General features: G+C 35.2%; 4 protein-coding genes and 1 pseudogene across 4 annotated transcripts; all 5 read left to right on the top strand.

Moving 5' to 3' along the window:
* Nucleotides 1-19752: 19752 nt before the first annotated feature.
* LOC145010143 (uncharacterized) lies at nt 19753-20178 on the top strand. Its single transcript, XM_078968720.1, has one exon. It carries the CDS (start codon nt 19753-19755, stop codon nt 20176-20178), a length of 426 nt encoding a protein of 141 aa, XP_078824846.1.
* Nucleotides 20179-48450: 28272 nt separating this feature from the next.
* Nucleotides 48451-53234, top strand: LOC145010900 (RNI-like superfamily protein). The gene is made up of 8 exons (XM_078969470.1): nt 48451-49329; nt 50319-50444; nt 50537-50641; nt 51339-51732; nt 51860-51989; nt 52078-52372; nt 52524-52775; nt 52881-53234. The coding sequence occupies exons 1-8, from the start codon at nt 48655-48657 to the stop codon at nt 52929-52931; spliced, it is 2028 nt and encodes a 675-aa protein (XP_078825596.1). The 5' UTR covers nt 48451-48654; the 3' UTR covers nt 52932-53234.
* Nucleotides 53235-55445: 2211 nt separating this feature from the next.
* Nucleotides 55446-56198, top strand: LOC145010142 (uncharacterized). The gene has a single exon (XM_078968719.1). It carries the CDS (start codon nt 55446-55448, stop codon nt 56196-56198), a length of 753 nt encoding a protein of 250 aa, XP_078824845.1.
* Nucleotides 56199-58430: 2232 nt separating this feature from the next.
* LOC145010141 (uncharacterized) lies at nt 58431-59075 on the top strand. Its single transcript, XM_078968718.1, has one exon. The coding sequence runs from the start codon at nt 58431-58433 to the stop codon at nt 59073-59075; it is 645 nt and encodes a 214-aa protein (XP_078824844.1).
* An 11335-nt stretch (nt 59076-70410) lies between these two features.
* LOC145013041 (heat shock cognate 70 kDa protein-like) overlaps nt 70411-72089 on the top strand; it is a 1900-nt pseudogene continuing 221 nt past the window's right edge.

The following is a 72089-nucleotide window of genomic DNA, read 5'->3' as shown; positions in this document are numbered from 1 at the left end:
TCGTCCAGTGGAAGGTAAGTATCCCCAATCCCTTCAAAATCTAAAACATATGCCTAGAGCATATCTTCAAGCGTCTGTACCATCCGCTTGCAACTTCTTCCAAAGCCTAGAAGTGAAACGAACATCCCGACCCGAAAGCACCAAAACCGACACTCCATGCTAGTCCACTCCCTCCCGGATATAGTTGTTGGCTAGCTTCTCAACAGATATACTCTAGTAAATCGGGATAAAATATGCACTCTTGGTAAACTATCAAAAATGACCCAGATAAAATCAACTTCACGTGCCACCTTGGCAATTTTTGTGATGAAATCCATAGTAATTTCCCTTTTCATATAGGGCCACCAATAACTCAACTTCGGATCCTTATACATCTTAGTGGCCCCAGATGGATCAAAAACTTCAACGTATGTGCCTCTTCCATAAATGTCTATCTCACCCCACCAGTAGTCAGAACCCGAACTCTACCACATTGAGTCATCAACCCTCGACTGTCTCTAACTAATAAAGGAATATGCCCCCTGATTCGCTCAACCTTCCAATTCTACTTTTTCAATCCTTCCACCTGATTTTGTTTGATAAAATCTAACAAAGGCGAAGTAATTACCATCCTCAAACGAATACCCCTAATAGGAGCACTCCTTGCCTTACGACTCAAAGCATCGACCACCACAACCAACCATCTCCATTGTCGCATATTCAGATTCAACTGATCCATCAAGTACCTCAAACTCTTGTGGTTGCTGTAAATAGTACACCGAACCCCATATAGATAGTGCCTCCAAATCTTGAGGGCAAAAGCCACAGCCCCCAACTCCAAATCATGTGTAGGGTAATTTGCCCCATGCAACTTCAACTATCTCGAAGCGTAATTGTAACCCCTGTAGATCTGGGCTAGTCAATTTAGAGATAATAGGGGTCGAAAACGACTTCAACTGCCACATAGGGTTGTTGGATTTTAGAAGTGCTATACGCCAAAATGGTCATGCCCTCCGGTGTTTTATGTCTGGCCCCTGTCTGTACATAGTGGTTGGAAAGTATTGTTTAAACGCTTATATAATAATAATAATAATAATAATAATAATAATAATAATAATAATAATAATAATAATAATAATAAGACTAATAATTAGTCACGGTAAATATTAGACTAAAATCTAGTGGTAATAATACTAGGTTTCGTCGAAGTAAATTATTTTAAAGTAAACGAAGCGATGTCCGAGTACCGAGTCACCACCTTCTCAGGTGAGTGCATAGTTACTTTCATCTTACACATAGATATGAAGTATTTTATATAAACTACATGCTATGTGTGCATATTATCTGAATACTTGATGTCTATGCTGGATGAACATTTTTATACATGTTTTAAATGATTTGAACTATATACGTATTTTAAATATACAAGTATGTTTGGTATGAGATGGGTAGATGAATGATGAGAGATAAAAGATGATTTGAGTAAACATTGGCAGCTATAGACTTAGTGTCTAACAAATAACATCGACAACTATGGACTTAGTGCCTATTGGACAAACACTAGTAGCTATGGACTTAGTACCTGTTAGGAATCGGTAGCTATGGACTTAGTACCTATTAGATAAACACTGGTAGCTATGGATTTAGTACCCAATGAATAAACTATAGTAGCTATGGAATTAGTGCTTTACGAATGAGCATTAGCAACTATGGATTTAGTGCCAGTCCTATAACCCTGGAAGCAAGGGACTTCGGAATAAATGAATTCAGGATAGATGACTCTTAGGATAGATCCTTAAGAGTAAAGAATATAATAGGGATGGGTAATTGGGTCGATTGTTTGACTATTTAAACATAATAATTATATTATTGTGGGTTGAAAATCCTATGTACTCACCAGGTTTCCTAACCTGACCCACTCAGTTTATTTATATTACAGGTGTTGAGATGAAGTCACATTACACTAAGAGATTAAAGAGATGTAGATCACCAATGTAAATAAATGTAAGTTCTGTTTATGCTTATGTTTCTGTATTGACGATGACATCCCAAATGTTTTAAAACGAATTAAAAATACTTTTCTTCGGAGGTGCTTTGATAACGTATTTATCATGTTTTACTGGGAACAAATTTCGCAACATTTTAATTAAAAGAGGTACTCTGATTTTTATAAAGCATAAAAAAATCGGTCTTTTCTGGCCGTGAAAATGGGGATGTCACAGTTGGTATCAGAGCATTAGTTTAAGCGAACTAGGAATAAGGATTTATTTCTAGACTTAAACTTAGAATGCTAAGCGATGATTGTGAGATGAGTGTCTGCTATAATTTAGACACGAGCACTAGTTTAGTCTAGGAAAATGCCTAAAATGTTTTATGTGCTAAATGATTTATGTTATTGCTATAAAAATGCCTTATATGCTGTTATTTGTTCGGATCTATGGTCTGTTGCCGACCGGAACTGGAACCTTATGTGTTCAGGATTCTAAGCGTATGATTACGATATTAGAACTAGCGTGTAATGTTTCAGAGTAATAAGGAGATTTATACGTCTATCATAAATAAGATCTTTCCTATCTTAAACTCTCATCTCAGTACACCGAACGTCTGCTTGGGTGTAAAAAACAAGAGGAAGATGACAACCTGAGCTTAAGAATGTGATGGGTCATGCATCGGTCGTTGCGCCTACACCCGAACCTATCACAATGGTAGAAGTTCAGGAAGTGATGCGAACCATGATAGACTGAGAAAATAGAGGAAATGAGATGCCTTATGATACTAAATGATACCTATCGAAAGATATCATAAGAGAGGTATCTTGCCTTTAGAATACGTCTGATAAAATAGCAGTACGTTTATAGAAGTAGGGTACATCTGAATGTACACATTTGATTGGCGGGATGATAGAACAATTGGTGTAATTCCTAATGTTTTCCTATCATCTGGAATGTCCATCACCAACCGAGTTGAAGCAGACTTGATGATTGAAGATATGCATGGAAGAAGTCCTAGTAGAGTCTAGGGAAATTTTTATGATTATTTGGACACACTCGTATGTGTTATATTGTTTTGTGATTTTAGGACTTGGGGACTGCGAGACAATACATGGGACGAGTATGAGTAGGTGTGAAAGGTAGTACATGAATATACTACTGGAAGCACAGGACTCACGCTTGGATCAGGGAAAGTCACAAGGTTACCAAGAAGCTAGTAATTGATACCGTTTTATTCAAGTATATCTTTACCATCGTTTCGGTAATTACTAAAAAGATTGTTGATATTCCGAACCTAGTGGTCATATCAATTTGACTCCGACTACGCTGAGTATGTTATGTGGTTCAGAGAACCAAGTTCGATGTAACATCTGACTTAAGCCATAGGATTGAAGTAAAAGATAATTGAAGTGATCGGTAGAGGTATCGCGATGGTTGCTTGTAGCTAGACATGCTACCTTTTAAGATGTGGTTAGAAGATGAAGGAAGGTATAGTTTGTTCTAGAATTTGACTCTAAAAGACCTGAGTCCAAGCAATGCATCACACGATGAGAGGTCATTAGAACATTCCCCATCAGTCTGTTGTGATAATTGAAGGAAGAAAATTATCTCAATTTTGTTAAAAAAAAAAAAAAAAAAAAAAAAAAAAGGAGTCTCCAATAAAGATCGAGATCGCAACATAAAGATCATGATTGGAAGTCTAACATGAGATAGAGAGAGGGTCCAAGATCGGGCACCGCCTGCAGTCAGAAAGTATTAGAGTTAGATACTCATTAAAAGAAACATCAAAGTTACGGTTATTACTTAGGATGAAGAGATAACATATGGATTCATCATGTGAGTCTTGTTTCGTTGATGACTCCAGGACATAATCATCCTAAGCGGGAGATAATTGTAACGCCCGTAGATCCGGGCTAGTCAATTTAGAGATAATAGGGGTCGAAAACGACTTTTCAATAAAATATTATTTAGAATAAATAGTCTTAACCAAGTTGTATAATATGTCTCAAGGGTTCCGTACATATAAAGAGCGCCGAAATCCGAGTTATAACGAAGAAGTTATGACCCGTCGAAGTTTAGCGACGGAACTGGCACGACACCGCGAAGACGTAAATAGTGAATTTATGATAGAGCTTTTTTAGCCTTATTAATGTAAATGAAAGCTGTAGAATATATTAACTTGAGAGCGTCCATAAAAAGAATGCCCAAATCTGACTTCTTATGAGGAACTTATGATTTTTCAAAGTTCCGGCTTAGCGATGTACAACCCGAAGTTCGAGTATTAGATCGAGCGATTTTAGCCGACACAACCTAAACGAGAATCAAATATCTCATTATTAGTAGCGTAAGGATAAAAAGACAGACAAAAACGGACATCGGATGAAGAAGTTATGAGATTTTAACGGATCAATCCTATCCTGACCTGTTAAAAATATAACTTTAAAAATAAAGTCAAAATTAGCCGACAGAGTCTAAACGAAAGTTGTAGATTACGTCTCCACCTACGCGTGGATATAAAGAACGTCAAAAATGGAGTTCGTATGAACGAGTTACAAATTATAGTAGCATATTTATGTATTAAAATAAAGTATTAATCATACATACGTACACACACACACACACACACACACACACACACATATATATATATATATATATATATATATATATATATATATGTATATATCATTAGAAAGGTCGACGATGCGGTCATTATAAGGCTAAGGTTGAGTTCTTTCGACATTAGTTTAGTACAAATATCATTAAATCCATTTAAAATAGTATTATAGAGGGGTGTTTAGTTGTTTATATAACTAAAAGGTCATTGAGTAATTATAGAGGGTAGTTTTTGAAAATTCAATTAGTATAAATAAGAGCCTTGGGCTCTCATATTTCTTGCACCATTCTCTTGATTCAAGAGTCTTTCTCTCCTTATCCTCTGAGCATTTCGGTCCCTTGTGATTCGACTTCTCTTTCTGTAGTTTTTAGTATAGTAAGGTGAGCGCTGAAACGCTGCACGAATCTTTCTTAGAAAGATTCAGCGACAAACTTCTGCCCCTGCAGAGCCCGACTCCTAGCTAAAATCTCCTTGTAAGTAAGTTATGTTTACCCTATTTTAATATAGCTTATATTTAAAATTAATATTGTTATTATGAACTTATAATAAATATTTGAGCTATTATTATGACTTATATAAGTTTCGTTATCATATATTTTTAACTACTCGCGGTACGGGGAATCTGGTTTAAAGAGCCGCATAGGGTTGTTGGATTTCAGAAGTGCTATACGCCAAAATGGGCATGCCCTCCGGTGTTTTATGTCTGACCCCTGCCTATACATAGTGGTTGGAAAGTATTATTTAAATGCTTATATAATAATAATAATAATAATAATAATAATAATAATAATAATAATAATAATAATAATAATAATAATAAGACTAATAATTAGTCACGGTAAATATTAGACTAAAATCTAGTGATAATAATACTAGGTTCCGTCGAAGTAAATTATTTTAAAGTAAACGAAGCGCTATCCGAGTACCGAGTCACCACTTTCTCAGGTGAGTGCATAGTTAATTTCGTCTTACACATAGATATGAAGTATTTTATATAAACTACGTGCTATGTGTGTATATTATCTGAATACTTGTTGTCTATGGTGGATGAATGTTTTTATACATGTTTTAAATGATTTGAACTATATACGTATTTTAAATATACAAGTATGTTTGGTATGAGATGGGTAGATGAATGATGAGAGATAAAAGATGATGTGAGTAAACATTGACAGCTATAGACTTAGTGCCTAACAAATAACATTGACAGCTATGGACTTAGTACCTATTGGACAAACTCTGGTAGCTATGGACTTAGTACATGTCAGGAATCGGTAGCTATGGACTTAGTACCAATTAGATAAACACTGGTAGCTATGGATTTAGTACCCAATGAATAAACTATAGTAGCTATGGAATTAGTGCTTTACGAACGAGCATTAGCAGCTGTGGATTTAGTGCCATTCCTATAACCCTGGAAGCAAGGGACTTCGGAATAAACGAATTCATGATAGATGACTCTTAGGATATATCCTTAAGAGTAAAGAATATAATATGGATGGGTAATTGGGTCGATTTTTTGACTGTTTAAACATAATAATTATATTATTGTGGGTTGAAAACCCTATGTACTCACCAGGTTTCCCAAACTGACCCACTCAATTTATTTATATTACAGGTGTTGAGATGAAGTCACATTACACTAAGAGATTAAAGAGATGTAGATCACTAGTGTAAATAAATGTAAGTTCTGTTTATGCTTATGTTTCTGTATTGACGATGACATCCCAAATGTTTTAAAACGAATTAAAAATACTTTCTTCGGAAGTGCTTTGATAATGTATTTATCATATTTTACTGGGAACAAATTCCGCAACATTTTTATTAAAAGAGGTACTCTAATTTTTATAAAGCATAAAAAAATCGGTCTTTTCTAGCCGTGAAAATGGGGATGTCACAGTAATCAATCACATGACCCCTCTGCGTAAGAAAAAGTCCCAAACCTGAAATAGAAGGCATCACAATAAACCACAAAATCATCCAAATCCTCGGGAAGCGTGAGAAATGGTGCCTCGCACAATCTTTGCCTCAGAGTCTCAAAATTCAACTTTTGATCAGACCCCCACCGAAAAGTCACATTTTTCTTCGTCAAGCGGGTCAAAGGTACTGCAATTTTGGAGAGATCCTAGATAAACTCTTATAATACCCTGCGAGACCTAGGAGGCTTTAAATCTTAGAGGAGGTCCTCGTAATCTCCCATCTCATCACGACCTCGATCTTGGACGGATCAACCAATATACCCTTCTGGTTGACGGCGTGCTCTAACAACTGCACCTCGCGCAACCAAAACTCAGATTCAAAAAATTTTGCATACAGCCTCTCCCTCCTCGGGGTATCCAACATCTCCCGCAAGTGTTCATCGTGCTACTTCTTTGTCTTGGAGTAGACTAGGATATCATATATGAATACAATCACTGACCGATCCATCATCGGTCTGTAAACCCGGTTCATGAGATCCATGAACATTATTGGTGAATTGGTGAGTTTTAAAGGCATCACCATGAACTTGTAATAACTGAAATGAGTCATAAAACTTGTCTTTTGCACATCATCATCCCTGACTCTCATCTGATGGTACCCTGATCACAAATAAATATTGGAAAATCAAGATGCACCCTAGAGTTGGTCAAATGAATTTTCAATCCTTGATAATGGGCAACGGTTCTTCACCATTAGCTTATTCAGCTCTGGTTAGTCAATGTACATCTTGTGTGAGACATATTTCTCTTTCACGAACATGATTGGTGCTCCCCATGGAGAACTGCTCAGTCCAATAAACTTATTTGTCCAACAGCTCCTAAAGCTACGTAGACAACTCTTGCATCTTGGGTGGTGGCAAGCGATACGGAACCTTGGCTATGGGAGCCACTCCAAGAATCAAATCAATCCGAAACTTGACTTTCCTCTTAGAAGGAACTCCTGGTAACTCCTCTGGAAACATATCAAGGAAATCTCGAACAGTAGGCATGTCACTCAACGTTGTTGTGCCTACAACTTGAGTATCTGCCGAATAAGCCAAGAACCCAGAACAACGCTACTGAAGATATCTTCTTGCCCTCGCAGGTGAACAAAACATTGTCCCAAGCGAATTTCTCTCGCCAATAACCAGTTCTCCCATACTTGAGGTTCGAACTCTCAATAACTGTTGCGCATAGTCAATCATGACCTCATTGGGGCCCAACCAATCCATCTCGATAATAACCTACAATCCTCGCAGAGGAATTGACAGCAAATCAATATAGTACCTCTCACTAAATAGATTCAGAACACACCCACGATGAACCCTCGAAGCACACACATAATGATAATCCGCAATCTCAACCTCCAATGGACAATCTAGAGTCTCGGGAGCATCAAAAAACTTCTTACTAAGTGCAAGAGATACAAAGGATTGAGCTGCACCCGAATCAAATAGGTCATGAACAGACATACCATTGACCAAAAAGGTCCCAGTAACCACATCCGATGCAGCACGTGCATTATTGAAGGTCAGCTAAAATGCCCTGCTCTTCACCACAAGTGCCCTCGCCTTGGCCTGATGACATGCTTTCAGCATGATCAAATACCATGTCCTATGAAACTTGGTTACAACCACTTTCCTACTTTCATCTAGTTAGAGTCAACCAATCCAATTCATATTATTCTTACTTCATAATTTCTCCCACAATTATAACCGACTATGTACATTTAGAATAATAACATGATTCATGGATTAAACATGTTAATATAGAACACAATAAGTGTTAATGTGATGATTATATCCCAATATCTCATAACATTATCTAATAGTAGTTGTTATAATTTTCCAATATCCAAATACTAAATCCAAATCAAAATCCATTTTTTAGAATGATAAAGTCTTACAGCTGAAGTGTGACCATTCATACTTAGCTCAAAATAATAACTTTATCAACGGGTCTGAAAAAATTTAAGTTGTATGAATTCTATGAATACTAGCATCTCCATACTTCACTTTAATCTAAGTAAAGTTAAATATCTTGGAGAATACGATTGGTGTTCTTTTCTTACATAGAGTATCTTAGCTTGATTAAGTATACTCTCAAAGTCACAAAGATTTCTATGTGATCCTTGAATGGCAGAAATCAACATAGTTTTTCAATGATCTCATTCATCCAATCATATTTGAATTCAACTTCTAAAGTGATTTCAAATAGTCATAATGTGATTTCAAATGATTAAGTATGTATTATTCATACAAGATTAAGTATGTATTATTCATACAACTTTACATAGTCATTTTAATGTAAAAACATAGTCATAATGTGATTTCAAATGATTAAGTATGTATTATTCATACAAGATTAGGAATTTTAATGTAAAAACATACGTTGTGGTTTTGCATAAAATGGTGATTGCAACATTGAGATGTTTGCTTTATATCCATAAGTGGATTTCAAGCACTACACATTTTGTTAGGATAACTTGGATTAAGAAAACCTCCAGGCTAATCTATATAGATATCTTCCAGTAGATGTCTATTATAAAAAGGCAGCCTTTCTTGAAATCTATTTACTATATCTCATTTTAAAGATATATATGAATTTATAGAAAATAATATCCATGTTGATCTAATCAAAGCTACATGTGAAAAAGGTTTGAACACAGTCAATGTCATGAGTATGATGAGGAACATAGTCAACGACATGAGTATGAGAAATCCTTTACTACAGTTCTTGCTTTAAATGTGTATGGTTATCCATGTAATGTGTTATTTCTAAAAGAATAATTTACTCCTTCTAGCCTTGCTATAGGATTAAATTTTAATCAAGCCCATACTTTACTCTTATACATTGATTACATCTCATGTTCATGACTCTAAGTCATTTATCAGATTCGAGATCTGACATAACATCTTGGTACTTGATGGATTTTTTAGAAACCATCAATAAAATATTATCAATGAGAGATTCCACATTTCTCAAGTTAAATATGAATTCTACCATTAATGCGAATAATTTTTGTTTGTGAATAGCTATTATTCAAGTTTAACAATCTTTTTTAAAACTAGTGTCAACTATTACTACATAAGGTTATGGTTCTTGAGTTGCTTCAAGTTCCTTGTACCCCCCACTTGCTTTGTTAACACTTAGGCCAACTGATGTTTTAGTATGTCACAACTAGCCTATTCAACTAAGAATTTTTTTTTCATGTAAAGATCAACTCTTGTATAACTTGTAATCTAAGCTAATTTCAAGTGTTATGCTCATTCAAAATCAACCATTTGAACCAAAATTCCTGAGTGAAGTTCAAAACCTAATTCAATACATCTCATATACTCAGTTATGGGTTTGAAACACTGATAACCCGGTTCAAACTCAAAATGGACCAGGATTCTCTTGTTGGGCCTAATGGGCCAGTAAACTCTCAGTTTTGACTATTTTGGGTCAAGGAACCCTATTTGGACATTAAATAGAACCATATTCATTAAATAATAGCATTTTGGGCCATAAGACTTCTCATGGACCTTATAAGGCCTAAAATGTATCACCTTGTCATCATGGGCCTTAATAGGCCGTAAATGGGTTCATAAGCCCTATTGGGCCATAAACCCCATCCCTTCACCATCTTTGGGCCGTAAACCCATAAGAAGGGCCCAATGGGCCGAGAACCTTCATATTAGGCCTAAAATTTCGAATATGCTCAATATATGCCAAAACACCTCTTTCTCTCTTCCTTCCTCGTCATTCACGGCCCCCCACACACACACACATACACAAAAAGGAAAAGATGAGGATTAAACATGCATGTGACACCTCATGTTTAGTTATTGGATATCTAAGCTAATTACACCACAAACATCCATGTTAAGCATTAATCCTCCATGTAATAACCTCCTTTCAAATAACTTTTCTCCTCTCTTCTTATACTCGGCCTAAGGCCATTTTCCTTACCAAAAGCATTCAAGCTTTACTCCTCTCTAAAACTTCAAGAATCCCCCCCCCCCCCCCCCCACATATACTTCAAGAAAACCGTGAGGAGGTGTAGGTTCTTCAACAATTTGTCAACAAAGATTCATCCTTTTGGTAAGCTACCTTCACCAAAAAGGTTTAACTTCATGTTATGTTAAACTTACATCTCTTAGCACATCATTTCATGGTCCATGCTCCTTAGAAACCACATAAGATCGAGGTTTTCTCAATAAAGCTTACTAGGGTCGAGATCTCTCTCATTCTTCACCAAAAACCGATCCATCAACCCCAAAGTGAGTTCATACCCCTTATTTTCGGTTTTACTATGTTTTGGGGGATAATACTGTTGGATAAGGTGTCTAAGTCGATAACTTATTTGGTATATACTTGACCCGACCTGGCATGGTCCATTTGGGTTGCACTTCACCCAAACTATTTAAGGATAATTTTATGAGAAATGTATACTACGATTTATTAATATATTATAAGTTATAATATATTAATATAAAGTCATTATATTTAATTAGTTTTAATCTTGAATTAATTATGAATTAATTTAGTGATTAAAAGGAAGACTAATTAAATTATGGGCTATTACATTTATATGGTGTGGGCTAATACTCATTTGTTAATGGGCTAAGCTTATATGGAAGTCCATGGATGATCCATGGAGCTTTAACCCATGGATCCTTGGAAGAGGAAAATACATGGGTTATTAGGGTTTCACTCTAACCATGCACACTATATAAACAAGCTTATGTTGCATGAAAAACCACCTTAGTGTGTGTGTGTAATAGTGGTGGCCGAATTCTAAGAGTTAGTATACTCTCTTATATATTTTCCAAGTTTGTGGTGATTTGTGATTTCCACTTAAGGCATTCACATTATTGGTGCTTGGCTCTCAAACTCCAAGGAATCAACAATCAACAAAAGGTATTTAATTCATCTAGTTCTTTTATGTTTAAAAGTACCCCATGCCATGCTAGATAGGTTATAAACCTTGGAAAATAATACTTTGCATGTACCTTAGACAAACATAGATCCAAGGTTTATTAGGGTTGCATGTACACTTAGGAAGTGTTATAATGCTCAAAACCCAACAAATACAAGTTTTTTTGTGTAGATCTATGTGTGTATGCATAATTTTGTGTGTTTCTCATGATATATGTGTGATTATGTGTTATAAACTCCATGAACTTGAAGATATGCTAAATTTTGATGATATTTGTAGAACATAACATTTATTGTAACTTATTATGTAAAGAAAAGGCTTTAAAATACATCAAAGTTACTTAAAACTAAGAAAATAGCATAAGAGGGCAAAAAATGACAAAATAACCAAAAATAAGGTATTTTTATGTAACTCACGATTTTAAGGGACCAAAAAGGATGTATTTTGATAAATATGAATCTTTATGGTAATTGTGATCGTAAAAAGGGCTAGGAGTGTAAATGTTCATAAATGGGCTTCATTTGGGCTTTTACGAAATTTTGTGCCAAGATTGTAAAATTTTGGACTTTTGTGGGCGTAAGTGTCATTTTCAACAAAGTTGTGCCAAAAATTTAAATTTTTGATAAGAAGAACTGAAAATGTGAGTTTGTTAAAACTTGGGCCGAAAATGTACATTATTATAAAACTAAGCCAAAAATAATATTTTTTTTACAAAAGTAGGTTAAAAATGTTATTTTTACCTAAAACTAGCCTTAAATGCAAACTTTGACCTTAAAGTACCTAAAATGTCATTCTTACCAAAATTGTGTCATAATTGTAAATTTTTAGTTTTTAGGACCAAAAATGACCTTTTACAAAAACGTTGGCTTTTTATGTCATTTTGGTAAACAACGAAGCTTAAACAACCAACGTAACTAACCACAGATCAATTACGACATTCATATCCTTATTGAGCCTGGAAATAATATACATGTTTAATGGGCCTTAGTTGTCCTTTTACATGTATATTGGGTCCGGGATATATATTCATATTCCTATTGAGCCTAGAAATAATATAAATGTTTAGTGGGCTTTAGTTATCCACTTACATGTTTATTGAGCCTAAAATATACCTTATATGTTTGTCCGCGTAAATTCGATTATGGATCTAGTGAGACATTTCGTTTGGCACCAAATCGGTGTACAAACAAAGCCTATAGTTATAACCATAGTCTCCCGGGGAGAGAGCGTGGGTTTGTGTATAGATCTATACGGGGGTGATGCCCCATACCTGAGTTGTTCGCTACAGTTAGACTAGGCTAGTCTAGGGTGACAAACAGTACCTTAAACAAGTCGGCGTCTAATAGACGTCATGACAGGCGAAATTGTCATTATCAAGTATGGTTATAACGAGTCACTTATAGGAATTAACATTATAAAATTTATAGGAAACCATCTTTTGTGGATAACACATGCGTTGGGACTTAACCTCAGGTGTTGAGATTCTAGCATTCTCTTACGCAGACAATATCGGGTTGTCTGGGGTTCATTCTCTTTATATTCTCGCAAACATTAACAAACATGCATTAATACAATATCAGACACAAACATTTCAGAACATTTTTAAGAAAATATCGGATTTTCTTGTGTTTAGAAAGTAATACAAAACATTTTCCTCAAACATGCTTATGAACTCACCAACATTATTTATGTTGACCTTGTAAATTAACTTGTATTCTCAAGAAATCGTTGAGTAGGTCTGTCAGCAAGAATACTTGGACATTTTGTTATGTTTTGTTTTCATCATATTTTGGATAATTTGGCATGTAATATTGTAATACGATGCTCGATGAAAACAAATGACACTTGTAATATTGGATGTGTGATGATGATGATGATGATGATATTAAGTTTCAATTATATATTTTGTGACGATACTACCATAATGAAGTCACCCAAGCCCCCGGAAGTTCCCGCCATCTAGTTCGGGGTGTGACATAGTATTTGGACGGGCTGGAGAAAAACATTCATGTGTGGATCTAACAGGGGTTTCCCTTCTTGTGGGATTGGGGAGTGGGGTTTTCACTATGGGCAAGCTGCTTTCAAAGCTGCATCTAGCAAAGTGGCAAAACATGAGAAAGCGTGCATGGAAAATCAACACACGTTTATACCCTTTGCATTTGATACTTTCGATTTCCTTGTGCTAGAAGCTGTGGAGCTACTCAATAGAGTTCAACGGGTCAGGCATAGTAATGTTATGACTCCAAGATCTCTAGATGTTGTTTTTAAAAGAATTAGTTTTCCCATCCAAAAAGGGGTTGCGGCACAGCCTGTTGCTCGTTTACCTACTAAGTCTATGTAAAACTTTCTTCTTTATTCAGAAAAAAAAACACTTAAAACTCCATGTGATATTTATTTTGTCCAAAATTATTTTAGCATGTGAAAAAATAATTTTATCAACCACAAACAATAATGCATAAAATAAACAACCCAAAAATGCATAAAAAGATATGTGCATAAACATAACCAACTAATGACATTTTTTGTAAGCCAACACAAAGATGTCAAACCCATTCCAAAAGGGACATTTAAAGGAGACCAAATATCTTCTTGTAATGTTGTTGTAGAAGCTCCTACTTGAGTAAACATCCATTGCTTGCAAAAGATTGGAAAATCTTCTTTAAAGGAAAAATTCAGCCACATGCAAAACTTTTCAGAAAAGGATTGCAGAAAGTGTTGCATTAGGTCAACAACCCTTTAAAGAAAAGGCTGTTGTTGACAGCATTCATGACACTTTTCAGAAAGTGTCATCTTTTTGCTCAACACTTTAGTAGACTTGAAAATTGCCTTTTTCATTTTCAAAAATGGCTCCAACTTCATTTCTTGTTACATCTTTGTACAAATAAATTATTTCTAAAAAAACAAATCTATTACTTTACAAAAATAAACAAGAAAAAAACTAATCTATTTAATTATTACATACCATATGAATAAATAAATTAGTACAATTATTTTTATAATAAAAACAACAAACACAACAACACAACAATCATAATGGTCATTGGCTAGTTTATGCACATTATACACATCAACATACACATAAAACAACATTTGTTTTTCTAAGACAACTTTAAATGACAAAAGATGCATGAAGATTTTGTCACATAGCATAACAAAAAAAAAGTTGTCATAGAAAATGTGTATGAACTTATTTTTTATACAAAAACAAGTTATCAAAATTCTCCAAAAACTAAGATTTCCAAAAATAAAAAATCTAACCAAACTTGCTAGGTGGCTTTGATACCAATTGTTTGTTTTAGTTCAGAAATAGTTTCATAAAGTTGAAAAATATGGCAACAAAAGACTTTAATTTTTGAAATAACATAAACATTTTATACCCACCAAGGATCTTCTTGCAAGTTATAGAAATAATAAACAACAACCAAAGGAAGGATGAAGAAATAACAACCTTTGTAGTTCCTTGGGTCCTCTTGGGAAGCTTGGAAGTTGATTAAGAATGCGGAACCTTTAAGACACCAACAATGAATCAACTTGATGTAGATGCTAGTCCATAAACTCTTAAACCCTTAAGCTTTAAGTTCATAACCAGTATGAACTTAAATAGGGAATGAAGATGCAAGTGTTCTTCAAGTTTTCTAACCAAAACTAGAGAGAAAGAGAGAGGATAAAGAGGATCTGACCATTTGCCTTAATGGAAGAATGAATCAATTAGCCAATTGAAAGCCCCTTGTTTATATGCATAAAGTGAAAGTATTAACCATTAGGTCTTAACACTTTAAGAACTTATGTGCCCATGTCATAAACATGTCTCCCATGCTTCATTACTTTTGAATAAACTAATGGAAAGCCCATATTTTTCTTCTTTTTATCAATTTCCAAAAAATGATATAAAAAGAGGAAAAAGTTAGTTTAAATTTTATAAACTCAAGGTTTATAGAACATAAACTTTGTCTTTTGAGTAAAAGACAAAAGTTTTTCAACTAGTCCAAAAAGTTGTACATGATTTATTAATTCATACCATATGAAATCATATAATGTTACTTGCTAATGAAAATTATTGTTTCCATGAAATAAATACTTTCCAATTTAATTATAAGAGTTTTATTGAATATTTATTAAAATCAATTTCTGATAAATAATCAATTGTATCAGGTTGTTGTTAGTATGACCCATTAGTATCATATGTTGTTTAGCAATATCACTTTAATATGACTCTTGAGCATACTATACCTTTCAATTCCTAACTTTATGCTTTAACATGGCTTAAAAGAGAACAATACCAAATCCCAAGTCCAAAGCACACCCTAATTCCCAAATACTCATGCATGGAAGGATGGGAGTGACCAAGCTCCCATTTTTATCACTCTATAATCTTATAAATGCTAGAAAACGCCACTCTTGAGGTCTGGAGTAGCTCATACTCACTAGACCTAAGTCTAAGGGACAAAAGCTCATAAAACCCATAACAAGCTAGATCTATTTACTGAATCATCAAGTTTCAAGCTTTATACTTCCTGGAGGATGTTGAAGAAGAGTAGAGTCTGGATTTACAAGCCTTGGACTTCCCAAGCACACCTTCAATGACCTCCTTCTTCACAGAACACACAAGGAAACCCTCAAATGCTTCAAAATCCTCACAAGATGGGTAGGGTTTAGAGTTAGAGGCTCAAAAGGGTGGAGGCTGATGATAACAAGGACCTTAAAGGGTCAGAGTCCTTAAATAGGGCTCAAAACCCAAGAATTAGGTTTTTATTATGCTTAGTTACACCCTGCATATTATAGGCTATGCCATGCGTAGCCCACTAAAAATACATCCCACCCTTCAGCCACTATGCGTTATGTACCTAGTGTACGACCTGCATAGTTCACACCAATGTTCAGGGGTGGTTGACGTCATGTGTAGTATCACAACAGTTGTATCATAGTAAGCATAGTAAATGCAAACAAACATTGAATACATGTATGAAAAAGATTTACATTCTCTTAGTACAAAGTTTTGTTTCTTAGCAAAAGTAAAATAGAAATATTTGACTCTACGCGCCGACTTCTCCAAAAGACCTGGATGTACCTGTCTACTAATTTATTAGAGAATACAAGGAGTTTTGGAAGAATATCAGCATAAAGCTGGTGAGTTCATAAGCATATAGTTTTGGTGGAAAAATGTTTCTTTGATCCTTTTGAAATGTGTTCCTTAAGAAAATCCTATATTTTATTATGAAAAGTGTGTCTGAAAAACCCATTCACTCCATGATTTCTTGGTTCATACTAGTTATGTAAAAACTAAGGAATCATGGGATCAATAATGAAAGTTCGTTAGTTACATATAAAAAAACAATCCGTTTATGAAAACCAAGTTATCCCGAGAAAATCCTATATTTTCCCTAAAAGTTGATGATTGGTTATCCGTTCTAAACCGAGGTGTACAAGTATCTACCATACTTATATCGATAAACGTAGTTTTCTTTTAAAAACCATGGTTACTCCCAGTGAGGTATTTTAGCCTTATTATATAGATAAAACTGATAAAAGAAAACGTATTGAAGTAAATCCTAAAGGTACGATTAATACCCTATAGTAATCAAATCGGTTATTACTTTGAGGTTAGTTCACATGATTCATTATTACAAAAGTAAATCTCTGCTATCTATGTTGTGAGTTTTATAACCTTACAATAACTTGATATGGCACGTAACGGGGCTAGTATCTTATGACTTTTGTCACCCCAGGCATGTCTGCCTAACTGTAGCTAGCAGTTCAGGTGCGGGATAGTTAGTCACATATAGATCTATACACAATAGTCATGCTCTCCCTCCAAGAGATTCTGGTTACAATAGGTGGTCCTACAATCTCGGATACGGTGGGAGTGTTACCAAGGACACGTCTCCAACTTAAACTAGAAAATTTACAAGTAATAGTATCAAAAACCTTTTATGATTAACATGAATCCTTTATAAAAAGATACATTTTTCTACATGATTCATAAGTTCATTACCCTAGTTTTGGAAATCATTTCTACGAGTTGATTTGTTAATTGTTTGGTAAAACTATTTTCCATGTTAAAAGCATTCTGAAAATATAATTATCTTAAGCAAAATAATATATTTTATGCACAAGTTTCCTTGTACTTTTGCTTGTATTCCCCCCCCCCCCCCCTGAAAAACATGAAAAACTCAGAAAAAAAAAGAAGGGGTATGAACTCACAGTTTGACGTGGGATTCGAAGGTAGGTCGGTAGGAATGCTGAGTGCCAAAAGAAACCTCGGGCACAAACGGATCCTATTTAACATATAGTAGCATATACATATATTAGGTGAGGGTATAACACTTAGTAGTTACAGAAAGAAATCACCTTAGGGTCTAGGAAACACTTGAAACTAAGTGTTAGAATCGCGTGTGATTTGAAAATGGGGAGTTTGCGGCCGTAAAAAGAGTGTACGGTCAGGGGTTTGCGGCCCAACAGGCTTTACGGTCCATGGGTTTACGAACCATGGGTTTACGGCCTATGGGTTTTCGGCCCATGAGTTTACGGCCGTAAACACTTGAGGAAAAGTGTGATTCGTGGTGTTTCTAGGTCCTTTCTAGCCTCTTGGAAGTGTTCTAAGTCCCATGCATGGCTTAAAGATGGGTTTAAGACAAATAATTGACCAAAGTCGGAGTTCTCGGCCAATGGAGGGTGTATAGCCGTACACATGGTTTACGGCTGTAAACCCTCTATATTCATGCGTTTTAGGCCGATTTCTAGGTGATAATCAAGGTTTTCTTAGTAGATATCAAGTATAGGGAGTAGTTACTTACGATAAGGAAGCTTGAATGAGGTTTTTAGCCAACAAGAACTAGTGTGTGTTCTTGGTGAGACAGAAAATCTTGACAAATGAAGAGATTAATGAGGTAGGAACATGGTTTTATCAGTAGAAAATAGATTGAGACACAATCAAAGTGAAGAATCACTTACATTCTTGAGGATCCTTGAGCAAACTCGATAGTTGTAGAGAGAGAGTAGAGAGAGAAAGCTTTTTGAAGTGTGTAAAGTGACAAATGAAGGCCATATACCCTATATATAAGGTAGACTTTTCGGCCAAGGGGGGTGGGGTGGGGTGTACGGCCGTAAACTCGAGTTTGCAGCCATACACTCCTCTCGAATGGGTGTTTGGCCTGGATGTTATGTTACGACTTAGAAAACTCATTCTAGGACCCGAACCTCGATTGCACTGAGCTTAAAATAATACTAACATGAACAGAAATAAATCCGAATTGATTTATTTTTAAACATTTTGAACAAAAGAAATTTCCGGTTTGTCACACATAGTGCCAAACTCCATTTTAATCTTAACTTCAAACAACCATAACTTCTTCGTTTCAACTCCGTTTTTGGTGTTATTTATATGCACAGAAAGGTATTGAAGAGCCCCACAATCCTATCTAATTACTTTTTTCTTAACAAATGTCGAACTAAAACTCTAATCCATGCAACAAAAACTCGACATATAACTTTTCCCTTTCTACCATTAGGCCCAACACACAAATCAAGGGTTTAGATCTCAAAACCAACATTATCGAACTTCATTAAGGTCTAAAATTTACTTACTTAAGGGCCAAAGCCTTTACATGATCGACTTTCGTTCCAGAACCCTAAATTAAGAAATGACCCAAACCGGGTGTTACAAGCATAATCAGAGATTAAACATACCATTAATAAGATTCAATGAATCTCAAAAGATCTAGGAATTTAATAGTAGATTTAAATTGGTAATGTGCCTTACCTACCTAAATAAATTCACAATTAGATTACAACATCTCTCTTCTCATTTTGAATTGTATATTTTCTCCTAGCCTTAAATATTAATTTGGGTTAAAATATTTAAGGTGTGTGTGTGTGTGTGTGTGTATATATATATATATATATATATATATATATATATATATATATATATATATAAACCAACTAAAACTTCTCTTTTATTATATATGTCTGGAAACGGTGATGCTCCTGCTACTCAAACCTCCACTCCAAATCAAACTTCACACTCTTGTCCATTATGTTAAAGGAAGAGCTCACTAGTACAAAGTACATGGATCTTTTACAAAACTTAAATATGAATCTTCATTATGAGAACAAATAATATGTTCTCAATAACCCTATTCCTTCTATGAATTTACTGCTACTCTTGAAGAAGTTTCTCTTGATAAACAACATCTTTACAATGCCACCAATATTGATTTCATCATGATTGCAACTATGGTACCTAACCCATACAATTCCTATGATGACTACTAGGCATTCAAGATGAACTTGGATCTTAATGAAATGTTTTACAAGAAATCAAGACAAGAACGTTATGAGTTCTTCAAGTCCCTAATGGCGTGTAAGATCAAGGAAGGAGATTTTATATATGATCATGTGAAAAAAATGCAGAGACATGTGGAAAGGTTGGAGAAACTCAATGTGAAATTTGATAAGGAGTTAGCCATTAACATGGCCTTAAACTCCTTACCTACTAGTTATGATCAATTTATCTTGACCTATCATCTGAACAACACTGAAATGACACTGATTCAACTCTACAACTTGTTACAAACTGTTGAAGCGGGAATGAAAAAGTTTCATGTACCTATTGAAACCATTGCTCCTATTCTAGCCATCAATCATGGCAGAGGAAAGAAAAATAAGGAAAACGATCAACCCAATTGGAAAAGGAAAGCCTATACTTAAGCTTCTAGTAGTGGGTCAAAGGGCAAAGCCAAATTTGATGTTACGGCTATGGAACATCAACCCACTTGCTTTCATTATGGATAAAAGGGGCATTGGAAGAGAATGTGTGCAAAATACTTGCAAGAGTTGAAAGAAGGAAAAATCAAACCATTTGGTTCTTCATCGTGTATATACACTATTAGAGTCAATAACACACAACTTGCTAATTCTTGGGTCCTTGATACAGGATGCGGTTTTCACATTTTCTCTGATATGCAGGATTTAAGAAGAAGTGATGATGTTGAGCATGGAAGATTGAACATAATAATGGGGAATATTTGTTTTTTGCATGTTACCAAGATTGTGTCTTATGAACTTATGCTTGATAGTGGTGTTAGGGTTGATTTTTTAAATTGTTGCTATTCTTCTGATATGATTAGAAATATAATTTCATTTCATGTTTTGTTTAGACAAGGATATCGCTACTCATTTGATGATGATAATGGTTCTATTTTGGTTTGTAAGAATGGTGTTTCTATATTCAAATCTTTTCCATGTAATGATGTCTATGAAATTTTTGTATGTATTGATACCTTAGTCAATGGTGTATTTAATAGTGATTCTTCTAATGGTATAGACAAAACATGTTAATGGCATTGTCATAGTGAACATATAAATAATTACCGCATAGCCCAACTCCAAAAGGATGGAGTGTTGGAATCATTTGAATTAAGGTAGAATGATGAATGTGAATCATGTCTATTGGGTAAGATGACTAAATCACCTTTCACTGGAACATGTGAAAAATGTAAAGGATTGTTACACCCTATCCATATTGACGTATGTGGGCCTTTTAGATCTGCCACAAGGGATGCTAATTCATACTATGTGATATTTACTTATAGTTATAGCATATACGAATATATATATATATATATATATATATATATATATATATATATACATACACTTAATCAAACATAAATTGGAAACTTTTGAAAAGTTCATGGAGTTTAAGAATGAAGTAGAGAATCAATTGGGCAAGAAGATAAGGATGCTCTGATCTGATAGATGTGGAGAATAACTTAGTATCTAGTTCTATGACTACCTCATGGAATGTGGAATCGTTTCATAATTGAAAACTCCTAAAACACCACAACTTAATGGTGTGGGAAAGAGGCACAATCGTACCTTTCTTGACATGGTTCCTTCCATGATGAGTTGAACCACTCTTCCTACATCATTATGCGGTCATGTCTTACATATGGCCTCCAATATCCTAAATCTTGTTCCTACTAAGAAGTTCGTTGAAACACTTCATGAGATATGGATAGGGAAACCTCCCTCGTTGCACATATCAAGGTTTAGGGTTGTTATGCTCTCGTAAGAGGAGAAACTCAAGAAAAACTCAAGGTTTGAGGTGGTTAACCTCAAAAATCCTTTGGATACTTGTTCTATAGACCTAGTGAAAACATGGTCTTCATAGCTCGAAGAGGAGTTTTTCGTGAGAAGGAGATCATATTCAAAGATGATAGTGGGAGTGAAATTAATCTCGAAGAGATTCAAGATTCATCGGATGAAGGAACCTTAGATGACACTAGCACTTAAATTGAGGATGAAATACTAGTTGAGCCCATTGACAATTCATTACCTCTTCGTCGATCCAGTAGAGTTAACATGTCACCAAAGTTTTATGGTTTCCATATAACTATAGATGGGGACATGTTTATCATTAATAAAACACTGGAAAAATTGGATGAGTCAACTAACTACAAGGAAGCGATGGTAGGCCCTGATTCTGCTAAATGGAAGGAGGCAATGGATAACAAGATTCAGTCCATGTATGATAATCAAGTATAGAACTTGGTTGATCATCTACCTAGTCTAAAGACAGTAGGTTACAAATGGATCTTAAAGAAAAAAAAACAACATGGATTGGAAGGTACACACTTTCAAAGCTAGACTGGTTTCAAAGGGCTTCTCAAACCCAGGGGATTGAATATGATAAGAACTTCTCACCAGTAGCTAAGATTAAGTCTATTAGGATAATTTTTGCCACTGTTGCCTTTTATGATTATGAGGTATAGCAAATGGATGTTAAAACCGCTTTCCTAAATGGAAAGCTTACTGAAGACGTTTACATTAGTCACCTCAAAGGTTTTAACATGCTAAATTTCCTAATAAGGTGTGTAAGCTTGAGAAATCCATCTATGGATTAAAACAAGCATCTCGCAGTTCGAATATTTGTTTCCATGATAAAGTCAAAGAGTTTGGATTCTCTAGAAGCGAAGATGAGTCATATGTAAATGTCAAATCTAGAGGGAGTGTAATGACATTCCTAGTAATGTATGTTGATGACATACTACTCATAGGATACACTATTTCAACCTTGCAAGAAGTAAAGTCTTGGCTTAGGAAATGTTTTGTTATAAAGGATCTAGGAGAAGCAACATACATTCTTGGAATAAGGATTTACAGGGATACAAAGAAATGTCTTATTGGAATTAGCCAAAGTACATACCTGGATAAGATATTGAAAAGTTTCAGTACGGAAAATTCCAAGAAAGGGGATTTTCCCATTCATTATACTATTAAATTGAGTAAGAGTCAATGATCCAATATTGATGAAGAAGTAGATGACATGAGTCAAGTCCCATATGCATCTACTATAGCGTCAATCATGTATGCTATGATATGTACTCGTCCTAATACTTCTTATGCTATAAGCATGATTAGTCGTTTTTAGGATATCCAGGCATAACCCATTGGACAGTATTCAAGAATATTCTTAAGTATTTATGAAGAACCAAAGATATGTTCATAGTTCTTGGTGGCAAGGATAAGTTAAGTTTGAGTGGATATAGTGACACCAGCTTTCAAACAGACACATAAAACTGTTGTTCTCAATTTGGATGGGTATTCTTATTGAATGGTGGAGCGGTAACTTGGAAGAGTTCCAAGTAGAAAATGGTGGTTGATTCTACTTGTGAATCATAGTACATCGCAGCGAGCGAGGCGTCGAAATAAGTAGTTTGGTTGAAGAATTTCATTGGGGATCTTGGAGTCATTAGGACTATTAAAGAACCAATATAACTCTTATATGACAACGAAGGAATGGTTGCTTTGACCAAAGAATTGAAAGATCATGGTAGAACTAAGCATATTGAAATAAAGTACCATTATATTTGACATAGAGTTGAAGATGGGCATCTATTGGTGAATCGAGTATCATCAGTATATAATCCTGCTGATCCTTTCACTAAGGCATTGAGTAGAGCCAAGCACAACGAGCATGCTAGGAGCATTGGATTAAGAGATGACATTAGTTTTAGTAATTAGTTGATAGATTGAAACTTTGTAACATAATAAATTGTAATTGTTTTGGTGATTAAATAATAGAGACTTGTTTATGACTATTTGTGTTGTCTATTCAGTTATTTATTATCGTGTTTCATTTTTCATGTTTACTTCCTGAATCATTTTATGATTCAAATTCCACAGTCGTTTATAGTTTTGGAAGTAAGTAGTGAATTAAGATTGTCCTGGAGCATTAGTAGATTGTCCATAGTAGTTGAACATGGCATGATGATTGTTGTTATACTCATGACTACTTGAAATAGGAATTTAAGTGTTGGATAAACCTGTGCTTAGAGATTACTTTATGGATTCTATCATAAGTAATTCAAGGATGATAATATCTAACTATTTTTATAAGCAGAGATATATAGCTCATAGTTTACAGACTAGTTGTGCATTGGTTTACTAAAACGCATCTCATAATTGGATGTTATGAAGAGTAATTCCATGTATGATTTGGTAAGTAAAATAGATGACTGTATAGTCAAAGTAATTTGTTACTTTTGCCCTAATAGGGAAAACAATATCTTTAGGCCCTTTGATGATATGTTGACATTATAGTGAAGGGCCCAACCATGACTAAACTGATGTGTTCAATTAGTAGTCTAATGATGTCATCATAAATCGTAAAATCAACAAACAAAATATTAGACAATGAGATTGATTATAATCCTTGTCTCGTGTCTAAACGATATCATGAAGAATGAAGGAGTAGTTGATCATCTATCTTAGGGAAAAAGTTTGACAGCGATTTTGGAAAGTATTCTATGGTTTCTAGTGTTTCCAAGCAGCTATATAAAGGGTTCAAACCCTTGCATTTTCAGCCTAACACTTGTGACTTAGAGAAATCCGGTAATCCTCTCCCTACCCTCTCTTCTCAATTGTCTTCTATTTTCTAGGGTTTGGGTATGAGCCATTGGAGACATCATAATTTTGGTGCTAAGTTTTTTAAAGATCTACAAGGGCATCAAGGGTATTATTTGCTATAACAATATCAAAGGTGTGTAACCCTAACTGGTAATTTCGATTATACCATATGGTTCTTATGGTTTCATAAGTATGTTGTTATTAATGTGCAAAGACCTACCCTTTAGGTTGCATATACCCTTAAGAGTTTAAGTTATTTTTCCGCATGTACATTGAATTTGTAACCTATAAATTTCATCAGTTTTGTCGTCCTAGTATGCTCGTCCCGGTACACTAGAACGCTTAAGTGACGTATTCGAAATGAGTGACCCAAATTGATTCTTGTATTCTTAACTTTTCTCTCTCTGTGTGTATGTGTGTGTGTGTGTGTGTAATATATATATATATATATATATATATATATATATATATATATATATATATATATATATATATATATATATATATATATAGACACACACAAAACATTTTCTTGAAATTCTTAAAATTGCTTATTGGATTCAAACTTGTTCTTAAAATTCTAGAATATTTGATGTCTAATATCACCTATTTTTTCAATTAAATGTCACATTTTTATCCCTTGTATTATATCTACTTCTAATTTGTGATATTTCTTTAATTTTTTTGATAGATTTCAATAAAAAAACGAAACATTTTATCAAAACTATAATTCTTTTTTGTAACTCGGTATTACTTTTTTTCTTTGGTATTACTTTTTTTCTATGAGAGAAATCAGAATCCAGAATTTCAATATATAATGTTGTTTTTTTCGCTTAGAAAAAGACATAAAGTTAGATTAAATAAAGAATTCCGGACAAAAATATAGGTTTTTCAAAACACAAAACAATTGGTTATTTCGATTAAATCATCCAATCCTGATGATTATGTTTGGAAAATTATGTTAATAATGTCTATTTAACTATTTTAAATATGTATCATTATCATTATTCTTTTAAATAAAAATCAAGTTTTAATAAGTGTAAGACCGTGTGTGTGTGTGTGTATATATATATATATATATATATATATATATATATATATATATATATATATATATATATATATATATATATATATATATATATATATATATATATATATATATATATCGCACAAAGTGAGAAAGGAACCCTTGAAAGAAGACGCACCTTACAGAGGTACAAGATGGTACAACTTCTATCCTTGCAATGTTAATTACACTAGAATATATATCTTTCATGTCACTTTCTAATATATATCTTGGGAAGGTCTTTCTAGGTCCGTTGGTATTCGCCACAAAGAGAGTTGAGTTAATGAGAATCAAAAATAATTTTTTCCTATATAATATTTTTTTAGAGAAAGCCAAAATTGCCCCTTGGGGCGTCTTAAGGAGGCTAAAATATTTTTTTTATTTTTTCTTTGTATGTATATATGTATATGGAGTTATGTGCATAAACATATGTACATATAGATGATGATGTACATATATGTAACAAACAAAACAACATCAAATAAACACACAAACTGTGTGTAACATATTTATTAAAAAAATAAAAAAATAATTTTAAATGTTGCATATGTATATATACATAAATACATCCATGTACATATGCATATAAGAAAAAAAAAATTTAAAATTTTTCGAGCGCATCTCTTAGATCTTGAGGGTACTTTTTATTTTATTTTTTTGAAAGCTCTTGTGTAGAATTTTTTTTTTCCATTTTGTGTGAAGATTAGCAGCAGACTCATGTCATGAAATACTTATTCAACAAATAACAAACTCCGGAATGTTTGAAGATAAGAACACAAAGTTTGTTCAAATTTCAAATGAGAATATATGGATAGGACTTGAAGGTCCTAGAAGACTCCTAAATTGAATGTCAATGAACATTAAAAATTGATCGTCAATATTTATGAATATTTATGATAGAGTAAATTACACGAATGGTCCCTATGGTTTAGGGTAATTTGCAAGTTTAGTACCTAATTTATTTTTTTAATTCGGAAGGTTCTTACTGTTTATTTTTATTACACACTTGGTTTCTGTCTTACCTAAAAAGCTATTTTGCCTTTGATTTTTTAAAATATTTAAATAAACACACCCCAACCCCAACCCCCTCACTTTACTTTATCTATCCTACAATTTTTTCTTATTTAAATAATAGTTTTTTAGATAAGACAGGGATCAATCGCGTAACAAAAAAAAAATAGTAGGGACCAAGCGCGTAATAAAAACAAACATTAGAAACTTTCCGAGTTAAAAAAATAAATTAGGAACCAAACGCGCAAATTACCCCAAACCATAGAGATCATTCGTGTAATTTACTCTTTATGATATGCTGATCGTACTTAACAATGGTACTTTTGATATTTTTCACAAAATTTAAAAGTTGTAAAACATAAATCATTCTTAGAAACTCCGCTTTCTCTTTCACCCATTTAAAATAATATATATAATAACCGCGTGTAAAAAAAAATTATAAATATGAACAGAAACGTACTAACATAACAAACGAACGTTTTTGAACGATATCATTATTCGTGTTTGTTTGCTTAACTAAATAAATATGAAATTTTGTTAATATTCGTTTATTTATTAAATAGATAATATAAACAAATTTCATGACAACGGATAAACGGTTTACTAAATGTTTGGTTTGTTTGAAGTCTATATTTTTAGCAAAAGTATTCTAAATGTAACAGGAGGAAAAACGTACCAGAAAAAGAGAAAGAATAAAGTGGTCATAATTTATTTTGAGACAAATTAATTGGTTAGTTTTTAACTTTTAATGTCTTTAAATATTCCTATCAATTTACGAAGATTTTGAAAGGAACAAGAAGAACACCAGTAGCAAATATTTGTGGTGTTGTGTGTGTATTATTGGTTGAAAGTGGGAAACTGAGAGTAGTGACCTTCCCCACCAGGACCTTATCTCCCTTTTTTTGTCTTTAGTTTGGGCTCTGCTCTGCTGTTCAAAATTTCAATTCCGTTCTTATCAGGGTAAGGTTGGTACTTGGTACTCCCACCCATAAGTACGGCCTCCCCTCCTTTCTCGATCATATTAAATGAATTAAAAACAATATATTTTTCAAAATCCTTATTTGTTTTGTAAAAATTAAGGGTTAATATTATAAAATAATCACTAATACTTTTCAATTTTGTTCTTTTAACTAATTAAAGTTTATTGCATTAGAGTTTTCTTTTTCATACACTTTATTATATTATTAGAGTAGATTCAAATATTGATATTAATCCAATATAATTATAGATAAAAATGCAAGATTGGTTTCTATGATGTTTAAAAAACATTAGATAGGATCAAAAAACTTTTCAACTTAAATGTAAGGTTTAAAATCAAGGTTTTTCTATTTTTATTTCTATTTTTTTTATTTACTTTGATATTTAAATAATAAAAAAAAGTAAAAAAAAAATCTTACATCGATACTCTCTCTCTCCCAACCCAACCTAACCCATATAAATTCCTATTCATTTTTTATTTCAAATGAGAAGCCCTAAATCTACAATTAATGTTCTTCACCTAGCAATCCAGCAACATCGTGAAATAGACCTCTGTTCCAATGGTCATAGTTGAATATAACATTGTTTACCTGGACCTCTTAGTGTTGTTGTTTATGTCCATCAACATTGGTGGTTAAGTTCACTGTGAATGTCTTTGTGGCAAAGTCATGAAATCACTGATGGTGTTGGAACTCTAGCTCATACTAGTAAAAATAAGGGATGATTGAGATTTATCTTTGGATTTGCAATGTCTGGAAGGTTTTGAGGATGAAACAACGTTGCACCATTGATCATGTACCACACCCCTAAAACCGGAACGACGGAAACGTTCGGGGGCGGAGGACGTCATGTACAGTATCACAACAATTGCATAATAGTAATCAAAACAAACACAAAAATTACATTGAATAAGTAAAGTATTTACATCTATTCGATACATAGTTTGTTTGCTATAAAAAAAATGCATAACAAAAGTGTAAAAGATACGACTCTAAAAGATCAGTCTTCTCAAAACCTGCGGGTGTACCTATCTACCGGTTTCCTGATAATACAAGTGGTTTTGAAAGTGTATCAACATTTAAGTTGGTGAATTCATAAGTATGTTTTAGTGATGGAAAACTTGTCTCCGTACTTGGAAAATGATAGTATGTTTCTCCAGAAAAATCCAATATTTTCTATAGTATATGTAATGTAGCCTTAGGTCTTAAGACTAAAATGTATGTTATGGTACTCCGTTGTAGTATATGTAGTCTTATTAGTGAATAAAACCATACAAGGTACGTTTTCCCTAAATTGTATGTAATACTAGTGTGCTCTATAGTAGGAAAGTATTGTATCGTAGTAGTGTTTGTTATGAAACCTTTGTATGAAAAACCTGGATACCACCAGCTGTAATGTATAATAATGTACTGTTTGAAAACCCTTTGTATGCATGTATACCACCAATTGTAATGTATAGTAGTGTACTGTTTGAAAACCCTTTGTATGTATGCCTGGATACCACCAACTGTAATGTATAGTAGTATACTGTTTGAAAACCCTTTGTATGTATGTCTGGATACCACCAGCTATAATGTATAATAGCGTACTATAGTTGTATTAATTAAAATAAAACCATTGAAGTAGTTGTAATCTCGTAAACAAATGTTTTAGTTAATACTGTTGTGAGTTTCATATGACCATGCTAAACTGACTAGTGGCTGTGACATCCCCAAAATTACGGCCAGAAAAGACCAGTTTGTTTATGCTTTGTTTAAAAATCAGAGTAACATTTTAAATAAAAGTGTTGCGGAATTTGTCCCAAAACAATAATATGATAAAGATTTATCAAAAGCATTTCCATAGAAATGTATTTCATTAAAAGACTCGGGATGTCATGTTCGTACAGATCAAAAGCATAAACAGTACAATACAAGCCTTACTACATTATTTCATATCTAGAGGCCTATATCCGTAATCCTTCGTCCAAACATCATATATATGCTCAAGCGTCACTACCTGTAATACATAAAACTGAGTGGGTCAGGCTTGGGAGCCTGGTGAGCACATAGGGTTTTCAACCCACAATAAATCAGTTTATTAACTTCATTAAATTAAACAAACCCGATTACCCGTTCTCGTTATCCTCACATTACGTCCCTAAGCATCTATCATAAGGGACCTATCCTAAGGATTATCATCGGGATGGACATTATTGCTAAGGGGATTCCTCAGCAACAAATGTCCTTAAGGCAACCATGTGGGGGATGGAGTACATCTGGTGAGCACACAGTTCAAATAAACACACAATTCGAATAAACACATACAGGTTGCGAGCCTGCTAGTGTTCCAATGGACTGTCTAGAATAGTCCGTGGTCGTCATCTATACTCCGCTAGATGACTGGATCATCAATAACATCTATAACGAGGCCTTTCATTATTTTATTTTGTCACACAACAACTATTACATCTACCCATGTTTTACCCAACACATTTTGTAGATATAAAATACATATACAGTTTAAATCATTGAAAACATGTATAAAATGTTCATCCAGCATAGATAGCAAGTATTTAGATAATATGCACACATAGCACGTAATTTATATAAAATACTTCATATCTATGTGTAAGCTGAAAGTAACTATGCACTCACCTGAAAGGTGGTGACTCAGCACTCGGACAGCGCTTCGATACTCTCACAACGATTTTCCTTTGATAAAACCTAGTATTGATACCACTAGGGTTTAATCTAATGATAACCGCGACAATTTAATTGTCTGACTATTATTATTATTATATAAGCGTTAATAACACTCAATATAACTCATAATAATAGCCCAAATAATTATTTGAAGGACCTAATAACATTCCTATATTAAAACATAAGCTAAACTAAAGATATGCTAGGTACAGCTCACGTACAGCGGGGTTTTCTCGAAAACCGGGCTTCGCTGGAGCAGCGTTCCCGAGCCGAAAGGCTCTTTTCTCCGGACTTCGGGAGCCTTGGGGCTTCCTTCAGGTGCTAGGGGGTTTACCTAGGCTTTTAGGGGGGTTAAGGAGCTTAGAGAGAGAGTTTAGAGAGAGAAAGAAGAGGGTTGAGGTGTAAAGAGAAGGCTAGACCCGGCACCTCTATTTATAGTGCAAAAATCTGATGGACTCGCCGAGTAGGGGGGACCTACTCGCCGAGTTGGTCCATGTGGTGGCCTTCTGGTGGTGCCACGTCACCCCATATCGCATATCAACCCTCAATCTTAGAAAAATCATAACTTTCGCATACGAGCTCCGTTTTCGACGCTCTTTATATCCACGCGTAGGTAAAATCAAGATCTACAACTTTAGTTTAGACTCCGTCGGCTAATTCTTGACCGATCTCAAATTTAACAGTAGGAGGCGTTTAGACTGTTAAATGACCGCGAAGAATTCATAACTCCTTCATACGGACTCCGTTTTCGTCTGTCTTTTTACTGTTGAGTTCCTATTAATGAGATCTTCAACTCTCATTTAGGTTGCGTAAGCAAAAAACCGCTCGAACTAAAATTCGAGTTTCGGGTCGTGCACTGCTAAGCCGAATCTTAGAAAAATCATAACTTCTTCATACGAAGTCAGATTTGGGCGTTCTTTTTATCGATGTTCTTAGTTTAATATATTCTATGACTTTTGTTTAGATCGCTAAGGCTAAATCTCTCTCTATCGTAAATTCACTATTTACGCTTTCCGGTATCGTGCCGGTTCTGTCGCGAAACTTCGACGGGTCATAACTTCTTCGTTATAACTCGGATTTCGGCGTTCTTTATATGTACGAAAACCTTGAGACATATTCTACAACTTTATGTAGAGATATCGGGATTATCTCACACTTTAATTTTGACGCTCATTTTTTTTCTTTATTAATTATACATTTATAATTAAATAATAAACACATAAACACACATAATTCACATAATACTCAAATATTTCATCTTTATTACTTCAAAAAGAGTTAAAATAGTTGACCTAGACTATTACATTGACAAAATGCTTAGCCCTGAAACCCGGACGTTACAGTGGCCTCTATGATGTTCTTCAGGCGTCAGAATGTTATGATGTTTGTTACCCCAGGCCTGTCGGCCTGCCTAACTATAGCTAACAGTTTAGGTGTGGGGTTGTCACTCCCGTATACATCTATACACAAAGTCACGATCTCCCTCCAGGAGACTCTGATTATACTGTATAGGACTTAGACCTGTACCCCGATGGATACAATAAAGTAGTGCCTCACAACCATGTATTTACTAGTTTACGTGTAGTGTAGTAGTGTTCTCTTGTACTTGAAACTGTATGTATTACCTTGTAGTAGTGTACTTTGTAGTGTAAAATAATTATACTTAAATAATTATTTTGTAGTGTATCCATGAATCAATGTATTAGAGTAACATTCCATAAACTATACCAACTATAGTTTATATACTTGTTTCTGGAAAGTGTTCTTGAATTTGTAAAATGGAGTAGTGTTTCCCAAACTATACCTATTATAGTTTGAATGTATGTTTTTGTATCGGTTCTTGTACTTAGTAAAATAGTGTAGTAGTTCACAAACTATACCAATTATAGTTTAAATGTAATGTTTTGTAATGCACTGAAAACCTTTGCAATCTAACTGTACGTATGGAGTAGTGAGAAGTACCCTTTAACACAAGAGTCCTTGTGTTTTACTTGTATTCCCCCTAAAAACATTGAAAACGGTGAAAATGTAGGGGTATGAACTCACCTCTAGTACGTGTTTGAGTTGGATAGTGTATACTGATAAGATGATCTTCGGGCTTGTGTACGTGGGAAGAACGGTATCCTAGAATTATCTAAACACGTAATTGTGTTTAAATTAGTGAAATAATAAATTAAAGTGTTATACAACACTTGATTTATGTAAGGGATTTCTTGTAAGCATTACCGAAAATGATATGAAGTATTGAGGAGGGTTTTCGGTCAAGGATCCACCGAAATCCTTGATTTCGGTCCTAAATCCTCAACCAAGGACCATGTTTTCGGTCCTGAATGAGTTTTCGGTCTGGAATGTGTTCCCGGTCCAAGGTGTTTTCGGTCAGCTTGAAGATTTGAAGATTATTCTTAGTGTTCTTAGTGAAAATTATGAAGATTTGAAGGATTTTTCTTGAAGGTATGGATGTTCTTTGATGATACTTGAGAGAAAAATGGGAGTGTTTTCGAGTGAAAGAGTGAGAAAATGACTTATTTTTCCTAGGAAAAATATATATTGTGGTTGGGTTTTCGGCCGGAAAGAGGGTTCTCGGCCGAAATCCGTTTGCGGTCCGAGATACGATTTCGGTGGGGGAGGTTTTTGGTCCGAGGTTTTCAGTTCCAAAGGGAAACTTGGATTTTTTAAGTGTATTTATTCCAAATACTTAAATAAAAACATCATTTATATAATTTAAATCATATTTAACCCTTATGAATTTAACGAAATGAACAAAACCTCGAATTTTATTTATAAAGGTTTGACTTTTATTGACTAGAAAATAACGGGTTGTTACACTATACCCCCGTTAGAGGGAATTTCATCCCGAAATTCTTTCTATAGTGAGTACATCATGGACTAGGGAAATATATGCGGGTATGCGACTTTGTTTCATTCGTTTGACTTCCCTATCCATGATTTCTACTGGTTCTTCCACGAAGTTAAGACTCTCGTTTACCTCGATTTCATCAAGTGGAATCACAAGAATCTCGTCAGATAGACACTTCTTAAGATTTGACACGTGGAATACAGGATGTACGTTGTTAAGTTCTTGTGGTAGATGGAGTTTGTAAGATACTGGGCCGATTCTAGCGAAAATCTTGAATGGCCCGATGTACCTTGAATTTAGTTTTCCACGCTTTCCGAAGCGTATTGTCACACCCCCAAACCAAGGATGGCGGAAACGTCCGGGGATGGAGGACTTCATGTGTAGTATCATAACAATGAGTATAATAATGCTCAAAGTAAATACAACCATCATAAATATAATTGAAAAGTTACACCATAGTATGAGTTACATGTTTCAAAATCAATTACACTATGATGACAAAATGAACTATTTGACGCTTTAACGTCCCATCCTCAAAAGCTGCAGGTTCTGTTTTACTGATTTCCTAAGAATACAAGTAGTTTCGAAAAAATGTCAACAATTAAGTTGGTGAGTTCATAAACTTTTGGGTGTATAGTTTGAAAACCCTGGTTACCACCAGTAAGTATGGTAGTTTTATTGTTTGAAATAAAACCGAGTATTGTATCCCGAGTTTGAAAACCTTTGTTTGTAAATGTAATGTATACTCCAGAAAAAATCCAATATTTTCCTTATAAAATGTTATGTAGTCTTAAATCCCAAGACCGAGAGTATGTGTATGTTTCGTACTTGTAACGATGTATGCAGTTTTAAATAGATAAAACCCCTTTTTAAAGTAGAAATTCCCGTAAACTATATGTATCATTATCTCCCTATGTGAGTCGCTATAACCATACTACGACAGAGATGACCTGCACGCGACGTTCTTCAGGCGTCGAAATAGATATGATATTTGTCACCCCCGATTGGGCGGTCGGGTTGTTGCAAGCAACAATGGGTGTGAGTTGTCAATCCCAATTAGATCTATACACAATTATCACGCTCTCCCTACAAGAGACTTTGGTTATAACTAACAAGCATTTTAACCCATACTCTAAGAGTACAATGAAGATGAGTCTCATAATTTACGATAACGAGTTTAAGTGTAGTATGAATGTAAAACCTTTTCTATGGTGGAATTGAAATCCCCTTTCGTGTAGTATGTTGAAATGTGAAATCCATAAACTATACTTATTATAGTTTAACATGTGGTAAATGAAAACCCGTTTTTATTGAGAGTAAAACCTTTTCTGTGGTGGAATTGAAATCCCCTTTTGTGTAGTATGTTTGAAATGTGAAATCCATAACTATACCTATTATAGTTTAACATGTGGTAAATGAAAACCCATTTGTATTGAGAGTAAAACCTTTTCTGTGGTGGAATTGAAATCCCCTTTCGTGTAGTATGTTTGAAATGTGAAATCCATAAACTATACTTATTATAGTTTATTATACTTGTTAGAAGTGTATGAAAACCCTTAATATGAATGACTCATTTCTGTTTATGATGTTAATCTAACAAGAAATACATTCAACATTTAGAAACTTATTGCTATACACTTTTCTCAACATGTTACAAAGTGTTGTAAATATTGTAAGCTGTTTAACTAGTTTTTACTTTTCTGCACTATTTTAGAAAAATCATAGAAAAATCATACGAAGTCGAAAATTGAATCCGTAAACTCTGAGAGTTTAGAAAATGTGTCTAGTTTGTTCAAAATTTTTATTATGATTTTTAGAAGTCTCTAACTTGTGTGAAAATGTTCATATTCACTGAATGGTCCGAATTCGTAGCTACATTGATAGACAGTTTTGTAAAAATCACCATAATTTGTAGAAAAATCATATGAACATGTGCAAGTGGTTATTTTAAAAGTATAAACCTGAACTATTTGCACCTAGTACATTTTTAAAAAATAAAAAGTTTAAGATGTTCAAAATAGTCCATGAATGGAACTAAACTTTCCTGTTGAAAGCTGATGTTTGAGTTTAGTTAAGTTTTTGGTGTTTTAACTTGTATTCCCCCTCTAAAACTCAAAGAAAGCATGAAAATGTGGGAGTATAAACTCACCTTGACTGATTCCCTGAGATGAATGTTGAAATTGTAGCTAATTTTAAAAAAAAAAGTATATTAAACTTTTTGCAATATTTGAACAAACTTTGGATTAAAATTCTGTTTTAAGATATACATGTAGAATAATATGTATAAAATAAATATTTTCGTCAACTATTATATAATATAAAAATTAACGATGCTGATAATTTTCAATGATTAGTACTGAGCAATATTGAAAAAAAAAAAAAAGATAAAATTTATGCTCATTTAATCAATACATTATTCTATACCAAAAGAAATGTACTGAATTAATATTAAGGTATTAATTTTCATGTAAAAAACGTCATGTAATCATCGTATATATATCCAATAATTAAGCATGTGAAGTGTAAACATGTTTTTATTTGAAATAGTATTGTATATTGAATATTTTATTTCTCAGATCTTATAAGATCAAATCGTTTCGGGCAACATATTTTTATTTTAATAATTCCCCCACTCCTTTTTGGATTCTTTTTCTTTGAATATTAGCACCTTCTATATGATTTTATTCCATGGCTAACGCGTACCTAACTTATCACTAGAATCTCTATAACGTAATCCATTCTTACATATCAAGTCCTTCAGGGTTTCCTTTTCACACTATTGCCAGTCAAGTACAAACCTAATGCACATACTTATTGGTAAAATATGTAATTCGTATTCGCTAATTAGAGTTAATAGAAGTGGTTGATGTTATTTTTATGTGAATAATTGGATAATGATTTGTGATAAGCTTATTTTTATGTGAATAATTGGATAATGATTTGTGATAAGCTTAGCGTTTATAAACATTTATATATAGTTGGGTTATTGTCATTGTAGCCCAACAAGCTTTAGTACATTGGTTTAAAGAGTTCATTGTGACTATTTTTTGCATTTGAGGGGCACTTAATTGTGTGTTTATGTTTTAAAAGGCCATTTTGAAAATTTTGAAGGGGTCCCCCGGTGACACCCAAACTATCTTGCATTTTGCCAATTCCAAGTCATTGTCATCTAGATTAAAGAAGTCCAGGTCATTGTCACGTAGATGTGATAATGTTTACCCTAGTTTTGCATTTGGTCCATCCTATCTTGGAGCGAATTGGTACTCTTGTTCCCTTCTCCACATCTCACGCTTCAGATTTCACTATCTCTCTTCACCCAATTTGCGACTGTGGTGATTGTGATTGGGTTAATCGCCGACATTACTGGACCATGGAGAGAACCAAACCCAATAGTGGTAGTGGAAGTGTGGCGGTTTTCAGTGGAGTTTCGTGAATTTCAGGCAAAGTCGAGGGGTATCGACTATGAGAAGAAGAGGAAACGCCTTGTTAGGGTTTGCTTTCGTCGTTGGTGCTTGCGATGATACGAATCTAAGCTTGAGCTCTGGTGCTTGCGATGATATGAGGTTAGTAAACTGTTCTGATTGGGGAGTTTTGATGGCTATCAAGAAATTCAACCTAAAACACTTCAAATCAATAGTGTTTCTCAACTATCAAACACTAGTCAACACCCGAAATCCAAACGAATGTGATGTCACATGGAGATTTCGGAATCGGAAAGAGAAATCATGGAGAAGGTATAGAGATTTCAGAAGTTTCAATATCGAATTCACCGATTCCTTCACATACAAAGTAATCAGAGCAAAAGGATGACATTCCAGTGTCAATGCACGTCGTCCCCGGCGAACCCCATTCGGAAAAGGTGGAGGTTTGTTGGGGGATTCACCTGTGTCAATGTCTGCCTGAGCAACTGCCATAAAAAAATCAAGCCCATAGTCAGAGCCGTCTTCAACCTACTCTCCGGAAATTGCAACGCCAACGACATCACATGATTCACCTTGTTCTGCTACATCGGAGATGTTAGAGGGGACATCGGTGGAGTTGAACCGAGCGCCAATGGGCTCATCGAACCCATTTCCATTAAATTAACAGTAACATATCTTGATTTTGGAGAAGGAAGAGTTGATCCGGTAGAAGTGTACATGTTTTTTTGTTCTAATATCCTTTTTTCTTCTTCGTGCGAATATACACATGGAGTGTTTGAATCATGGCTTCATCAATGTTGAGAAAATTCATAGGTACATGTATAGGTTAAGGAGAAAGGTTCAAAGAGATGTGGATGGTTGACCCTATTCCTGCAAGTCTATCATTGAGTCGACTCATTAGTGAGTCTATGTTGACTCATCGGGTTATATGTATTCACTAACCTGCTTACTTTGCAAGTGACTAGATAGGAATACCGGCTAAAATGGGTAAAAGGACATTTTCAAACGGTAAAACACAAGTACATGCCCCTCAAATGTAAAAAATAGTTACGAGGGACCATTTAAACCAATATACGAAAGTTTGTTGGGCCACAATGACAATATGACTAAATCTCAATCTCGTACATCTTTTAAAAATCAGTGCAAACCGGACAGTCGGACCAGTCGGATCAAGAACCGGGGACAAGAGCGTTTCAACAACGACAAGTTTTATGTCAATTTCTAAAGGGAAAATGACATAAAAGCCCTTAAGTTTTCACAGAAATGTTGGTTTTACCCTTGGACGTGTTTTAGGTCCAATAAAGCCTGAAGTTTTGTTTAATTTGTTCATTTTTACCCTTGTAGCCAATTTTCAGGTAACCTACCGGTTACCTAATGCCAGTAAAGCTCTTGAATTTTCAAAAATATTCAGATTTATCCTTAAGTTTTTAAAAAATGTTCGGATTTACCATTACCTTAATTTTTATTATTATTATTATTATTATTATTATTATTACGTATTTTTAATACATTTTAATGTATACAAATATTGTATACATACATTTTTAAATGTATACAAATACTTTTATTAATATAAATATATTTTTAAAAATATATATACTTGTATTTAGTATTTATATACATTTGAATTCTCATCTATTCCATTAAAGACGTATTTATATATTAACAAAGTATTTATTTGTATATAGTAGGTATAAATATATATTTATTTCATATAAAAATATCTTATATACATATAAATATAAAATACATATTTATATGGATTATATTGTATAAAAGATATATTTATATGTCTTTGTACATATTACTAACTATAAATATGTATTTATTCCATAACTATTTGCATAAGATAGTTTTTATACAAATGAAACACATATTTATATCTATTAAATACAAATGAAAACGTATTTATACATTTCCAAACATATTTATATGTATTAAATACAACTAAAAAGTGTATTTATACATTTACATACATATTTATACATTTAAAAATATTTGTATTTGTATTTAATAGATACAAATATGTATTTCCTCTATATAAAAACTATAGTATGCATATAGTTATGAAATAAACACATATTTATACTTGGGAATATGTACAAATACATCTAATTATATCTTTTATATAATATAAGCCATATAAATATGCATTTCTATATTTATATGTATATAATATATTTTTATATGAATATATATATATATATATATATATATATATATATATATATATATATATATATTTATACCTACTAAGTACAAATAAATACATTTTAACATATAAGTATATTACTACAGGAATACATGGGGTTTCAAATGTATATAAATACTAAATACAAGTATATATATATTTAAAAATATATTTATATTAGTAAAAATATATTTATATATTTAAAAATGTATGTATAAAATATTTTTATACATTTAAAAATGTATTAAAAATTAATAATAATAATAATAATAATAATAATAATAATAATAATAATAATAATAATAATAATAATAATAATAATAATAAGACAAAATTGCAAAAATGGTCCCTGTGGTATGCATTTTTTTGGGGTTTCAGTCCAAACCTCGACTTTTTTTGATTCATGGTCCTTTTGGCCTAGTTTGTACATAGAATTGGTCCCCCGATTTAACTTCCGTTAAGTTTTTGCTGTTAACCCCCTCATGTGCCTCCCATATGAGGGTATATTTGTCTTTTAACTTCTAAGGGACCATTTTTGCTTCTAAAAAATAATATATCCTCCTTTTAAAAAAAACAATAATACCTATTTATTTATTTTAATAATTAAAAAATATAATCTCTCTCTCTCTCTCTCTCTCTCTCTCTCTCTCCCCCTCCCTCTCTCTCTCTCTCTCCCCTTTTATTCTTCCCAAACACCATTGTTGAAGAAGCATAACCCAAAATCCCCTGTCGAGCATCAAACAAACAAACACACCATGGGATGGTTGTTTCCGGCGAGATCAAGAGGAGCTACAACCCTCTTGACGACTGCAATCGATGTTCAACACCTCTACAACCCTCCTACAGTCGAAAAAGCACAACCCCAAACACTTCACCTCAATCTTTGGTATTGTAGCTACTCTGATTCCCTTCCAAATCGTTGTTATCGATGACGAGAAAGAAACCACGATTAGGCTCGCCATGGAGCAGCCTCGCCACTTCCTTCGGTTCTTCATCGCATCTTCGCACCTTTCCTTACTGAAGTTGCTTCCGCAGCTTACCTGTTTCCCTCGGATATTCCTTCCTTTATTCTCTTTCGCATATTAATGCTTAAGCAGCCCTTGTTGCTTCCAATCTTATTCTTCCCTAATCAGTTCGATTAAGCACCTGTGTGAATGAGCTTTCTGAAGTTCCAGTCATCACTTGGGTGTTGTACAACATCTTTCAACTGGCGGTTAACCCGATCAACAAGATAAGGAATAAATGAGTGGTGGTTAGAATCCGGCACTCCAAGTCCGATTAGGTCTGTTAAAATCCTTTCCTTATTTCGTTAGTTTCTCTTTGTTGTGAAGGTAGGTCACGAAGATCAACACGATCACACCCAAACTGTACACATGATTTTTTTTGTTTGATTTCTTGAGCTTTGAAATCAATTCATATTTCTAGGTAAATATGATGAACAAATGGTGACCATAGGATCAAGGTTGATTGAAATCAGCATATCAATGAAAATGAATAGCAAAAGATCAGCATACCACAAGGACCAAACATGTAATTTACTCTAAAGAAATATAAATCGAAGCAAATAACTACAGATAGAGCAAGGTTAAGGCAGATCAAAGATTCAGGTCTGTAGTCTCGATTGATATTCTATTTGTTCTTTAACTTCAAGGGATGTTGATTGTTGATGATAATGGGGGATGTGATCATCGGCTTAACATGATCCGATTCATGATCAGGTAGTGGCAAAAGAGGGTTGCGTCAGGGTCAGATTGAATACGTTGAAAGATCTGATACGGTGGAGGATGGAGGATCCATGTTGATTGAAATATATTTGGATTTTTCCTTTTGAATCTTCTATTTAATTGTGGTTGGGTAAGTTGGAGGTGAAGATAATGGTTCCTATCATGCTATTGAGGAAGACAAAGAGGACATCAGGAGTGAATTTGGAGATTCAGGAAATCTAAGAGAGTGGGATGGAGGATGAATGAGGTCATCTGGTTATGTATGTTTATGTGTGAAACGAGAGAGAGAGAGAGAGAGAGAGAGAGAGAGAGAGAGAGAGACCACTTTTATTTTTTAATTGTTAAACGAAAAAAATATGTATTAATTTTTTTCTTTTAAAAATGGGGATATATTTTTTTAGATGCAAAAATGGTCTCTTATAAGTGAAAAGACAAATATACCCTCATTTGGGAGGCACATGAGGGGGTTAACAGCAAAAACTTAACAGAAGTTAAGTCGGGGGACCAATTATACATACAAACTAGGCCAAAAGGATCATGAATCCAAAAAAGTCGAGGTTTGGATTGAAACCCCAAAAAAATGCATACCATAGGGACCATTTTTGCAACTTTGTCTAATAATAATAATAATAATAATAATAATAATAATAATAATAATAATAATAATAATAATTATCAATGTAAGGGTAAATTTGAATATTTTTGAAAAACTTAAGGGTAAATCCAAACATTTTTGAAAATTCAAGGGCTTTACTGGTATTATGTAACCGATAGGTTACCTAGAAACCGGTTATAAGGGTAAAAATGAACAAATTAAATAAAACTTCGAGCTTTCCTGGACCTAAAACACGTTTAATGGTAAAACCGACATTTTTATGAAAACTTAAGGGCTTTTATATCATTTTCCCATTTCTAAACCAGATCAAATCGGATGATTTCCTCAAAAAATGGGTAGAACCAATGTGATAAAATCGGTAAAAAACTATTTAAACCAGTTTATTGACATGTATAGCTGGATTTCATTTAGGGGGTGTTTGGAAAAAATGTTTATTACTTATTAGCTTATAAGCTAATAAGTTAGAAGGAGTTAACTTATGAAAACATGATTTATTAGTAGTTTGTCACTACTATAAGCTATTTTTATTCAAACACTTTTTTAGCTTATAGCAGTGTAGAACCGATAATAATCTAATAAAGTGTTTTGCCAAACACCTCTTTAGTTTGTTAAAAAAACAACCTATTTCTAAAAAAAAAAAAAAAAAAAAAAACATTTTGAGAGTGTACACAATTCGAAGTCCGATGCACATCGCCACTAGATGTAGGAAATTTCTTGGTCGAATCAATGTTTAAACCGAAAAACGGCATCATACCTGTTCAACTAAAAAACCGGTTTAGAGGGTGTTTGTGATTACTAATTAAACAACTTATTGACTTATTGTGGTTTGACACTACAAATAAGTTATTTTGAACGTTTGGATGAGAGAGAGAATTTGATAAACACTTATTTGCTTAAATAAGAAGTTTTTATTTCTCCTTATTTATGTTAGAAAAATAGGGTATAAAACAAAATATGATCATTGGATTCTTCAAGGATTGTGTTGGTTGATTTCCAAGTCAATATTTCTTGTTTATGCATGAGTTACGAGAAATTTGATATGAGATAATCATTAAAAGAACAATTAAGATTCTAAGCACAAAAAAGATGATCAAAACGAAAGAGAATGGTTTGTATATAATTTCATCTGTCTCAAAAAACGTAAGAAAGTTATGATAGCTTTTAGAATTAAAAAAACAACTGCCTCTGGATAAGGCAGTTAAGGGCCGGATAAACAAACGAATTTATAGTGAACCCCTCGAAGATTCAATAATTTATATTAAGGTCCTTATGGTAAATTTGTATTTTTTTTTCTAACTAGCTGAATGCAACCGCCAAGAGGTACTGCCCATTGGAACCCCGCAAAAGGGGCTCGGCCCCCTTGACCCCCGCTCATTTGCTCACACCGGGATCAATCTACATTAATATAAGTTTGCACTCCGCATCTTTAACCTTGTATTAAAACTAATATATAATTCATTTTGAAAAATATATAAAGCTCATTACATAGAATGAAAGGGTGATATTAAAATTACCAACAATTTATTTATAATTCCTTAGAAGATTACTAATTACCTTTTTACATCTTTTTATTGTAACCTAAAAAACCATATATAAAATATTTTGACAGCTTAATTATTCACGATGTAAATTTTTTAACGATATTCTCTAGAAAAAGAAAACTAAACTGTTTGTCTCTCTTACATTCTAAGCCCTTCGATTTTTTTATTTTATTTTTTATTTTTAATATTCTTCTTCTATCTTGTCTTCGTCTTTCTCAATTTAATTTTCGTTAATTTGTATAGGTTTATGCTTTTATCAAAACATTTGTAAAAACGACCATTATATCTTTTTTTTTTTTTTTTTTTTTTTTTTGTGAAACGACCATTGTATTTATCTTGCTTTATATATATATATATATATATATATATATATATATATATATATATATATATATATATATATATTAAAGATATGAAGATTAGGAATAATGACATTTTTTTAGCAGAAATGGTTCCTGCACTTTGTTCCTCATTTTTTTTACTTATTTTGATATTTTTGGTCATTGCAATCAATATTTTTACACTTTTTAGGAACTTTTTAATATTTAAAGTTTGGCCACAAAACTTTAACGATTTGACAACTTTGATCCATTTTCTAAAAATTTGCTAATTCCTACCCCTTTAATTCTTTACCGTTTTGAAACTTCTGATCCTTGCAGTAAAAACTTTTACATTTTTTCATAAAAACATGAAGAAAAAAAACGGTTCGGAGCAAACTCCGGGGTTTTCATCCTTCCGACTCACTCCGTTACCATTTAGCCGTTAAGTCATGGGCATTTTTGTCATTTCATTACCAAGGGACCATTTATGAGGTTTTCTATTATTTTTTTAATAAATAAATAAATTTAATATGCAAGGGTCCCACGTCTCTCTCTCTCTCTCTCTCTCTCTCTCTCTCTCTCTCGGTTATGCTGACACCAATCTTATCTCCAAGAATCTCCTTAACCTGTAAACAATAACCCATTTACTAATTAGGTTAAAGGATCCAACCTAAATCTACCAGTATTTCAATAGATTGTATGCTCGATGTTTTCAGGAACATATGAATTGTGATTGTAAATGTAAACTCTTTTTAGCTCCTTGGTGCACTTATTTGCTCGTTCTTCTGTAACATCAAATATCAGTCTCCATTTTGCAAGATCATCTCAGTGAAATCAAAGAGCCTCGACCACCCTTCCCCTCCCTAAATGTCTCTTCACCTTCTAAAAAGGTTTCATAAATTTTAGTACAAAACCTACTGCCACCCCTATATCGGAAGGAGCTCCTCAAATTGCAGTCAAAGCTCCAATTTTTGGTTCATGTAACGCAATTAGAGGCATCACAAGGGTTCTACGACGATTCATATACAAAACCCAGGTGTCATCTCATCTTATTCAACTCCAATTCGGGACTTTCAACTCCACCACTCAACATTGATGGAAGAAACCAACAGCATTGCACAAACTTGCTTAGAAGACAAAACCAAAACCTAAAGGTCGACAACCTCATGACTAATCTCCGCAAACTCAGCTTAATCCTAAGCTTCGAGCAACCCAAATCTCTTCTCCGACAGATGGAAGAAAATCAGTTAAATTTTAGACAAAATTATGAGAAAAAGATATAGATTTGAGGCTACCGGAGGTTACCTGAGGTCTTGGTAAGCTGCCTTAGGGCCAAATCCCACTTTCACCCTTTCCGAGTCCCTCAGTTTCATATTCCCTTTGTATTATATTTTTGCAGGGTTCGTAACTTACAGGAGCAAAACATTAGATTGAATGAAACTCAGATATAAATCATTCCAATCTGGGTACAATGCCCCTTGATTATGTGTTGTTGAAGAGAAGTCAACATTTTAACTTCATATGCTTTTGCAATTAAGGATTTTATGCTTCAAATAATTGAAATTCATTACTTCTAATATTCTTCTCCAGATTCACCTCTATCTCTATGTCATACATCTTTTGGTGGTATTCTAGTGTTCATCTCTAACAACCTCACAATTACTAGAGAAAACAGAAGATAAGGGGGCTATTGGTGGGATATAGGGTTTTGTACGGTTAGGTTCATGGTAGATGGTGGAGGTGTTTCTCTAGAGGGCAAAAAGAAAGAAGATAGATAGAAGAATCAAAAGGATTTTAAGGGAGAGAGAGAGAGTGTGTGTGTGTGTGTGTGTGAGAGAGAGAGAGAGAGAGAGGTGGGACCCTTGCGTATTAAATTTATTTATTTATTTAAAAAAAAAGTAATAGAAAACCTCATAAATGGTCCCTAGGTAATGAAAAGACAAAAATGCCCATAAATGGTAATGGAGTGAGTTGGAAGGATCAAATATTAAAAGTTTTGAAACCACAGGGACGATCTGTGAAGTTTTTTGAATTTAGGGACTAAACTTGATATTTTCGAAAACCACATAAACCATTTTTGGAGTTTTCAAAGTTGCAAAACAAATATAATTTAATGCTATAAAAACAATATTATAAATGACAAAAAAAGTTGCAAAACAAATATAATTTAATGTTATTGGTATTATAAAAAAGTAGTATTATAAATAACAAATGATAAATTATATTAAAATTTTGAAAAGGTCACTTAGAGATGTTTTTTTTTTTTTGTTATTTTACACATAATTAGAATTTGTCAAATACTAAAACAAAACTTATCAGTTTATTATTTTAACACCGTATAAAACAATTCAAAAACTTTTCATAAAACTTCATTTTATCACTGTATAAGCTAATAAATATTTTTATAAAAAACATAAATTATTTTAAATAAAAAAATTCAAATGCCCCATAATATTGTTTGTATAGTTATATTTTTTATTCATTGCAAAATAAAGGTTCGTTAGATCTAATGTTCAAAAAATAAGAAAGTATAGCACTGCTAATTATACATGAAATTATAACTTTTTGATTAAAACACTAAAAATAAATGATTATTTACTATTTATAAAATAAAAGGAAATTTAATAAATTTATTATTTATTAATATAAAATAGTTTATTAATTAGGCACAATTAATTAATTAAGATAAGTAGTTAAAGGTTATGTGCTTAATCTCATTAAGTTAATGGCTTGAAAGTTATTACAAAAAGCCAATATATTTTGGTGATTTTATTGTTATGAATATATTTTGGTCTAATTATTATTAATAATGAGATAGGTCGGACTTCATTTACTAACCGAGCTTGGAGGTGCGGGATGAACACTCGGTGTGATAATTGTGAACTCAAGAATAGGGGGTTTAGGGGCAACACCCCTGGGTGTAGGGTTCCAAGGGTCTGTAGCCCCTTGGCGGGGTCTAGGGGAAATGCCCCTATGTCGAGTATGACTCCAGCCATTCATTTTCCTGCCAAAACCTTTAGTGATATCATGATGATGTCATGAGTTGGTTATTTCATAATAACCAATGATTTTTGGTGCCAAAAGGATGCAACTTCCCGTTTAACTACTTTTCCCTATATAAAAATCATTATTTGGTTTCCAAAAAGGGGTTGAAATTTTCATATACGAAAATTGTCTATTGATTCATTCTATCTCTCTAGAACAAAAAACAACAATGTATATTTTGTGTTTTTGATTCAGAAGTGGCTTGACTTATAAATTGAAATTATTTGGATTATCACAAATATGATTTTGTGATATCCCATATTATAAGATCAAAATCACAGATTTTAAAAAATGATTGCAATCATGATCCAAGAAATATCCAGGTAGATAGATATTCTTAAGACCCCAAATTTTAACACATTCAATACAAACAATCTTAAATTGATTCCTCCCTTTCTCCCTTACTTCTGTCGCCTTGTTTTTACCCTTGGTGTGATCAACGGGAAAGGAATAACACAAGAAGGTGGTTAATGTTTTTTTGGTGATTGGAAGTCTAGACGAATTCTCGTCTCCTATGTGTGGTTATAAATAAAGGTGACGTGTTTAAACTATAATCGTATACATCAAAGGAATCTTACAACTTGAAGTAAAGGTTCTAAGCATCCTATGGTTGGATGTTCTTGGTTAATTTTCTAGATCCTATTAGATCCGACTTTGAAGTACATTTTAATATGGTTTATCTAATACGTTCTTATTGTTGTACTAAACCGGTTATATATATATATATATAAATTGTATTATTTCAAAAGAGAAAAGACAAACAAAATTGTTGGATACCATGATGTTCTTAACCACATGTTAAAAGAGCTCAAATGAGGTTATAATGTTGAGATGCATAAACAAATTTGATAGAAATTCAATGTAGTTGCCCTCTGAGTAATTTTCATATAAAATTTGTTGAAAAAGAAGTCAATTTGGGGATGATTTGGAACTAGATAATGAACATGTGTCTTGGATCTTAAATAGATGAAAAAGATGATTATTTATTAAGAAATGATATTAACCTAAATGAGATAATTTTTTAGTTGAATGATCTTCTACATATTGATTAGGAAAACAAATCAATCATGTGAGGTAGTGTTTGAATATATAACTACTAGCCTTATCTTATGTTAAGTGTTAAGGTTATGTTAACAAATTAGTTGAAAATTAATTTTTAACATATAAGTTAGTTTGAAATAACTTATTAATGAACTACTTTTAGTGTTTTAGTGTCTTAACAAAGGCTAAATTATAATAAGGTAGCTTATTTTTGTGGACTAATTAAATATAATAGCCTTGAGTAGGACAAATAGATCATGGGAATAAATTACAATAAAAGAAGTACCAAAAAGAAAAAGTTGGGTAAAGTTGTGGGGTAAAGATGACGTATAATGAAAACATGAAGCATATTAATGTCAATTAGTCAAAGTGATAGTACCATCCGGAAATTAGGACAAACGTACCTTCCTCACATATTTGCTCCACCGAATAAAACTCGCCTAAGTTTCGATAGCGATTTTTGTGTTTCCCAAAATAACCCCGTCAACTATTGCCGTCGCTTTCTGTCCTTGCGCGTACGGCTGTTATACTTTCTCGTCAAATGACCTTATTACCCTCGAGTCAATTATCTCGAATATTAAAAGCTACGTACGCTTAAGGGACAAAAATAAAAGAAAATCATGAACAAAAGTTTATCTTTTTTTTTTTTTTTTTTCTTCTTCTAAATTTAATGGCTAGTGAGAAAAATATTAACATATTTTTAGTTTTTATAATTACATTAATTTAGTAATGTTAGATATTTTTATAACTAGATTTAAAACATAAAGACATAAAATTTGGAACTTTCACTTAAACAAGAAAAACAAAAATCATATATATGTTTCCATTTGAGATCTTTTGAATATGATGAACAAGATTAGTTTTTGTTTCAAAACTCTCTTAAATCTTTCATGACCTATAATTTTTTTTTTTTTTTTAAAATTTTTTATAATTGTTCGTATTTTAGATATGATTCTCATCACATGTTTATATAGATACAAATATAATCAAATATGAGAGATAATATGAATTTAATAGAGTTTGAGTCAATTAGGAACTCAAGACACAAGATAAAAATAGTAAAATTTTATCTTCATTTAATAATAAAATTGATTCATCAACAATTTTAATTAATTTATATAATAAATCCGAATTTAATTATAACAATATACATTTAATTTAAATAATATCTAACAAGTAAAACACTAATATAATAATAATATGTAACACCGCTAATATTGTTATTTGTTTTATTAAAAGTTATTACTATCATTTATATAACTTTTTTTTATTTATTTTTCGGAACGAAAGATAACACTCTAATATTAAAAAAATCGAATTTCTAGTATTGAATAAATATCAATATAAATATATATATATATATATATATATATATATATATATATATATATATATATATATATATATATATATATATATATATTTGAAAATAACATGATGAATCACATAAAAAAATGCTAACAGGTGGCTTCTTTAAGGGCAATAAAGTCTTCACAGGTACGAAAATCAGCCAATCAATTTCATTGATGGAAGAAGGAAAAAGGGCAAGATTGTAATTACATCGATAACCCCATTCTTCATCTTCAACCTTCACTTAGTTATCAACTGCCCCAATAACCAAACCAGCCTATTTCCTGTTAAACGGTTACTTCAAAGAGCATCTTCACCTCCTTTAAATTCATCTAACAACTTTCTTTCTATATATATGTTTTGAAAATCTCATTTCATTGTTTTATCATACCAAATTTCCTTTCACTTTTTTCTCGAGCTGAAAATGAAGAAGCAAAAATGTATCCAGGAAGATACTGAAACCAAGATCAACCCTTTTGATTTTCTCTCAGAAGAAATCGTTTTTTCAATCTTAGACTACCTCACACCAAACCCATTTGATCGAAAATCATTCTCTTTAGTTTCAAAATCATTCTACTCAATTGAATCTCGCCATCGGAAAACGTTAAAACCCTTCCCTCGTACCTCTAATGATCATCGTCATGATCAATTAAAAAACCTTCTAAAACGATACCCATTTGTTACACATCTCGATCTTTCCCTCTGCCCTCGAATCACTGATGGTTGTTTGTCATACATAGCGAATTCTTGCGGAAAAGCCTTGAAATCCATCGATCTTTCTAGGTCTAGGTTCTTTACACAAGTGGGGCTCTCGTATTTGGTTTCAAACTCTGTTAATTTGGTGGATATGGATCTTTCAAATGGCGTACATTTGAATGACACTGCAGCTGCTGCTGTTGCTAGTTGCCGGAGTTTGGAGAGGTTGAGTTTGACTAGGTGCAAATCGTTGACTGATATTGGAATTGGGTGTATTGCAGTTGGGTGTTCGAATTTAAGGGTTTTGAGTTTGAAATGGTGTTTGGGTGTTAGTGATTTAGGGGTTGCTTTGATTGGTGTCAAGTGTAAGAAGATTAGAAGCTTGGACCTTTCTCACTTGCTGGTATACAACAGTTCTCCTCTTTTCCATTTTTGGTAATAATTTTGGCTAATTGTTTATTTTTCATGTTATTGTGTTATAACTTGTTTTGATTATTTGATATGCTTGTTATCTTTCCTCTAATTCATGCACTATGTGAAGTATTTGATAGTAGTTTTTTTTTTCTTTCTATATGTAGTTGCTTTCACCCTTTGTTTTTATCTTGTCAATTGGTTCCTTTACTTGTGGTTTTTGAGTCATATCATTTGCTTTCCAACTTCAAAATTGATGAAAACTATGAAAGTATAGAAATAGGGTATTATGAAGACTAAGAAAATGTATGTCAAACTTAAAATTAGAAAATACAGGTTTGAATTTTTAAAAGTCTTATTTGGACATATATTGGGATAGAGAGAGCAACTGAGGGGAAATCACAAGCTATTAGCTTATTAGAACCTTTAAGATTTTATCTCTATGTGAATAATAAACAAAAATCGTATTAAATGTGATGATGTTATGTTAAAACATTGACATAAACCAATAAATGATGTGACATAGACCGGTATATGTTCACATGCTATGTTTTGTTACTTTAATGATGAAAATAAGAAAATGTTTTTTTTTATGTTCATGTCACTATTGTTGTCTATATTACTTATAATAGATTTTTGTCCGATTAAGAACACGTCTTGAATTGAAATTGCATTTTGTTTTATGATGCGTGACAAGAAACAACACCACACCTGTGGGCCCCATGTTCTAAAAAGTTGATATGGGACCCACAAAGTGGAAAATGATAACTTTTGATTGTGGGTCACAAAGTTGGTACCTTGTGGGCTACTATGTACCTGATTTACATCTTACATGATGCTCTTGGAGCAGAGCAGTGTGGGTCAGCTCATGGGTTGCTGAAAGAATAACTTTTTTTGCATATATTTTTTATAATGATTTGTGTTACTTTAATACAATATTGGTTTCTCATTCTTTCTTTTTTCATATTAATCTTTTTATAGATCACGGAGAAATGCTTACCTTCACTTTTAAAGTTGGAATTTCTTGAAGATTTGATTTTGGAAGGATGTTGTGGAATCAATGATGAAAGTCTTGTATCCCTCAAACAAGGGTGGAAGTCACTTAAGGTATCCATTCTCAAGAAAAAGACTAAATATAATTATTTTTTCTTTTTGTATAAATCATTTAAGAAACTAATTCATAATTATACTCTTCACAGACATTGAATATGTCGTATTGTGATAATGTTACACATGTGGGAGTTTCTTCATTAACAAGCACAGCCAATTGTCTTCAAAACCTTAACCTATCATACGGGCCACTAGTAAGTCCTATACTCATTTATATTCTTACCTTTAATCAAATGATTATCTAATTATGATTCTGATTATTTAAAATTACAAGAGTAAATTACACGAATGGTCCCTATGGTTTGGTGTAATTTACACGTTTGGTCCCTAACTTATTTTTTAACTCGGAAGGTCCCTATTGTTTGTTTTTGTTGCGCGCTTGGTCCCTGTCTTACCTAAAAAGACTATTTTGCCTTTGATGTTTTAATTTATTTAAATAAGGTGGGGTAGGAAAGATAAGGTAAGGTGAGGTGGGAGTGGGGTTGGGGGTGTGTTTATTTAAATAAATTAAAAAATCAAGGGTAAAATAGTCTTTTTAGGTAAGACATGGACCAAGAACGCAACAAGAACAAACAATAGGGACCTTCCGAGTTAAAAAAATAAGTTAGGGACCAAACGTGCAAATTACCCCAAACCATAAGGAAACTGATTATTAAGTTAAATGTAAAATTTGGTCTACAAGAATATGAACACTTGTATTAAACTATATTTCAAGTGAAATATTTGAGAAAATGACAACATACTTGGGACATGGAATGGCAAATTTGTAAAATTTGGGCTTAATCACTTAATGGGAAAGCCTTATTTTCTTGAATTTCTTTATTTAGTACTATTTCCACATTAAGAAAAACTATAAACTAAAGAAAATTCTTAACACATGATGTAATTCAGGTAACTCTTCCACTTTCTGAAAGTCTACAAAAGCTTTCTCAATTGCAATCAATCCGCTTAGATGGATGCCACGTCACCTGTTCGGGTCTCAAAAGCATTGGGAATTGGTGTGTATCACTTAAGGAGCTAAGCTTAAGTAAATGCTCAGGTGTTACAGATGATGGGCTTTCATCAATTGTGAAGAAACACACGGATTTAAAAAAGTTAGACATCACATGTTGTAGAAAGATTACTCAAATTTCAATTGCCCATGTGACAAAATCTTGTGGGTCCCTTGTTTCTTTGAAGATGGAGTCGTGTACGCTTGTTCCCTTTGAAGCTTTCTTTTTGATAGGGCAAAATTGTCCTTTTCTTGAGGAGCTTGACCTTACAGATAATGACGTTGATGATGAAGGTATGGTTTTTCATCTTCATATCGGATTTTGTATCCATGGCAATGGGCAAAATTGGAAATGTTGCAATTTTCACGAGACATATAAAAATGGAAATGGTAAATGGTGTTTGTTTCTTTGTTTGTGTAGGCCTAAAGTTTATCTCAAAATGTTCTCAACTCTCTGTCTTAAAGCTTGGAATATGTATGAATATAAGTGATGAAGGGCTTATTTCTATTGGAAATGGATGCCCAAAACTTAAAGAACTCGATTTATACAGGTTTGCAAAAAGAAACACTCGTTTATCCCCATTAACTAAAAAAGAAACAATACCTAACTTGTGAATATGTTTTTTTGTTGTTGTTTAGATCAATTGAAATCACAGATAAGGGGATTTCTTCTATTGCTCATGGTTGCCCTTCACTTGAAATCATCAACATTTCTTATTGTGAAAACATCACCGATAGCTCATTGATCTCATTGTCAAATTGTTCAAAGTTAAACACACTTGAATCCCGAGGATGCCCTCGTATCACATCTTTAGGGCTCAAAGCCATTGCAATTAGATGCAAGCAAATCATAAAGCTTGACATCAAAAAATGCCACAATGTCAATGACTCCGGGATGATTCCACTTGCTCAATTTTCACATAACCTCAGACAGGTAAACCCTAGACCCTAAACCTTAAACCCTAGACACAGTCTGCATACATACAATACGTATGAGGCACATTTTGCCTAATACATATAATGTATGATGATTTTTGTTGCATATTTGATGTACTTATTGGTTTTGATGTTTTTTTTTTGTATAGATAAATTTGTCGTATAGCTCGGTGACAGATGTAGGGCTATTATACCTAGCAAGCTTAGGGTGTTTGCAGAGTATGACTATTCTTCACATGGAAGGGTTGACTCCAGTTGGACTTGCAGCTGCATTGTTTGGATGTGGAGGCCTAATGAAAGTGAAGCTTCAATCATCTTTTAGAACTCTGCTACCACGATTAGTTCTTGAGCATTTAGAAGCTCGTGGTTGTGTTTTTCATTGGAGAGATAAAGTGTTTCAGGTACATCTTTATGAGTAAATCATGTTTATCAAAAAAGAAAAAAGTAAAATCAAGATTATATGAAAATAATGGAGTTTTCTTTTCTTTGTGAATTGTGTTTTGCAGGCTGAATTGGATCCGAAATGTTGGAAACTACAAGCAGAAGACATTGAATAGGTGTAATTTCCGTTTCCATTTTATATCTAGTGTGTATGAGTTTTACTAGAATAAAATATGGTGTGGATCAACAACAAGTGGTATGCATAAAAGATAACTGCCTAGAAATGGTTTGGATTTCTGTATGATGATGGAAAATCGTGGTTGTTTTCCATGCGGACGGATTGTACAAATGTAGTGTGATTCCTACAAGGTTAAGAGACTTGCATTAACTTTCTATTTGACTTTTAATGATTTGTATTAGAGACAACTTGGTTTGGAAGTTGATATGTGGTAATGCAAATGATGTGAGTATTGATGTTATTATAGTCCGTTGACAAAGTGGGGTGTTCCAATTGTTGTTATTAATCTATCAAATTCATCAAAAGAATCATATGCAATAATATTGTTGGGAGTTGTGGTCTTAGAACAAGCAATAAAGGGATAGTTGAAGTGAGTGGAGTGTTACATATCAACTTTTTGTTGAGAAGGCAGAAAGGCCATAGCATAAATGAATTTTGAACGCTTAAAATGTCTACAAATGTTCATGAGTTGCAATTCGTATCAGTTGAATATAGACTGATTCAGTGTAAGTGTCCCAAGCACATTCAAACAGTAAATTAAATGAATGGTCCCTATTTCATGCGTAGTTCCTTACTCTATTTCTTTTAACTCGGGTCATCCTTCATTTTAAAACTTGTTGCCTTTTTTTTTTTTTTTTTGGTAGCTATTAAAGTCACCGTTGAAACACCCCACATGCAAGGCACACATGGGTATTGTAGTCTTTTTCTTTTAAGAGAGTGCAAGCGTCATTTTTATAACCCGGAACATTTAAGAAGGCAAAATAACGATTATTCTTTCCGACAAGAAACCCCACTCACACTCAACACACACAATTACAGAAAACCTTAAAGTGGGCACCCTCAATCACAACTGTTTGGCATGGGTACATGGCAATTTCGTGCGACCATGACTAAAGTCAATATTGGATGTCGATATGGTAATCATTCGTTGGTTTTGTTGTTGATAATTTTGAATATACTATGTAATTATTTGAAATTAATTGCATGGTTTTGTTGATAATTTTGAATATATTACGTGATTGCTCAAAATTAATGTCAATGTTTTTTCTTTCACAGCAGAACATCCAATGATTTTCTCTATTTTATTAAACCACGGTGGAGAGTTTATGAAGTTTAATTGAAAAAAAAAATCATCAAAGGGAAGCAAAATATTGCGGATTTAATGGGTATTGGTACTTTCTTAATTTATTGAAAGATCTTGTATGCCCAAGAGTCATTATAAAATGATATTGCTAATAACATATGATTATATAGGGTCACACATTATAACATGTTACCACTAATTGATTATTTATTAGAGTAATTTTGAATATTAATAAATATAATCAACACTTGTATTTAATTAGAAACTTATTATTTTACGGAAATAATATTTTACTAAATAGAAATATATTATTTGTGAAAATAATATTTATTGGAGAAATAATAATTTATGACATATATCATAAAATAAGATTATTTATAAGTTATATTTATATCTCAATAAATGTGTTTTATGCAGATATAATAGAAATCAATTCTATAAATGCTAGCCTTTTATATATATATATATATATATATATATATATATATATATATATATATATATATATATATATATATATATATATATATATATATATATATATATATTTCTTTTTTGTGTGACCTCTCATGCTTAAGAACCGACAAGTTCTACTCACGACAAGTGGTTCGGATCTAGGTCGCATCATTTGGCGCTATCCATTTGTGTGACAACAGATACGCAAACCCTTCTCTCTTTGTCCCCTCGTGCAACCAACCATGGTGGAGAAACCAACTGGAGAACCATCGGAGCCACCACACAGTCCGATACACCCAATGGGACCGCTGGAGACAATCAACACCCTAGTCTTCTCACTCCCCGGAGAGCAACAATCAATCCTCGAAGCGCCATCGTCATTAGGGGACCCGTCGCTAAACCTTGAAGCCATACCAGTTCCCGGCGGCCCGTCGCCACACGTTGCAACGGCTACGCCACGAGATTCACCCTTAACTCCTGTCACCACCATTACACATACCACCTTACCCCAAAACCAACAAATATTCACCACACCGCTTCCATTCTTCAACACCGTTTCCCCTCATGGCACCCAAATCACAACCGTCGCACCTCATGCGAATAACCTATACACACACAACACCATGTTCAACACGAGCGCTGCATCACGACCACGAAACTACCAGTTCCTAACATCATGCGCCACACCAATGATGCCATCTTCTTTTTACCAGCAAATACCTGCAGGCCAACAACAAATACCTATAACCCAACAGCCAATACCCATGGCCCAACAACAAATACCCATAAGTTAGGGACCAATAACCATGGCCCAACAATAGACGTCCTTAATCCAACAACACAATCCCTGTCACATATAATCTCCCAACTTTGAACCAGCCACTTAACCAGTACGGCCTACCGATACCATATATGACTGCCTATAACAACATGCTCGTACAACCATTACTGGCAATGCAACAACCGGGATACCATTTCAACCAGCAAATCCCAACCCAAGACTGCTCGTCACGAAGCGTTGTGTCGTCGTTCGTCAAGGAACTCTTGGAATACGAAATCCCCAACACCGCTAAACTACCCCACCTTAAGACGTATGATGGAACTACCGACCCAGATAGTCATATCAACATGTACGAGTGGACCATGACGTCTCTCAAGTTATATGAGAGATTCTGGTACTTCCCCACTACCTTGGACGGTAACACAGGAACATGGTTCAAAACGCTACGACTGTGCAACATTAACAACTTCAGCCAGTTGAAATACTTGTTCCTAACGAACTTCATGCAACTCCGGAAATACAAGGGCGATTGCCACTCAATCATTGGGTGCAAACAAAGGGAAGGAGAGTCGGTCGATGACTACTTTTCCAGGTTCACCAAAGCTAAGTTAGATGTCCCGGGTCATGATGAAGGACTAATCACAGGCACATTTACCTGGGGGTTGCTGCCGGGATCGTTGTCCCAGAAGCTCATGGGCAAACAACCCGAAACAAGGGCCGAACTAAAAGAACGAGTGGAACACTACCTACGCCAAGAAGAAGGTGAAGCATCAAAGCAGGCGTACCTCAATGCCATGACAACTTCCGCTGGGAGATGTAATAACAACCCCACAATTCCCTTCGACCCCCGGGAAAGCAACAGGTTCATGAGTCGAGATAGGTGACTGCCAGGCCGTTTCCGACCTTTCTCTGGGGACGACAGGTGGGGTAGACGGGTAGAATCGTACGCGGTTGATGAGAAGCCAGCAGCAAAAGGAACTAAAACGCGATACTGTGAATACCACAATAGTCGAACGCATGAACACAGTTAATTGCGCGGTGCTAAAAAGGGAAATCGAAGAAAAACAGCTGAAAGGAAATGTGATAGAAATCGCCAAAAGTCTACGAGCCAAGTTCGATGCAGAAAACCCAAAAGACGCTCCTAGGAAAATGGAGCAAAAATTGGAGATTCTAACAATCCACCACAAAAAGGGTGGGAGGAGCGTATGGAGGACAATCGAGACATCACAGAGGCAATACAGGGGCTGACATTCTCCATGTGCGACCCACGCCTAACCGGGTGGAATAGGGACAACCCCCTGGTCATTCAAGGATCCATCAAGAATGCAGTCATCCACCGGGTATACATCGACACCGGAAGCTCAACAGGCATCATCTATGAGCATTGTTTCAAACTATTGCCAAATGCATGGAAAGAAGGCTTAAGGCCATCCACAGGCCAACTCACGGGATTCACTAGGCATAGCCTGTGGCCGCTAGGTATGATCCATTTACCATTCACACTAGTCAGTCAAGACAAAACCAGATGACAAACTTCCCTAATCGATTTCATAGTCATACGACACCCCTCAAAGCACAACATCATATTGGGGAGCCCAACCCTATTAAGATTCAGAGAATTCTTATCGACGATCCATGGGATAGTCAAATTCAGCACAAGTTAGGGTCCGGGCGTAGTTCTGGCTACATAGTCGAAGGAACTCAAATGTTACGAAATCATGCAACCAAAAGACATCTCAGTAGAGACCAAAAGGCCAAAACTAGACCCGTCGGACGGGGGAGAAGTAATCAACAGGGAACACCCAGACCAACGAGTGACCGTAGGGACGACCCTTCTTGCAAAAGAAAGAGAAGCACTGGTCCAACTACTACAAAGGTACAAACATGTGTTTGCATGGACTCCCGCGGGCAGGGTAGGGGTCGATCGAGGAATTATAGAGCACAAGCTGATGATAAAACCAGGATCCAAGGAGATGAAGCAAAAGAAGCGGGTCTAGGGAGGGGATCGAAACAAGGCGATCAACATGGAAGTGGCAAAGCTAACCAGTGTAGGAATCCTCAAAGAAGCAATCTTCCCCACATGGATCGCCAACCCGGTAATGGTGAAGAAAAACGACGGTAGCTGGCGCATGTGCATTGACTAATCTGACCTGAACAAAGCATGTCCAAAGAATGTTACCCGCTACCAGATATAGACCAAAAAGGTAGAGTCTTTGCAGGGTTTCCGATGGAAATGCTTCCTAGATGCATACAAAGGATACCACAAGATATTGATGAATACAAACGACGAAGAGAAAACGGATTTCAACATGGCTCATGGCACTTTTTGTTATACAAAAATGCCGTTTGGACTAAAAAATGCAGGGGCGACCTACCAGCGGCTCATGGATTCTCTGTTCGCCAACCAAATCGGTCGGAACATTGAAGCCTACGTCGATGATATGGTCATAAGCCCGGACGAGAACATGCTACTACGGGATGTAGAAGAAACGTTACAAACTTTGGAGAAGGCTAGGATGAAATTAAACCCTGCCAAGTGTACTTTCAGAGTTGAGGAGGGCCAATTTTTGGGATACTATGTGACGAAGGAAGGAATCCAGCCAAGCCCAATCAAGGTAAATGAGCTAGAGGAGACACCTTCACCTTGCACGTTGAGAGATGAAAAATCCTTGAATGGAAAGCTGATCGCGCTCAGTCGGTTCATCTCCAAGTCGGTCGAAAAAGCCATGCTACTGTTCAACACGCTGAAAGGATGCATAGAGAAAAACAACTTTAAATGGATCGCGGAAGCCGAGTCGGCACTACAAAAGATAAAGAAAGTACTCCATGCACTCCCCACTCTCGCCAACCCGATACCCGAAGAGGTATTGCAAGTGTACCTGTCCACATCAAAAGACGCAATTTCGTCGGTGCTAACGTTCGACAGACAAGGATGCCAACTGTCGGTTTATTTTGTGAGTCGGGCACTACAGGGACCAGAGATGAACTAACCGATCATCGAGAAACTGGTTCTCGCCTTAGTCTATGCAGCACGGAGACTTTGTCGGTAATTTTAGGCCCACCAAATAGAGGCATTGACAAATTTCCCAATCAAAAAAATACTCCTAAAGCCGGAGATGTCAGGAAGACTTGCGAAATGGGCCATAGAGCTAGGAGAGCGCGACATCACCTACCACCCCAGAACAAGCATCAAAGGGCAAGCCCTAACGGATTTCTTGCTCGAAGTCCCAGTAGAACTCCAGCAGGAAGCAACAAAGGCAGACAACCAAGTGTGCTCGGAGAAAGAGGCCAACCAATGGTGGACCCTTCATACAGATGGGGCCTCCAGCAAAGAAGGACCAGGTGCAGGGCTGATCCTAACTAGCCCAATGGGAGAAGAACTCACATATGCCTTGCGCTTCGATTTTCACACATCCAACAATGAGGCAGAATATGAATACCTCTTGGCCGACCTCATATTGGCGGTGACAATGGGGGCGGAAAGAGTCACAACCATGAATGACTCGCGCTTGGTGGCTAACCAAGTACCAGGGGAGTTCGAAACAAAATACAAGCTAATGGATAAATATGTCAAAGCAGTACAACAAATCACGAGTACTCTAAAGAGCTTTGAAATAAAACAAATCTCAAGGGGAAATAATAGGAGAACAAATGCTCTCAGCAAACTGGCGTCAACATTCTTTGGACACCTCTCAAAGGAAGTATTGGTGGAAGTACTAAAAGAAAGGAGTATCGATGAGCGACGGGTCAATTCTATATAAATAGCACAAACCAACTGGATGACGCCCATCATAGACTATATACAACATGGTATACTTCCTGATGACCACGTAGAGGCTCGGAAGACGAGGATACGAGACACACAGTACGCGATGATAAAAGGGACGCTGTAAAGGAAGGGCCATACGGCCCCGTGGCTCAAGTGCATAGATGGCACAGCAGGAAAGATGGCCCTAAAGGAAGCCCACGCAGGTTCGGCCAGAGCTCATGAGGGAGCAAGAGCGCTCATGGGCAAAGTATTACGCATGGGCCTCTACTGGCTAGATATACACCAGGATGCGGTCGAGCTAACACGGACCTGCATGGAGTGACAGACTTTCTCGCCAACGTAAGAAGTCTCGCCATCAAAGTTAACAAGCATAGTTATCCCCTGGCCCTTTTACCAATGGGGAATCGATATAGTCGGTCCCTTCCCATAGGCACCTGGGAAAGTAAAATTCTTAATTGTGCGCGGTCGATTATTTTACAAAGTGGATAGAAGCAGAGCCAATGAAATGCATCAATGGGAAGCAAGTAATCAAGTTTTCCTGGAAAAACATCGTGACAAGATTTAGGATACCAAGGGTCCTAATCAGCGACAATGGCCTACAGTTTGCGGAAAACCCCTTTAAAGATTGGTGTAAAGAAAAGGGAATAGAGCAAAGGTTCACATATGTGGCGTACCCTCAGGCTAACGGGCAAACAAAGGTGTCAAACAGGACTCTGGTACAAGGGATCAAAAAACGGCTAGGCAAAGCAAAAGGCAACTGGGTAGATGAACTATTGGAGGTTCTGTGGTCATATCGAACCACACCACGAACCAGCACGAAAGAGACACCATTCTGCCTAGCTTACGGAGCTGAAGCAATGCTACCAACATAAATAATGATAGGGTCAATACGCACGGAATACTGCAAGGAGAAGGAAAACAGAGAAGGCTTGAGGGAAAACTTAGACCTCTTGGAAGAGCAACGCGAACACTCGAGCATACGCCAAGCTGCCTATAAGAAGGCAGTGGAGAGATACTACAATCAACGAGTAAGAAACAAAGCATTCCGAGTAGGAGACTATGTCTTACAAAAAAACGAAGTTAGCCATGACCAACCTCGGGGGAAGTTAATCCAAACCTGGGAAGGACCATACAAGGTAGTTGAGGCACACCACAACGGCTCCTACTCCATTGAAACTCCGGAGGGAAGACAAATCCCCAGGACATGGAACGCAAGGAACTTGAGAAAGTTCCACATTTGAATGATGGCGAAACCCTATACAGAAGGGAAGACGAGGGCGTTTAGTTTTAAAGCAAAGGAGCAGCTCCCTAGATAGTTGGGAAAAAGAAAACGTCCCGTGGCCGGACTGATCACCCGAACCAAGCAACAAATGCTTGGAGCAGTCCAGTAGGGAACCAAAATATGAAGCAGTTGTACGTAAGAATTATATAAATAAACATGCATTTTCTTTAGTACGTAATGCAATAGATACATTCCGCATGCCAACAAAACACAGTGTAAAGGATACTTATTGAATCCTAGATGCAACCCATACAAGACCAAGAGCATCATACATAAGCACATATACAAGTATAACACAAAGTTAGCCCAACATAAAGCATGATCAGATAAAAAAAATAAAAAAATAACCAAAGCCAAACTATTGTTTGTTTACAAAGACTTCAAACCATAACAAAGGCCTTAGGGGCTACAAGGCATCCAAAAACAACATGATACAAGGAAAAAGGAAACATCAGTAACAATTTTTCACACCCTGAAAGAGCAGCTCTAAAAACTTCATCAGTACCATCACCACCACTCCCACCAACGCTATCATCACCATTCCCATTAACACCATCACCACTCGTCCCTACACCTAACTCACCTACACCTTCCTCACCATCATCAAATGTACATAATGCCCTCACCCTATCAACGTCCAAATGACCTAACCCAAGCAAACCAACAAAATCCATAGTCGCGAAAGCCAGTAATGCATCATCCAAGGCTGAAGAATGACTAGACCGTGAGTCGCTAGCCGAAGGATCGTACGTCCCGACATCAACCTAGGCTTTCAAATTCGCCCAACCTGACTCCTCGCCAACAACAAAAGCAGCATGAAGAATGCGACTAATGCCACCAATGAACTCAGGGTGCTTGAGGAGTTTGTCCATCACACGTACAAGACCCACCTGGAGGAGCCAACTACGGTCCGAGCTTAACACCTCTAGCTCCCGCTCGCGATCAACAACATCTCTCTCCATGCTCTCATTCTGAATCATCAAACCTTTATTTGACTGGGTCAAAGATTCCACTTGACCCTCTAAAACACCACGCACATCCTCCAACACTGACTTCCCCAAAACCAAAAACCTATTCTCATCCTCCAACCGAACAACCATAGCACTTAACTCCGCCACCCTGCTCCTCAAGCTAGCTTCACTCTCAACCAGGGAAGAATGCAAATGTTCCAAATTATTGAACTGTTGCACACGATGGGACCCGGCGGCTAGATATATCATAGCTTGCGCAATGACATATGCAAGGTTATGGGCCAAAATGACATTGCTCATGGAATCCATGTTATCCAGGGTGGCTGGAGGGAGAGCATGACATGTAAAATCTAAAGCAGCAGAGCGCACAGACAAATGAGAATCGGGTCCCAAACTCCATCCCGCGATAAACACAGTAAGAGCATGGACAGACCCTTGAAACAATTGCTCCGGACTACTCCTTGGAGACGGAGGATTAACACCAACACTCACAGAAATCAGAGCAAGGGGCTGATGAGACACCCTCTCAATACCCTCAGACTGTTGAACGTCATCATCGAGTATCACCAACAAATCCCCTAGATCGGAGGGGGGAGAATATAACAAGCGCATAAGATCGCGACGCTGCATCACCCGCCACCCAATGAGTCCTTAACCACCCTCAGGCGTTGGTCCGCTCATCGCCTGCACGACTTTCCTTTTTCCAGCAATCTGGAGAGCGCTGGTTACTATCCCAACCTTGCTATCCACCACGACGGCAACGTCCGATCTAGTAAGACCAGGAGACGGAGTCACAGGAGTAACAACAACGTGCGAACCCGGGCAGCTCTCCGACGCGGTTGAACTACCTACAGGCTGGGGGGATACCGAGATAACAACGGGCAAGCGTCGGGGGGGGGGGGGGGAGAGGCAAAGTCTCATACATAAGCACCAAAAGGTGCTCCAACTTCCCCTGGTAGCGACCCCGTAGTACAAAATCCATAGAAGCAGAGCACTCGACACCTGTTAAGCAAAACATGTATATATAAAAAAAGAGAAAAGGGGGGGGGGGGGGGGAGAAGGAGAAAGGAAGAAGGAAAAAGAAAAAGAAAGGCGAGAACAATTTACCCTTTGAGATGGTGTAGAACACAAGCATCTCCCCCCAGGAGCGCTAACTGGGGCTCATTTCGACACCAGCAAGAATCACCTCTGACATCACATCAACATCCACCTGGAGAGAACACAGGAGATCTGCAGTTGCCTGGTTATGAGGAAACAACTTAGGAATAGTGTCCGAAGGCATCACCGCCCGATGCTCACTGCCGAGCAACTCCCGGTTAGCCCACAACCACCAGTCTTGCCAATTCTTGGGAGGCTTATTGTCAATAACAAGATTATGCCCCCCTGCGACGGGCGGAGAAAGTATACCTGTCATTGGTGGCAGCAAATTGGAAGAAGTAATAGGATACGAAGTAATCGGGCATGATGCCGTTAGCATAACATATCATTTCGAAAGCCACCACCTTGTGAACGGCGCCGGGAGTCAGCATCTGCACGCTACACCCACATCGGTGGAGTATCTCCTCCCGAAAGTCGGTCAACGGGAGACGAAGACCAGCATCGAAGGTCTTCAGGTAAACACCCACCTTCCCGGGAGGAGGTCGAGTAATCAAGGAGCCGGAGACAGGAAACTCCACCCCGTCAGCCGGAGTAAGACCATACGCCTCTTGAAGTGTGACGAACTCAGAAGAACTAGGGATTGAACCTTGAGCGATAGCCATGACGGAAAATATAGAGGAAAGAAAGAGGAGGGTGAAAAGGCAGGGTGAGAAATGAAAGAGAAAACCGTTTGAAGAGCAATAAAAGGAAAAAAAGCGGGGTCTGCAAAAATCTCTGACATGTGACGTAACCACTGCGCGCACGTTGAAACGTCACATCGCCGGAAATGAAGCGACAGTCGAGTGAAACAACGATACGTGTACCAATAGTTAAGTCCCGAACATCATAGTTTGGCAGCATACGATATGACTACTAGACTGGGGGACTTGATGACGCACCCCTTAGAGCGGGCCCGAGACAGGCGAGCCTCAACAAGGCACCTCCGGTGGGAGCCGACTCAGCGACCCCAGACTCCCGCGAGGCGATCGCACAGAAGGCTTGCCCTCGCCAAAATACTGTCTTTTAGCTGCAACCTGGCAACGACGGTTTCAGGCGACAAAACGCCCAGACAGAGCACAATCACCTGGACCAATCACCGGGCTGAACACGAATGTGGAGCAGGACTCCTTAATAAGAGCGCCGGATCCTGTCGGGATTGCAGTACCGGTCCCTAGTACGGATAGAGGAAGATCTCCACTATAAAAGGGCCTTATCTTAGCCCCGACAAAGTAAGTTTTTCCTTCTCCAATCATATACCTCCACACTCTAATATTTAACATACTAACTTGACCGTCGGAGCGTCTTTCCGGGACCTCCTCCCGGAAAGCGGCTGACGTGTTTCTTTTTTGTGTGACTTCTCAGGCTTAAGAATCGGCAAGTTCTACCCACAACAAGTGGTTCAGAGCCAGGTCGCATCATATATATATATATATATATATATATATATATATATATATATATATATATATATATATATATATATATATGGAAAAGTGAATATACCCTTAAGGGTATATAAGTTTACGTATCCAAACTCACCATAATACGTCGTTTTGTTTAATATATTTATTATAATGTTTTTAAACTTCAATCCTTAATTGATTTACTTTCAAGATTTTTAAAATTTTACTATTATCTTAGTATTACATCATATCTTCTTACCGAACACCTATTAGGCTATATGTATTATAGTTGAAAATAAAAATTATGTAAAAGGAACATAAATGTGAAATTTATAAAAATCTGGAACGTAAATCAAGTTAGAAGTTGAATTATAAGAACATTGGACAATTACAATGTATATATATGATACAAAACGACGTAGTATGATGTCTTTGAGTACTTAATCTTATATATTGCAATATATATATATATATATATATATATATATATATATATATATATATATATATATATATATATATTGCAGTCTTAAATCACACATTAACATACGTCGTGACTCACGACAACTCATAAAACATGAAGCTTGACATTGCCACCACGATGCACCTAACATTATTTTATTCATTGATATTAGCAATAATATAAGAGAATTCATAAATAAGCTCTCAAGTAAATATAAATATAAAGAAAAAAGAATTGTAATCGAAACAAATCCATAAAACTTGCAAACATGATTTTTTTTTTTTTTCAACCAACACATTGATAAGACCCAAGCTTTGAGCAACGATGAGACTAAAGATTCCGTTTGCCACTGAATTTTTTCCATAGTCCCATAAAAGATATAAGACTGCATCAAGAGCTCGGCATATATGAGGTGGTGTCTACATGGAATGGCAAACACCAACACTCATGCTTGGCATGGAGCTCGACATTCGTGGACTTGGCAAAAAGTTGCCATGTTCTCCCCTCTCATGCTACACTTTCTCGCTTTTCCTTTCTCCACTAACCATGGCAAATGCTACCTTCTTTGTATGGCAAGGATGTGGAGTTCGGCGCCTTCTATCACCCTCCCCTTGGTTTTATAGTTTAACTTGTAATGCAATTTATACATGTTACCTACTTATTAATGTTGTATGTATGATAAAAATATAAAAAAATAAAAATAGAAGATGATAATAAACTTTACTTTGTATCTTATAAATTTTAGTAATTTTTACAAACAGAAAAGCATGATTAATTTATAAAAGATAAATATCAAAAATGCTAAAATTGCATTTTATATTCTTTGTAGATACATTAACTTTTTTGGATTATTTTACAGAAATAATTAAAATTTGTTAAATTAAAGTCCATCCAAATATATATGGTCACGTATTTTGATCACGCAAATCTTTGATTCCGAAACCGTGTGCAAAAATATCGCCCACACCCGAAAAATTATGTTACAAAACCTTAAATATCACAACTACTCACCATCGTTGCTTCCTCCTCGTTGCACAATCGTCCTCATCCGCCACTTCTGCGCCTTCTTCACCACCGGCCACTAGCCTACTCCGTCACTGGCACTGCCATTTGTTATTCTGTATGTAATCTATGATTTCTCTTCATCTTAAAAAGTAAATTATCAACAGATTTTTCGTGTGTTAAGAGAATGTGTTTAATGTACTTGTACCAATGATATTTATGATCTCTATGCCGTTTGTGATTTTCTTTGTATCATGCGGATTGCATTTTAATCGCAGAATCATCCAAGGTTATTAAGATATAAGTTGAAATTTAGTATTGGACTAGAATCGGTTCCAAAAAACTGAGAACGAGAACTGGAATCTGTCACATCAGTTTCGGTGAATACAAAACATAACACGATATTGACACAACTTCAACATTTGGACTGAACTTGCAATATTTTGTAAAGCATAGGAACCAAATTTGTAATTTAGCATAATAAAAATAAGAATAAGATACTGGCATTAATATATGTTGTAGATATAGGAGTGATAATTATCAGTCAAATGTAATTTTGTATGTTTGTGTTCATGTAACTCTTTTATAGGATCTCTTATGTAAATTTGCTTTCTATATAATTAATTGTCTCCTTGTATAGAGCGAAACATAAATCCCTCTCTTTTCACATTCCTCTTCTGTCGCTGCTAATCTATTCCTCTCCTCTTCAGTTTAATCCTTTCTTCTCCCCATGTCTTCCTCATCTTCTTCATGATTTTTCTCGGTGTACGTGGTTTTACCCACTCAAAGTCAAATCTGATTTCTCCACGGTTTTTGATACGTTTATTAAATTCATTCAGACTCAATTTGATACCAAAATCAAGATTTTTCAAAGCGATGGTGGGACCGAATTTTTAAACCACAAAGTTAAAAAATTACTTACTGAAAATGGCACGTTTCATTAAATATCATGTCCCTATACTCCGCAACAAAACGGTCGTGCGGAGCGTAAGCACCGTCATATTGTGGAAATGGGGCTTGCAATGATTTTCAATGCTCATATTCCACCATCTTATTGGCTGCATATATTTAGCACTGTGGTTTATATTATCAATCGTCTACCTACAAGAGTATTGGCTTACCGCTCCCCCTTTGAGCTTTTATTCAAACGGACTCCGTCCTATATGAATTTCCGGCCACTTGGATGTCGTGTTTATCCCTACTTACGAGATTATTCTGATCACAAGCTTTCACCACGCAGCATCCCGTGCATTTTTTTGGGTTATCATGCTCAATACAAAGGATATAAATGTCTTGATCCGGTCACTTCTCGGATATTCATAACACGACATGCACGTTTTGATGACGATACCTTCCCTTTTGGCACCCACAATGCTCATACACCTCTCACTCAATTATCCATACACTCGTTCTTTGATGACTATCCTATCAAAACCCCACACCCTATCACCCCACCACCTGTGGTGTCATCATCTCAGCCCCCACCTACTGTGCCATGCACCTTGTGTGTGCCTCTAGCCAACACACCTCGCTCCAATCCTCAACCGCCCCCACCTATCAATACGCCTTCACCCCAACCTGACGACACCAACTTCATCAGCTCACCACAATCGACTTCATCTGAAGATAGCCTTTCGACCAACCCTCATCCTAGCTCGTCGTCCTCTCCGACTTCACCCCATAGCCTTCCTTCACCTCCTACCCATGGGCATCCCATGATCACACGAGCCAAGGCCGAGATTTTTAAACCTAAGCATCGTGCAGACGTCTCCTATGTGTACGATCAACCGTTACCCACGACTCTCTTTGCCTCTCGGGATCCCACACACCATTCTGAAGCCATGGGCACCACCAAGTGGTTACAGGCCATGCAATTTGAAATGCAAGCTCTTCATTTAAATCAAACATGGACGCTGGTTCCACCACCCGTCGAGCATAATATTGTGGGTTGTAAATGGTTGTTTCGTACAAAATTTCATGCTGATGGTTCTATTGAAAGATACAAGGCGTGCTTAGTTGCACAGGGATACAGTCAAGTTCATGGTCTTGATTTTTCCCACACGTTCAGTCCAGTGGTCAAAGCATCTACTATTCGTGTGGTATTATCTTTGACAATCATCAATAATTGGCCGCTACACCAGCTTGATGTTAATAAGGCCTTTCTCCATGGCACATTGAGTGATACTGTCTACATGCAACAACCGCCAGGCTTTGTTGATCCTCATCATCCAACCTATGTCTGCCGCCTACACAAAGCAATCTATGGTCTCAAACAAGCTCCGAGGGCTTGGTTTCATCGTCTTAGCTCATTTCTTCTCACCAATGGGTTCACGTGTAGTCGAGCTGATCCTTCATTGTTTATCTTTAAGCGTGATGATTCCATCTTATATTTACTTGTTTATGTTGATGATCTCATCCTCACAGGTAATCACCCTGATCATATTCAATCCTTCATTGAAAAGTTGGATCATGAGTTCAAAATCAAAGATCTGGGCAAGCTAAACTACTTCCTTGAACTTGAGGTTCTCCACACGGATTCAGGCCTATTCCTTGGTCAGTCCAAATATGCTCATGATATTGTTTCACGTGTCGGGCTACTTGATTCTTCGTCATATGTTACGATTAGGTCCGCCTCCGTCTCGCTTGAGGGGGGATATCAGTCAAATGTAATTTTGTATGTTTGTGTTCATGTAACTCTTTTATAGGGTCTCTTATGTGAATTTGCTTTCTATATAATCAATTGTCTCCTCCCGTTTTGGGCAGGGAGTCATTTTACCACAATAGTAAATAAAATATAGATATACCAAGGTTATAAACAACTCAAACAAAAATGAAAGGTAATTTTTGAATAAGTAAAGAAGAAAAAGGTTGTATATGGAATTTTATTTTCAAATTCATATCAAATAAAATTGTTACGTAGATAAACCTCACCATAAATCTTGTTGCGATCCTTATCTCCAGCAGAAGAAATCTTGCTATTGGTAGTTTGAAGAAACTAGCTTCCGGTGACGTTTTTTCGAGGTAAGAATTTTGTAAAAGCTTAGTTAGTTTACTTGTTTATGCATCACGTACGTAGAAGACCAGATAAGTTTGTCAAATGAAGATAAATATAATAGCCGACAAATATTCTCTAGACCATTATCTCATTGATGAGCAGGGTATCCTTTGATTTTGAGAGTCCTGTACCAAAAATCAATATTTAGTATAATAATTCGATAAATGTTATAAAAACAATCACAACAAAAGAACAATTATACAATATATATAATCTTAAATGGTTATATGAATAATGAAATTCTCCTTGTATTACTTGTATTATTGGTAGCAAAGTTGGTTAACCACTCTTCATAATCATTATTTTTCCATATATCATTCTTAATAGCTATCATAGCCAATCTATTTAGTTTTTTCTTATGACATTGCCATAAGTATGACTTTACTACTTCAATTTTGATCTCTATCAACATTATCAAACATTAATATCACTACTCTTTTGATTCTAAGAAAAAAGTTTATTTTTATTTTATTTATTTATATTTAGTTTTTGATAAACCTATCAAGAGCCCCCCTTTGAGAGTTATTTAATTCTTTATTATTTATTTATTTATTTATTTATTATTATTATTATTATTATTATTATTATTATTTGCGTTTTTATTATCCAATAGATGTTTAAGAGGCATAATATTTGAAAATTATATATTATATATAACATTAACAATGATGTGAAAATCATAAACATTGTTCTAATCAGCAAATGATACAAAACATGATCAAATTCACAAAACCTAGAGGAAACTAGCAATTAGAGAATTCACTCAAAACATAAATCAGATTTCGTAATAGACTAATATGAAGTAGGAGAAATTCAGTCATTTAGAATATGTGTATTGGTGTGCTAAGCGACAACAATCAGAATATAAAAAAGAGAAACTGTCAGATTTAGAAATCAAGAAGAAGGGATACTTGTTTAATTTGTGTCGATCAGCGGAGTCCAATGGACTCAGTAAAGCAAGACACAAGAAACTTTGCTTGATCTTTGTAATTTCCGAAAATTTGGAATTGGAACAAAAAGTTAGCTCTTACTTGCAGCAAATCTACATTAGCTCATTATTAGCCCAAATGCAAATTTTACTCTTAAGCATAACTTTTTAAAACGTGAGCTGTGATTTTTAATCGTAACGTGAACCATTAAATTGGAACAAAACATCGGATTTTGTCTTTTGGATTACAAGATTGCCGATTGTTGGAGCATTGATAGTGATCCAATTGTATGTAAAATTGGGTCATGTGGGGTCATCCTCATCGCACACCTTCAAAGACGCCCATATCCATGAGCGTATTGTACTTTGAGATGTTCTTTTCCAAGCTATTCCATAGTGAGACTAAAACGTAGAAATTTAGTCCTATTTGATTTAATATTTAGCTTATACCATTTTATTCCCATCAAAATATTTTACAATATATGTGTATACACGTATATGAATGTAACATCATCTCTTTGAATCTTCTATTGTTTAGGAAAATATAAAATATTACTCATGAAATGTTACAAAATGTATCATATTCTCAAAGACCAAGAATATCCACAATAAAAAATCTAAGTGACCCACATCAAACCTACCTAGAATGTCAGTCGTCGGAACACTAACTATATTTTGGGTGTGCCAGAGTTTGAAGCATAAACGCATCCCCAACGACTAGACTCTCATCGTGGGGTGGGTATGCACAATAAACGGTTCAATGGAATGGTTGAATGAACCGGAATGCATGGTTAAATGGGTTAAATTCAATCATAGTGAGATGCCAAGTTGACGTTCAAAGGATTTGGAATTCAATGAGATAAAACAAACTTTTATAATTTTTTTAAAACTATGTTCCATTGAACTTTTCAATGCATTATAAGAAGTAAATTATAAAGTTGTAAGAAAACTGAAATAGTGATATGACAATCCATTAAAAGTTTTAGAATTCAATACATTATGGATGCCTAAAATACACGTCATAGACTCGGATAAATGTGAGCACTAATCATAAGCTGATATACTTTCTCTTTTGATGAAAGATTAATGGCAGGTAGTAGAAAAGGGTCACCAGCGATAGGCATTGATCTGGGAACAACATACTCATGTGTTGCAGTTTGGAAAGACAATTGAGTTGAGATCATAACAAATGATCAAGGCAACCGTACGACCCCATCATGTGTTGCTTTCACTGATGCTGAACGTCTCATTGGCGATGGTGCCAAGAATCAAATTGCAAGGAACGTCGGTCAGTTCACATTTTTCATGGCTTAATTAATAATGTTTCTCTTTGATTTCATCTTATGCTTGATTTACTTCGGATTCATAGATGCAAAGAGGCTGATTGGCAGAAGATTCAGCGATGCCGAAGTGCATGATGACATGAAGTTGTGGCCTTTCAATGTTATCGAAGGGACAAGCGACAATCCCAATATTGTGGTTACCTACAAGGGTTATGAGCAACGGTTTTCTGCTGAAGAAATTTCATCAATGGTTCTTACTAAGATGAAAGAAGTTGCAGAGGCATATATCGGTGACACTGTGAAAGATGCTGTGATCACAGTCCCTGCTTATTTCAATGATTGTCAACGTCAAGCAACAAAGGATGCAGCCACTATTGCAGGTTTAAATGTCTTGCGCATGATCAATGAGCCAACAGCAGCTGCAATTGCTTATGGTGTAGGCAATATGTCAAGTTTCAATAGGAAAAGAAACGTGCTTGTTTTTGATCTTGGTGGTGGCACTTTTGATGTTTCACTTCTCACCATTTCAAAACAGGGAACTTTTAAGGTTAAAGCCGTTGCTGGTGATACTCATTTAGGAGGTGAGGACTTTGATAATCGTATGGTGACTTATTGTATTGAGGATTTTAAGAGGACATGGGACTTGGATGTGAGTGGAAACAAAAGAGCAATGACAAGGTTGAAAGCCGAATGTGAGAAAGCGAAGAGAGTTCTTTCCTATGCCACCCAAACTTCAATTGAACTAGATTCCTTCCACGAGGGTATTGATTTTTCCATGAAAATAACTCGCGCTAAATTTGAGCAACTTAATATGAATCTTTTCACAAAGTGTATCAACCATTTGGAGACATGTTTAACCGATGCAAAAAAGGAAAAGGGGAGTGTACATGAGGTGATTCTTGTTGGTGGATCGACTAGAATTCCAAAGGTCCAACATATGTTGCAGGAATTCTTTGATGGAAAGGAGCTATGCAAGAGCATCAACCCTGATGAAGCTGTTGCATATGGGGCAGCAGTTATGGCTTCAAAGTTAAGTGGTGGGTATACACAGATGTTACAGGAGTTAGTGCTAATGGATGTTACTCCATTGTCACTTGGTAGGGAGAATGATGGAAAAATTATGTGGGTTGTGATCCCTAGGAACACTCCTATACCTACAAAGAAAACCACAGATATTCTTACTGTTGAAGATAACCAAACATATATGGATGTTAAGGTGTTCCAAGGTGAACGCAGTAGATCTACTGATAACTATTTGTTGGGATCGTTTACAATTTCTGGAATTCCACCTGCCCCTAAAGGAGTCTCGGTAGTTGAACATTGCTTTGAAATAGATGATGATGGTATCCTCACAGTTACAGCTAAGATAAGACTGAAAAACTTTCTCTTACGAATCTTAGTGGAAGGTTGTCAAATCAGGAGATTGAGAAAATGGTGAAGGATGCTAAGAAGTTTAAGCATGAGGACAATGAGTTCAAGAGG

Source organism: Lactuca saligna, chromosome 8, assembly GCF_052625555.1.
Source record: "Lactuca saligna cultivar CGN05327 chromosome 8, ASM5262555v1, whole genome shotgun sequence".
Classification (NCBI taxonomy): Eukaryota; Viridiplantae; Streptophyta; class Magnoliopsida; order Asterales; family Asteraceae; genus Lactuca; species Lactuca saligna.
The sequence above is the reverse complement of the archived record's forward strand: the minus strand, read 5'-3'. Positions and strand labels throughout refer to the sequence as shown.

What these genes read in the sequence shown, in the direction of transcription:
- LOC145010142 (XM_078968719.1), top strand. Translation starts at nt 55,446, where the DNA reads ATGACTGCCTATAACAACATGCTCGTACAACCATTACTGGCAATGCAA.
- LOC145010141 (XM_078968718.1), top strand. Translation starts at nt 58,431, where the DNA reads ATGTCAGGAAGACTTGCGAAATGGGCCATAGAGCTAGGAGAGCGCGAC.
- LOC145010900 (XM_078969470.1), top strand. Translation starts at nt 48,655, where the DNA reads ATGAAGAAGCAAAAATGTATCCAGGAAGATACTGAAACCAAGATCAAC. An exon ending in TAATGACGTTGATGATGAAG is followed by an intron (nt 51,733 to 51,859) that starts GTATGGTTTTTC and finishes TTGTTTGTGTAG; the next exon opens with GCCTAAAGTTTATCTCAAAA. An exon ending in TTTCACATAACCTCAGACAG is followed by an intron (nt 52,373 to 52,523) that starts GTAAACCCTAGA and finishes TTTTTTGTATAG; the next exon opens with ATAAATTTGTCGTATAGCTC.
- LOC145010143 (XM_078968720.1), top strand. Translation starts at nt 19,753, where the DNA reads ATGAACTTGGATCTTAATGAAATGTTTTACAAGAAATCAAGACAAGAA.